Here is a 65724-nt window from a genome sequence, read left to right as displayed (position 1 = left end):
AGATAATTACACATAAAAAAGAAACTGCCTTTTAAACGGCTCTTTGACATGAACAAATCCCAAAGATTTGTCTCCCTGTAACGAGCCATAAATCCTGTCATTACATATTAAAGTGAAAGAGAATGGCTAAGTGGGGAATATGTATTAAAAAAAAAGGAGGTTTTGGATGGCACTTTGGCAGCGTCAACACGTTCCCAGGAGGATTACTCAAGTACTAGGAGCCTCATAGAGAGGAGAGCAGTGAAAGGGCGCATAGAAGCAGTCACAGTTGGAAAGACATTGACACCCCATTGGAGCCACGGCCTTAATCACATATAAATTAACTACGATTCAGTTCATGCCTGCCTTGAAATCATCATATAAGGTTTTACGCATTTCTATAGATGGGTTTTTTCTTAGCTGAAGGCAAAGAAAGAGAGGGATCTCAGTGTCCATAACAAGACAAAAAGCACTGACCACCACCAAGGCAATGGTCTCATTCCGCAATGCAAATCATCTTTTTTTCTGTCAATGTCAGTCAAGAATGTCCTATAACTGATAACTGATCTCAATCCCTATAAAATCCCATTGTAAGATTTGCACACCACTACTGTACATTGTCACTCCTTTGTCAAGTAGCTTCCACCTCCTCAAGCACAATAAATGCCAGTGAGGAAAAACGTACCCCAGTGCCTATGTAGTCTGCTTCCGAACTCACTCCATTCTGGGACCATAATTCTGTCGGCCATTATAGACCTCGTCCTATACATCACCATAAGTGCTCCCTCTTTCACTCCCCTGTGGGTGCAACATTCACGACTCTCCCTCACACTTCTAGCGGCGCAAAATCCTGCGCTCTGCTGCGATTCCCGGTGCCTCCTATTTACCGTTTTTCCTCAAACGATATCGCTTGGCTGCTGCACCTCGGCTGGAATAGTACTGCGATCCCATACGACGCGCAAGCGCTTCAAGATCGATCGTCCAAATTTAATTTTCGCCTCCAACTTCGGAGTCAATGAAGAGGCCATCACTTAGGGCTTATTGATTCTGGTTAACCCAATGTACTATTACTTGGATGTGGATATGAGCGCTGAAATGACTCCCCCTACCCCCATGTGGGAGCATCTCTCACAGTCTGTTAAGCACAAGGCCACACAAACATGGATGGTTGGATGTTGGATCTCCCTGACGACCCACAGCGGAGTTTATCCTAATTAAACACGTTCACAGATGGCTAACAGGAAGCATAGGGAGAGACATGCTTTTGATTGTTTGTGGACTTGGGGCAATGCTATGGGGGCCTTGTCTGGACATGCAAGCTCTGTGGCCTAGGTTTCAAGAATTACGTCAGGGATGATGAACGTGCACAGACAAACAGCAAAATGGGCGAAGTACCTTGATTATGATTTGTTGAAATTTCATTTGACAAGAGCGGGAAAGTGTCTACATTACTCTGTTGTTTTATAGAAGAAATCCAACTTACGGTTTGGAAGCAAATCACGACAACATTTGAGGTGGATGAAATGTTGCTATTTATTATTGAAAACGGTTGCAGATCTCATTTTCTTCTCACTATGATCTCGTAAACAAACATGTTCACGATTTGCCCAGACTGAACCCCTCTCTCTGCTAAAACTCCCATGGGGATAACAGGCTCTACAGTTGAGAGCCCGATGCCACAGATTTAGGCCATGCATTTCTATGTTAAATGAGTCATCTTGCCTTTAAGCACGTGTGCGCCGCGCTGTCTGCTTATGTGTTCATTCATGTACAACAGCAAATGCCACGGAACAGGACGAAACGCATTACGTGCATGGACACTTCTGCTTTAGACAATCTCCCCAGCGTTTATACGGGGCCAGGGTCTCCTCCGTGCAAAAGAATACACTGGGCCTACAGCATAATGTATGTTTTCCAAAGACGACCAGCCATGGGTGCGAGGGAGCAGGTTTCCATGGAGACGTTGACGATGGTGCTGTTGGGGGGGGGGGGGGGGGGGGGAGTGCGCGTCTGTAAACGGGCGCGTCCGTGCGTGCGCGTGTGACTCTCGCGCACGGACGTTAATATGAAGGAGGAGAAAGGGCTGATTGGCTCCAGAGGTGGGTGGCGATAGTGAGGCGCGCGGGCTGTGTGTGACACGGTGCATACCTTTGATCAGAAGAAAATGTGAGGGTGCAGAGCTCGATGAAGGATGCATGAGCTGAGAACATTACAACATTAGGGCTATTCCTTCCTCAACTTTGAAATGCAAGGCAACTTGTGGAGTAAGTCGACACTTGAAATACCAGTGCTCTATAAACACAATACTCCAACAAACTGGAGTTAAAAGCCTGTGACAATCAGTGCGCTACATAGAGAGTAAAGGCATTATTGCATGAATAGTCCGTATTGGCTAAAACAGCTTTGTTTTCAAGCTGCTTGAACTATCTGTAGTATAAAATAAAATGAACTCTTATTCAAACTTTAAGATCGGACTGTCTCATCCTGTCCTGCAGCTGTGAGGCGCAGTACGCATCCCCCTGGTTCTTTTCTCTGGTTCCACAGCCACAATCCCATGTGCATCCCTGAAGGTCTCCCACTTCAAGTGTAAAACATAATTGAAATGTTGTTGACCTCGAGGGTAATTATATCTTTTTATCTGCAGCGAATCAATTATTCGGCAATTTACGCACAGGGTGAACGGAGAGAGAGTACTGATCGACTATTAGCTTGTGTTATTGTTTGCTTGCGCCCCAGTCATCGCAGCAGGTCACTCTTATGTTTTATTTCATTGCTCAATAAGAATATGAATACCCGTGTTTGCATAAATGTTTATAAATAATGTGTATATCGGGCTATTACCCTAAGCTTTCCGTGTCAGAGCTGCAGAGATCCTATATTATTGACTTAAGAAATGTTATAAAAAATCAGTGCATCTTACCTTTGATCAAAAGCACGGTGAAGTAAAAAGTTTTTGGTGTGGTCCCCTCACAGGGTCTGGTCTCACGTGCCACAGCGAGCTGCAGGTTGCACCGCGGTTCGCACAGCACACAGTCACGGAGCGCGTCTTTACGCACCAAACCCAACGGTTCTCTGCCTGTACAATCCGAGGAGCTCCGCAGCTCAACGATCCCACTGAATGAGCTGTGCCTCACCTCACCGTTCCGCCGCTTTTCTGCCCCCACCCCACTCTCACACGCCTCCGCCCGTTTCCCCCTCTTTGTCTCTCTATGCATGGGAATCCAGCTCCCGTTGGTCGAAGATGCTGCCTGTAACATCACCTCTCCCTCGCATTTTACTCTGCCATTCTCTCGCCATCACCTCTTTGTGTTTTTCACACAACCTCTTCTGGGAACCCGGTCTGTCCATGTGTGGCGTGCGCTGCTGGACCTCTGTTACATAAGAACTTGTCCATTTCCAAGGGAATTAAAGATAGATTCCACGGCAGGTCATTTACATATGCGCACTTCTATCAACTGAGGCACTTCGTTATTTACAGCATGCACACAATCAATCACAGAACTTTTTTTCTTTTTCTATTATAGAAATATTTTTTTCCTTACTAAGTTTTAAGTTGCAGTAACGCATGTAATGAAGATGTTTGGTGTGCACGCTCACATCCCAACAGGCCCCATCTGTGGTTCAAAGAGGCCAGGCCTCTTTATTGATACAGTTTTAAAACTGACTTTTAATAAATCAAACCCCAGCCTTCACATTTCACAATTTTAAGAAATGAACATGACAGTGGTTTAAATACATGAAAATGACAATACTGTGTATCGCGAAATACCCTGTGGCCAATGGGTGGAGCTAGTTCATTTCATGGGCTGCTCACATTCTTGACATCAGACAACTTATTTGCACATGATACTGTTTTAAAGAAAAACGAAATTTGTTGGTGTTCCTTTGGCCTATAATCTCTGCACACTTTATACACACATGGGAAAGTGTTTAGCACTCACTACATGAACAGACTTTAAGCTTTGCACTTTTTTTCACCAACTGTGCCTGACGCAGGTTGCTCCAGATTAAAGATGAGCCAAATACAGTACTTGTATTTTGCTATCGGGTTACAAGCTCACGTCGCTCATAAACATTTATGTCCAATCATTGTGCACTGTATATGTGGAAGTCCTCACATCTCTGGACAATCTGACAGCAGATTTTTCTCGCTGTCTTCTCTATATGTAACTTTGTCTAAAACAAAAGCATGTGATATTTCTGTTTTCTATATTGGACCCATAAAACTGTAACCACAAAAAAACACGCTTCTATAAGTTCAACTCAATCTGAACTGGAAAAAAACAAGACGCACCAGGTCAAAGCTTGTCCTTCAAAGGTGCAACAACAAGCAATAAACGTGAGAAATGTCTGAGATATGCAAGGTTACTGGTTAGCCACATGTGTGTTCGCCTGGAGAGTGCGGAGCAGTTATCAGGGTGCTAAAGGTGTTATGAGTGTGAAGGGGGGTCATAAAGCAGCCATGGCCCAAAGACCCCTGGGAGGGAACTGAGAGGACAGCTGGATGTAAACATGGGACGATCCGCTAATGAAGGAAAACGTTGGAAACCAGAAGTCAGGTTTTATACATAGTGCAGTGATTTGAATAGACCAAATGTGTGATGGGCAAATTGCTGGTGTCAAGTGATTTTTATATATTCACCAAATACTTTTTCCTTACTGAGAAGAGCCAGAGTGTCCATCACTTCTTGTCTTCTAGTCCTTCTACGGAGAGACTAGACTAGAGCATCCTGAACTGCGGCACAGTGTCAGCGTTGCATCCTGTCGTTGAAGCATCCAGCGCACAGAGAGAGCAGCTGAGAAGATCAACTGCGCCCCTCCACCCTCCATCGAGTGCATTTACAACCTGTTTTTTCCGCAAATCCCACTTGATCTCACGCACCCATCACACAGACTCTTCAACGCCTTGAGGGAGGACACTGAGGAGTTAAGGTCAGGTCCAGCCGACTGATGGACAGCTTCTTCAAGGACATTGAACTCTGCCTTCCACAGCCCAATGGTGATAATAATAATAATAATCGGTTTTATATAGCGCTTTTCTGGACACTCAAAGACGCTTTACATTGCATTATTCATTCACTCCATACCCGGTGGTGGTAAGCTACTATTGTAGCCACAGCTGCCCTGGGGTAGACTGACGCTACAATAGTGTATATATTGTGTACATATTTTGAGATTTTTCTTTATGCTGGTTGCACCAAGGGATTAGGAGTAATGTAATTGAATGCCTGATGTGGACTACATGTACATCTTATTTTTGTTGTGTGGGATGGGATCTTTGATGAGTTGTAAACCTGGATAGAATATTCACCTTATTCCGGAAGTTCGCATGAATTGTGCCCGCCCCTTTTCTCCTATCAGTTAACATAGGACTGGAGTCCAGTAAAAATCAGTTACTACACAAAAACAAAGCTGCTTTTAGGATGTGCCGAGAAACGGCGCAGTGTTGACTTGTTGGTGCAAATGAACATTGGACATTTTACACAAATCAATCTACTGAATATCAGATTTTAACATTTTCCCTCGTTCTGCGTTTAAATGAACGTGCTTCCCGCTCTACCAGAAGTGTCAATACAACGGAAGTGCTGAGACAAAGCAAAAAGAGGCAAAAGTGGGCGGGGCGGAATATGGTAAACACAAGAGATAGCCTGTGTTCCATTCAGCCCCATTCATTGTAATGGTCAAGTCGTCTGAAACCTACATGGCTGCTCAATCTTCTCCTACAAAGCCTGTTCCTTAAAAGGGCAAAAAGGCGGGAACCCGGGCGGGCGGAGCCTCCACAGAGCTCCAGAGCTTGATTGACAGGCTCTGGAGGCAGGCAATGTACTGAAAATGCTTCCACGTTTTAGGGCTGATATACTACAGCAGTGTCTGCTTCCTGCCACGAGGCCCAAAGAGAAGCACGTTCCTCACCCATTGGCTGTAATCAATTAAGATGGTAAAAACCCTTCCTTCTCAGTGCCAATGGTCATATTGCAAAAAAAGGAAAAGCGATTCCTGAGGGTATAGTTCAATGAAATGTCTGGTTTGAATGAATTGAACTGAAGCTTCCCTCTGCAATACAATAACTACAATAACAATGAAACCACACATAAGTACAGTATGTGTTGCTGACCCAATGCCACATGTCTATCCATGTTAGGCACACAAGTTCATTTCTTGATTTTTAGAGAGAAAAAAAGTGTAGACCCAATGTTGCTATTGAATTTGCCATTGAGTTTTAACATTTGCACACTATTACCACAAGTCTTTGCAGACCCTCTCTATCCACATTTTGCATTACATTTTCAGTCCCATTATGTAACATTTAATTTTCTCAAAGTAATTTACCTCTATTGTGAAATCAACCGTCATTAGCTCAACACAGGCACCTCCTCGCTCCCCTAAGGCTTTCCAAAGTCCAAAGTCAGACATGGCAGTTATTTTTTACTCACCGGATCTTTTCTCATTCATATTTGGGGCCGTAAAAGTGTGTTAAAATTAGGTCTAACATGCCCACAAACAGCTGTATGTGAAGCACCTGTTTTAATAAATGACCCCCAAGTGCTGTTCATCATCGACATCGATTTGCCCTCAGTTGGAAGTGAAAGCCTGTTCTCACTCTTCAGTGTGCCATTCCTGGAACAGTCCAGTTTCTCACTCCTTACCATCTTTTACACTGACATTATTTTCATTTTTAAAACACAAAATTGCCCCAAATGATGTTTATAAGCCAAAACCACAAACAAACAAACTATGGAGGCTTTTCTTGTTGCATGAATGTCTTCCATTCCTCACTCCAGTGGCTCATGCCGCTACATTTCAGCCTATTCTCTGCTGCAGCTGCTGCTGGATGATCCCAGCTCTAATAAATCATAATGCCACATGTGCACTATGGAGACGCATACAGATGGAAACCCAACCATTAATCCAGCATGGTGCCTTTGTGTAGAACACGCTGTATATTTCCTCTATCGAACCGAGGGTGTCAGTACGCAATAAATGAATAATGCAAAGAACTACTGATAGGTTCCGTTGGATGTGTTTCTATGGGAAGTAGTGATGAGTGCCCCGGGGCATCGTGGGTAGGGAGGGAGAGGGGGTGAAAATAACAGAAAAGGGCAATAAATACAACGAGCAAACGCGTTAAGGGTGATGTTGGTAAAGGAATGTTTAGATGAAGCTATTCCTGCTGGGTAATGGTGTAGCGTTAGGGCATTGTTACTGTAATGAGGCTGTATTGCAGATCACAGGGAGAGAACTTTGGCAAATAACTCGAATTTTGGATTGAGCCTTGCTACAGATATAATCTTCAGCTAGAAAACAGCTTCAGCTTTTTTTTTCCTTTGCTTACAAACAAGAAAAGAGAGTGAACATGAATCTTTAATTGTTTGTCCGGACACATTTGTTAATAGATATAATTAAGCACGTTTCATAAGTCACTAGCTGCTACAATAAAAAGGCTTTATAATTAAATGTACAGCACACAAAGATGTTTTTTCCTCACAAACTAAACACATTTTATAATGATAGAGAAACGTTTAATATGCTATGAGCTTGACCTGCCTTGGGACTATAGATGTGAAGTAGCAGCTGTCATGTCTCGTCTTCAGGTATAATTTGTGTGAGTGTTTTATTATCATTACTGGAACACTGCCCCATCAACTAACTGAAAGAAATCCAAGTCCCCCATTACAACGTGGGATCAAAAGATCTCTATCCATCCAATAGCACATTATTATTATTATTATTATTACAGTGTTTCTTTGTGACCTTTTTCCAGTCAGGCTCTTGCAAGGCCAATTTTACCTGACCATCATTAGTATCAAGCGTGTCACATGTTATTGCTATGATTTCAAAGGAAAGGTCAATCAGGAGCGCACAAAACCTCCCTTGCATCCTCTTCAATCACATTAACACAAATCTCTTCTAAAACCCATTTGCTCTTGTTTCATACCGCTCTTCAAAACATGGCAAACAGTCTCTCCATGCCTATTCCAAATCCACCTGTGCCGTTAAACTAGACAAAAATCTACAATCTCCAGTTCAGCTCTTGCTTGTTGAAATGCTTTGGCACGATTAGGTCCGTTTATGATGTGGGCTGTTAAATGATGATACATAATGCTTTGTTTTGCTAATCGACTTAGATCTGTCTCGGCAAAAAGATATAAATGAAAACAGACAAGGCCTATTCATTAAACAAAATAATCATTAGCACAGGGATGGAGCTACTATAAACAATGTAAGGAAAAATGTTCATATTAGACTTAAAAACATGACTTACTCTCACAAAAAAATGGTTGGCCACGCAGTCAAACGAGACTGTGATCTTTCATTATAAATAATACTAATCATAAGACCAATAGACATTTTTTTGTTTTTGTTTCAAATGCTCACTTGGGTTATTACGGGTAGGTTTTTTTTTTTTTTAGATTCAAATAAAAAAAACAGCGTACATGTGCAGAAGCCTTATCAAATAGGCCATTGAAGCACATAGAAGATTTGCAATACTATACAGTAGACTTGAACTCCTGTAAATCTCTGCATTTACCTGTCCTCCGATGCCGCAGTGGTGACTCAGCAGGAGGAGCCAGTCAACGCAGCACGGAACCTTCTACTTGTCTTAGTCAGAATCTGGAAAATAACGCCATAACGCATTTTCAAAAGACTGAACTATGATCAAGAAATGGGCATTCATCATCAAAACACGAGCGGCCGAACCTCCCAATTGTTTCCCAAAGTAAAGCACCACTTTTCATCAATGACCTGATGGAAAGCTATGTCGGAGAATATTAAACAGGGTTTCCGAGGGGCATTAAAGAGTATTCAAAGTCATTGAATGAATTGTGCCAAAATCAAGACCTTCACTGTCATGAAAAAAACATTAAAGGAACAGGCCACCGTTTTTTCCCATACTGAGATATGTTCTTACCTGAGCTTAGACGAGTTGATACGTACCTGTCTGGTCCTTGTGAGTGCCCATGGAGGAGCTTGGTTGCTTCTAACTTCACCCCCGTTTGGAGCTATAGGAATATGCTGGGAGAGGCCAAATGCTAACAACATCTTTGGTCGTTTTGAGCGACTGAGGACACGCACAAAGACCAGACAGGTACGCATCAACTCATCTAAGCTCAGGTAAGAACATATCTCAGAATGGAAGAACTGTGGGCTGTTCCTTTAAAATTGATTCAAACTGGCATTAAATCTACATTTTTTTGAAAATCATGACATTGCTCAACCATTTTTACTGTATGAGTTCATTGAAAATACCAACATTTTGGTTTACACATATTCAGTTGCAGTTTTGGCTAAAATAAAACTTTATTTATTTATTTTTTTTCCTCAAAAGTTTCCCATCCTTTCGTCTATTTGATGAAATGTTTGCAAATCCTAAGAAATTGTGGTATGAAAATGTAGCATTTGGGCATTTAAAAGCATTACATTGGATTGGGGAAGGTTGAGGCTGGTCATTTTCTGTGCTAGCTCTAATATAGCTCTGAAGGGAAAAAAGAATGTACAATGCCATTTGTGCTTACCATTTTGCCCCCTTTACAAACCTCAAAAACCACCATAAATACATCTATGGCAAACCCTTTTATTCTACACTTAGTGGGAGAAATCCACTGCTCCTCACTCCTCCGTTGTCCACAATAGCCGATGATTGCACCAGACTGGAATACTAAGCTCTCTTCACACAGACTCTTACTATCACCACTCCAAATGGGTAGCGCGGTGTTAAGTATTTCCTACACTACACACTAGTGGTTCTCACACTGGTATTTTCTCACTCACTCGGGACATCTTTTGGCCAGTCAGGTTCAGTAAAGCGTAGCCCGTGTTTTTGAGTGGAGATGCCCTGAGAGTGGGCCAGGGCCTGTGAACTGGCCCGGTGAGGGGATTCTCATCTGAAAAATACGGCGCTATGACTGTGGCTGTTGTGTGCCGGGGGGGGGGAACGGGGGGAGGGAGAACAAAAGGCTTTTAAGAAGATGGTTCTGGAGATGAGAGGAAGGGTTAGCCTTTTGTCCTAACTTGATGTAAAAAAAACAAAAAAAACAGTAACTCAGTGAAAGTCTTTGTACGATATTATACAATTTTCACCTCAGTCATTGGTAACAAGCCTCAGCTTTCCTTTAACCGACTGACCGACACATGACGACCAATTAGCACCAAACCCCTTACCTCCACTAATGACCCATGGGTCCCTCTGACCACCACCATTCATTCATCCTGGCCTATCGTACATGTTTTAGTGGTAGGAGAAACCAGAGTAGCTGGGGGAAACCAATGCAGAACATGCCAAATCCAAACAGAAAGGCCCCGCCCGGAGATCAAACTCGAGACCTTCTTGCTGTGTGGCACAAGCACCAACCACTGCGCCACCATGCCCGCACCTATAGGTGTTTAGATCTAGGTCCAGCAACACTATGGGGGTCATTTACCAAGTGTTTGCTCATGTGCGGTGGAGTCGCTTATACATTGATCCCATGAACTTTTACTTATCCATCCAAATATGCTTAAGCGCAGGGATCAGTTTAATGTAGGTCTGAAAATAATGAATAGTGCCTTAAGCGTTTTCAATAGAAATGGAAAGCTCATATTTTATTAAGAGTAGGCTAACATAGCTGCTCGCTCTCCTCTACTTCCCATTAATCAAAAGTTTTGTTTTGGCCAAATTTTTTTAAAATGAAAAAACAAAATCCATCTCATTCGTTTCTGTCAGTCATTCGTCAAGTCAGCTGGCTCGTTTATCTGTGTTAAACGTTGCTATGGCGATGCCAACAGCGGAGCGATATCCCAGTGAATTAACTACCGGACTACGTGTTATGTAAGGGATAATGTATAGAACGCTGGTCATTATCGGGAAAATAAGCACCGACAGGGCGAACCGGACCCCGACGCGAAGCAAATCAACGGAGCTTCTACTTACGTGTGTTACGTACGAGAATAATGCACGCCAGGTAGCCTTGGAATTCTAACTGACTGACCGTGGTATAACACACACATTACTTCACAAAATATGGCAATACTGTATATCAGTCATTAGAATTCAAGTAACTGAATGAAAAAATGCCAAACTCTGCCCTTTAAAATGCAGCCCCTCATCAAGTTGCACACTGGTGTATAATATCTGCAGCTATGTGTAGCTAATGCGAGAGAATGGGGAAAGAGAAGGAAAAGGAAATCTTTGACTGCACTTTTGCTCAGTGGCATTATTACTATTTATTACTATTTTCAGTTTAGATTTTGCCAATAGTAACTCAGAAGTAACTCAGCAGTGTAACTCAGCTACATGTACGTTTGAAACAGTAATATGTAATACAAACATACATGTTTAAAGCTGTAACTACAAATATATAATATATTACAGTTTTAAAGTCACTTGCCTAACACTGATAGTTGTAGTAGTAGAATTATTTGTGCTTTTTTTTAAAGATTTCCTCACACAGCATTATCTCATTTACATAGCCTATCTGACTTGTGGCAGTAACCTCTTAACCTTCACCTGAACAGAGCACATTTTCTCCAGTTTGGCTTTACCCAAATCTAAAAGCTTCTTGAAAAAAAAGTGACGAAAAAGCGATGAAAGTGCAATAAAAATGAGGGGGAAAAATGTGAGGATCAGCTTTCAAATGTGGCGTTACACTGCAGCCTAAAGTCTGTAAGCTCTAGTCGAGAAGAGAAACTTGAGAAAATGCACTTGAGAAAATGCACTTGTTTAAGGCGGGTGGTTAGGGGTTCATACTTTTAACATAAGCACCGGTTATTTCAAATGGTTAATCAGGTGCAACATACAAAGCCATATTAAAATGTCTAACATGCACTTGACACCCTAAGTTGTACCTATTGTCTGACTACCTGAATAAAAAAAATGGACAAAAAAAATCAGCCTGTTTTTTTTAACTGCTCTTTGCAAAAGATTCACCCTCAATCAAAAAGCCATAAGTCCCATAATTACTTGATGCATTAAAGCATGTTGACACGCCCACTGAGGCCTGGCAGCAAAAGCTCCCTGATTGCTGCTGAACGATTTCTAAAGCCTCATATAGACATGTTTAGCTGGATACACGAGGGTGAAGGGGGCAGTAATGCTACAGGGACGATGCTCCACCATGCATCTTGCAGGGTCGATAAACCATCTTAAAACACACATTATAGGGTGGCAGAGTGGTTAGCTCCTGTTGAAAGAGAAGAAAACAGTGAATTGTTGTTTGTCTGTGAGTGCATGCCTCTGTCGGCCCTGGCAACCGTGCACCTCATGCAGAATAATAAGCCTGTGGGTGTGATAAATGGGAACACTGACTGTGGTGGGTAATTTACTATAGGCTACAGTGAAAGAGATTGTGTTTATCATTTTAATATCGGGGCAGTGTAATGTATTGGGTGTGTTGGCAACTGTCGACACAAAAAGGTCCTGTTAGTATTGATGCGCTGACTCGTAGGTACAGCTGCTTTATTTCTGAGTTTTGAAATATTTTAGATAAAGTGCAAAGGCCAAATGACCAACCTTTGATCATGGATAGATATTACTCTTTAAAACATAAACAGAGTAATAGAAAAATGTTACAAACAGATGAAATTGATTTGAGCGCAGAGGATTGCTCTATAACTATGTCCTGTTTTTGGTGGTTATCAAATTAACCTCTCATTTGTTCTGTTATAATAAGCACATATTTTCCACATCCACATTTATTTTATTAAAACACACCTTTTCTTTTCTTACACTATGTACATCTCCAGAGCATACAATAATACAGTACTTTACAGCATATTTACAAACCAATGTGTAACATTGTCTTTATCCAGGAGGAGGTTTTCTGGTGGTTTTCAAGTCAGTTTCCTCTGATCTGAGGGACCTGAACAGTTATCATAAAAACAGAAAGCTACACAGCACATTTAATGTACTAGCGCCCCCTGCAGTTAGGGCACTGTCGTCCAGTGTTGCATAGGAAAGGAACACTTGTCTGAAGCTGCTAAGCTGTGAGTTAATGGTGCTGTTGTGCACAGTAATGGCGTTTTATAAGACACACATGTCTTAACGTTAGCAATAATAATAACGGGAAACATGATCTGGGTGTGTGTGTGAGGTGGGAACATGATCGTCATAATTAATAAGTGTTGACATCAAGACAAGAGAACTTTTATAACAAAGTCACTATCACTTTGATCAGTAATGACTTGTCAACTTTAAGGTGCTGTTTTCTTTTGAGCCGGGCAAGAAGCATGACCATTGTCTTTAAACTGCTCAACTGCAGCAATGGTCTGCTTTTCTGATGAAGTAACTGTGATGTAGTACCATAGTAGTACCATAAACTGCATAACATGTATTTGTTTCAGTGCAGCTTGTTGTCATTAATACTTCTTACATCCATAAACAATTTTAAGAAACATGTATTTCTCCATAACTAGGATTGTGGAGGTTTCTGTTGTGAGCCACTGCTTCCCCTCAAGTATCTTCAAATATAAGTGATTTGAAAACAATCTGGAGCATTTACGAATACCTCAACAAGTCAATCCTTATCTCACAACGGCTATGTTAAAGAAGACTACAACTGTTGAGTTATGGAGTCCCGGCCTAAATAAAGGACTTTTTCTATAAACCAGAACGCCTTGATCATTTGATGCCCTAACTATTCCAACGGCAGAGTTTAAAGACCGTTATCCGATGCTTTTGTATAATCCATGCTTTGTGTTCGTGAAGATGTGTTATTTCGCTATTTTATGGACTGGAGATAATAGTTTTAATCACGCCAAAAAGCCTGTTTAAACTATGTAACACTGGAACCCACAAGCGAAGAATTTCTCCTCACTGACCACTTGTGGTGGGAGTTAGTATACTGCGGTCGGCCCTATTCTATCCCTTTCGATCTATTATATTGTGGTTAACACATGCTGTACAAGCTGCTTTTAAAGTGCATTATTTTACTGTCCATGGCACCACGACAATTACAGAATTGAACAGAAAGCATGTTAATTTATGGAGTGTTAAATGATACAGTTTCTTAAAATACTGGCAAAAAAAAACACTAAGGTCTTCGAGGTCTGATGAAGAGAGTCTTATTTCATGTTTGCCTGTATCCAGTCTTTGAAGTTGTCCACTCGTGTGTAGACCGTGTAGAGTTCAGGATCACACTCGCCCTGGTCGTAGCCAAAACTCACCAACCCCACCAGCCTCCAGGGTTCACTATTGTCCCCTTGCCTTTTCCTGTGATCCGACTGAAACTCTGCAAGTCCGGGCAGCACCAAGATCCCCCCTGTATCTGAGGGGCATATACTAGAGCCCCCATAGTCGGGCCTCTGGCTCCCGCACAGCATATTGTCTGTGACGCTGACCGGCGCGCCTTTCCGGGCATACTGGTTCTCACACGGGACGACGTCAGCAAGCTGAACTAGTCCCACCTGGGCCTTTTCCTCAGAACCGAAGGAGGGGTTGGGGAGGGGAGACCAGCCAGTGACCAACCCCCTCCCTGACGTTATTTCCGAGTCCTGTCCGTCAGAGAGGCACAGGGGCAGTACCTTCTCTCCGATCCTCGCTTTGTCCAGTAGCTTGATCACTGCCAGGTCGGAGTCGAGGATAAGAGGGTCGTAGTCTGGATGGACAATGACGGAGGCGACCTATCGGGACACGAAAAGACAAGGGAAAAGATAGTTATTATTATGTAAAAAAAGTAAATTATGTATTTTCCTCCCCCTACATGTTCCAGCAATGTCCTAAGGTGTAGAATGAGCCCAGACCTTTTCACAACTGCCTCTAAAATCATGCACAAGCTTAATACAGAAGTTGCAGTTGCACGTATGGCCTGAGGTGGCTGTAGTGAGTATAAAATGGCCAACTTGCATCTAGCCCCTTTAAAGAGCACCTAACTTCTTGTTGTTGTATCCATCTCCCAATTGATGTGCTCACTTTCCTTCCATGTCAACTATCCTTGGTTGTACAATACTAAAATTACATTAAATAACTTATAATGCAATCGGTGTAAGAAAAAAACTCCTTCCTGCAACTAAATCATTTTCATTACAAATTTCTGGACAATTTCAGTAACAGTTCATTCACGCCCCATGGTCACAAGCTGTTCCAGTGGGTTAGACTGACGGAAGTGCGGGCGACCAATCTGTGCCTGCTGACCTCTCTAGCCAACAATGTGGATCATCCTACATAATCCACATTACAAACTGTAACTTTTTTTAAGCAAGCAGACCTCAAAGTTGAAGTTAATAACAGTTATATTTGGTATTTTATATTGCAATCTTCAGCGGAGTCATATCGAGAAAGGATCAAAGTCAAATTTGTGCGATGTGCAATGTTTTTTGGTGTCTGAGTTCAAGGGGTGGAACAGTCAAAAAGTTTGAATGGTCAGCTGAACTAAAAATTGTTCAATAAATTATATATATTAAAATGAATAAAGATTATTTGGATTATTGATTGAACATAATTATCCATTTTAAAATGATCTTGGGTAATGCCTTATATTAAAGTGTGCTCGTTAATTATTAATAAGGTATTAATAAGCATTAATAACATGCTTGTAAAGCATTAACAAACTGCTTAATATACTTTTATCTGTTAACGTACTAATAAGCCATTAATAATACGCTTATTCATAGCCAACCCTAAACCTAACCCTGACCTTAACCCTTACCCTAACCCTAAAATGATTACTAATGCTTATTCATACTTAATGAGCACACTGAGCACGTGCTATAATACGGTATGTAGTAGTAGATATTTCAACACTTTGTATCTTTAACAAACTCAAAATTGAACTACAACTGTCATAGTATTGTAGAGTAGTCTAGTCATCCGACATCTCTCCCTTTTTAACCTGATAAAGAGTTGCTGTATGCGGGTCAAACTGCTGCACTTACCCTTAGGTGCTGCAGAGCCTTATTCTCCCTGTTGTCATGGCGATAGTGCATCCCCACCACCACTTTGACCCTGTCCGGATCCAGAGGGAAACCTTTGCCCAGCTCAGTCACACAGTGTGCTGCCACCACCACCGTCCGCTGGTTCACCAGAGCCCCACTGCACACCAGCTGCCACGGGGAAGCCTGCTCACTGTGGCCGCTTCCTCCATGTTTCTTTGGGGTCCCAGCCTGGCCATCTGCCTTGGACCCCAGGCTCTCACTTCCGATGCTGGAGCGGCGGAAGATGGCAGCAAGCCAGGGCCAGTGCGCCTCTCCCGGCCTCACCGGGTCAAAGGCTGGATGCTTCCCACAAACTGTCAAAGAGGAGGGAATGAGACAGAGGACAGAGGATAGAATATAGGGGAACCCTCAAAGACAGACTGTGTCAACATTTAAATCATAGATGCCGAGCTTCCTCCATCGAACATGTCCCAATAGGATTTTGGGAAGGTAGTTTGCCAGAATGCAAAGCTGTGGCTTACATAGGCAAATATAATTAACTCAAAGGGCACTACGGTGGGCCCCAAAGTCCCATTTTAATCAAGTTTCCCTTCATCTGTTACTTAAGTCGCAGGCACTAAGCTCCAAATTAAACTGAATGATTAGGAAAGACACAAACACCTTAATTTAGAATAACTATTCATAGGAACGCAGTACTTTTGCATCACTTCATCACCAACCAGGAGAGGCAAGAAACTGGATCTACATAACTTCTATGGGCATAAAGTCGACCAAACATAACGCTATTCACATTCAGAAAATACTGTGGTGTAAGTAGGGCTTAATGGTCTCATAATGTGACTTCATAATGACAAGTCAATACAGACAGTTATTATAAAAATATTGTATCTATTAGGAGATTTCTTTTCTTCATTATTTGTAACACAGCCATTCCCTCAGTCCGGGACATCGTGGCCCCCTTATCGATCCAATAATCCCCCATTTTACTGTTTAAATTATGTTTTTTCCTCCCCCTACATAACCTCTTACTCTTACTCTTAACCAAGCGTATTTTCTCCAGTTCAGCTTTACCCAAATCTAAAAGCTTCTTCACAGGAGGTTACAACCTGCGAAACTTTTTTTGTTGCGTCGTCGCTGCTTTTTTTTAAATCACATTTTTGTCGTCTTTTTTTAATCGCTTTTTAGACAGGTTTTTTGTCGTGTTTCTGCTGCTTTTTCATCTTTTTTTTCAATGCTTTTTTTTCATCATGCTTACGTCCGTTTTTCATCACGTTTTGTTGTGGCTCTTTTGTTGCTTTTTCATTGCTCCTTTGTTGTGTTTTTGTCGCTTTTTTTGTTGGTGTTTTTCATTCTCGCTATAATGACAGATAAAATAACAATTAGGAATGACTGTAATGCTCTTTTAGAAATCAATTTAGTTCAATGTAAAAAAGACGCATTTTGGGTGCCGCCCTGCAGTTCCTCTGAGGCCCTCCAGGATGCCCCGGACCCAACTTTGGGACCTACTGGATTAAAGTTTATTATCATCCAAAGCATTTCAACATCATGGACATTTCAGCTGTATATTAAGAGGATAATGCTTAATCAAGTCTCCATAACGTAGCTTTTTTATGTGTCCAGCCTATGGTACTTTTTCCCTTTATGATTATACCTTCAGATACTGTATAACTGGAGGTTTTAGATTGGTGAGGTGACAAAGCTGTCTAGGTATTTTGCAACATCCTCAATGAAAAATATTACAGCAAAAGCCAAAGAGCCAAAGAGCCATAGATTTTTGAGAGGAATAATGAAAAATAGTGTGGTTCTTTGCTGCCCTCACCTGGCGAACAGGAGACATGACGGCCGCTCCATTTGCCAGTTTTGAGACATGTGCGCCGGGAGCTGCCGGAGTGGTGGTAGAACGGAGAGGCGCACTCGTACTCGATGTGGGTGTAGAGCCGATGAAAGCCAGGGGCCAGCTGGGAGAGCAGTGGGCCATCAGAGCGGAGCTGCCGGCTTAACAGCTTATGGACTGGTGTCTTTCTGAAAAGGATGACAAAAACAGAGTAACGTAATGAGGAGGAAATGCTGATCAATTATTTTGTCATATATATTTTTACAGAGACTTACCTGAATGGAGCCTGAGGTGGCAGAACCTTCTGTTTAACCAGTTCTGATACTTTGGGCTCTCGACACGCTGTTGGTAGAGACAGTTGTGATTATTACTTAATTTATAAAAAGGACTGATGGAAAAAATTGGCATAAAACATCCATATTATAATGCATTAACATGTAAATGTGCATATTTTTTGTCATAACTTTGTTTAGTTCATTTGGCACAGAGCTTGGACACTGTGAGAGCCAAAAAACAAAAAGTAATTGAAGCTATTAAATATTCTTTAGTACGGGATCCGAGTTGTAAAACACGAAATAAATGAAGTACATTTATCATGCGAAGTTCCAAGTTCCCTTTAGAGGTGTGTTTAGTTTCCAAAATCTTATTTATGAAGTAAGTTCACAACTTGAGGTATCGTTGTCCAGCAGTAACTATGAAATATATAGCACTATAATACAGGGGTAGGATAAAGCAGTATTGTCTCATTGTTATATTTCTAGATAGCGTTTTGCTTGTTTGGTAATAAAAGATAGATAGATAGATAGATAGATAGATAGATAGATAGATAGATAGATAGATAGATAGATAGATAGATAGATAGATAGATAGATAGATAGATAGATAGATAGATAGATAGATAGATAGATAGATAGATAGATAGATAGATAAATAGATAGATAGATAGATAGATAGATAGATAGATAGATAGATAGATAGATAGATAGATAGATAGATAGATAGATAGATAGATAGATAGATAGATAGATAGATAGATAGATATTCGCACAGGATTAGTTTTACCGAGGGACCACATGCGATTTGTAATAATCACGGAGAATGTCTGTGATGTTAAACCTGTGCGAGTGCGCCATGTCAGTGATTTGCGAAGTAAAAATTCCCCCGCAAATTACCTACTATATTTTGCTGAACTCCGAGGTCCTGTGATAAAACTAATCCAATGCGAATAGGCATGTCTGTGATTTGGACAGAAACGGGGAGGATCCGATACGTGATGAGGCTTTTTTTGTTTCCTGTGCGCATTTTTATTTACTTTTGATGAAGAATGGAGGCGGCATTAGAGAGTTTAAACCAGTGGTTTCGTTTGGCATAATGTTACTCCATAATTTTGACAAACAGCTTTGTAAAAAAAACCCGCACGGAGCTGTTTTTATCTGTCATTAATTCAAGTCTCATCACATTCGTTTTTGTTGACATTTAGTTATTTCAATTAAGAATAACCAGAGATTGCAGAATAAATTGAGCTAAACTAAACCAAATTTCAGAACGCAATCATAAAACACGAATTTTGCAACACACGCGTTTTAAAACTCGTGCGTAAAAGTCTCATAGGACGTGTGACTCAGAGCATCGTCTGCTCGTCAATATTAAGCCTCAGATTTCAACATTAGAAATAATAGAGCTTATTATTTGCATTTCCTCATTTTCAACTTAATGTTTAAGAAAGACGGAGGGACAACGGAGCGATATTCAGCGGTTCAAGCGTCATTGATGCTCCCGAGTCGGTGCTTACCTTTGGCCCTCTCCCCTCTCCCTCCTCTCTCTGGGCTTCGTGTATTTTATCCAAAGTCCATGCGCTCTCAGCTACGACTTTAGCTGCATCATGTTGGCCTTTTAGCTTCAGTAAAAGGCTGTTTTAAAGGCAAAACGCAAAGAGAAACCACGCGGTGTTCTGCATGTTGGTGCGCTTCAGAGAGAGCCAGGGTGCGCTCAGAGTTTATGTCACTCCAACTACACATTTACAAGCAACTACGGTTAAACACCTTTTACGGAGAATTGTCCATGGTAAGAGACTAAAGCAGGCTTCACAAATTCATTCAGGTGAAAGTTAATTTTACAAATGAACTCAGAAAGGAGCGCTTTGTCATCATATCCAGGAGACGGTTATCCCGTGCGAATGCGCCACATCAAAAACAGACGTCAGAGGGTGATTGTTTTATTATATGGGATCCCTAGATAATGCTTATCCCGCGCGAATAGGGCTTTAGAATACGCCTGTGACATCAGGGAAGAAGAAATCCATTGATGGAATAACCTGGTCATTCAGGGTGTTCTCATTCTTTGGGCTCATAGTGTTGTTTGAACCTAATGTACCGACTGCAGCAACACCAGATCAGAGCAGCTCATTCAATTCATTCTTTTTGATCAGACAGTACACTTCGCAGTCATAAAATCTAAGACACAGCAAAAAGGTGACGCTCTATTTTGAGTAGGTCATACTTTACCTCTGACACAGAATGGCTGCATGCCCGTCCAGGTCCCATCTGCCTGACACGTCCTCTGAGCATCTCCACTGAGGGCGTATGAGTGGTTACACTTGAACTCCACCGTGAGCGGCTGTGCACCTGACACCACCTGCTGGTAGCCGTGGTAAAGGCGAGGAAGAGGCGGGCAGCTTTTATCTGTAAGTGGTGTGACATACAGGCGATGTCAAAAGTCATGATAAAAAGCCTTAATCAAGAATGGGCTGGTTATTGTGGCTAGTCTTCAAAAGTTATTAGCCAATTGGTTTTTACTATCCACAATGATGATAGTTTTGAGATTTTAGTGTAGAATTGTATATTTTTCTTTTATATTATGTTGAATTTGATTAATCTCTGAAAATGTATCAATCAAATTGGTAAATTCACTACTTTTCATACCACTTAGAACTATAATATATCACAAAAAAGAGGGACTGTTGTTTTGACTCACCGTTGATGCTTTGATTGACCTCTCTTTCTCTCTCCTTCTCCCTCTCCTCTGCAGAATCCTTCTCATCTTTAACTGTTTTATTTTCCTTGGGTCGGCCACTTCCCTCCGCCCCTGTACCCCGGTACAGAGTGATGTTGATTCTCGTGGGGAGGACTTTCCCCACCGGATTGGCACTTATTGTATTATTTTGCATATCTCTGGCGTCCTTAACGTCACGTGCCGCTGTAACGTTGGTAATCCCCACTTCAAAAATCTCCAGTGTGTTGTCTGCCTCTGCTACGACTGTCCGCACCTTGGTGTCGTTGGGTCCAACTTTGTCTTTCTCTTTCTTGCCGTTGACTTGCTCCTCCTTGCGTTCCTTCTCTTCTTGGCCTTTGTCCTTAATAACAATGATTTCTGTTTTCGTGCTTCCAGTGGGTGTTAGCCGGCTGAACGTTTGGTCTGGGCCAGACTCTGTGTTCTCTTTTCTCTCACCACTAGATTTATCTCCACTTGTGTTTTCTTGACCTTTCTCTTTTACCTTTGAGATATCTTGGTCAGTGTATATATCACTTTCCTTTCCTTTTTCAGGCTCTCTGCTGACGTCTTTATCCTTTTCGGCCTCTGGGAGAGTGTTGTTCACTGGGAATTAACAGACAAGAAGGGTTACTGTAAGGACATGTACATATATGTTTGTTTTAATCTATAAAGGGTGCGTGATAATTTCTTTCTTCTTGTCCAACTGTCCTTAAAGGTGGATTACGCAACCAGGATCAATTGTTTGGAAGGTTTTCACTGCTTCTCTCACCAGAAAACCTTCCAAACAATTGATCCTGGAGCGTCCCAGGGACCACCCTGCTCAAAAGTAAAGGCACCATGCTGACCACTAATACAGCCACTGGGTCACTACAAGGTCAAATACACAGAAACATCAACTTTTTTTTCTGCATAAAAAGTTGCATAATGCCCCTTTAATTTTATTTTTTTTTCACATTTTTTTGTGTGTCATTTTTACTGTAGCACTGGGATTTGTTGGCAAATGTAAAGTGCATTATAAATACAATTTATTATTAATATCAAGACTAGGAAGGAAAATGGAGCCATATTCTTAAATTCTTAATTTTTTTGGCTGCACTGGTCTTTAAGCCGCAGCTGTTCCAAACCTGGACTTTTCTCTTTGTGTGCAGTCTTATTTCCCAAGGGAACGGTGGCCTAAAGGTATGTACATTTACTATTATCATTGTGGAGAGTGAAGGCATCACTGGTGACAGTGTAATGTTTGTCAAACAAAGTCAGGTCCTATTGGTTGTGAACATGTATTTACCAAAGAATGTCTTAAGTCTGTCTGTTACAGGCCACTCATTCATAGCTTCAACATACAGATAGACGTACAGAGCATGGAGACCTCCAGAATTGAAGTCTTGGAAGTCAACAAAAACATTGAAACCTTTATTGATGACAAAATCAAAGAGCGCAACTTTGTGGTGAGTAAAAGGAACTTTATCATCGTTGTATTTGATTATTTACTGTAATTCTGTAATCACAGGCCACACTTATTGGCACAAAAAAATCAAATTCAAATCTCATTTCTTGGTCAATTTACTAAACTCTCTTCCACTTTCACAAATTTGCTGCCCCCGGTCCAGTGAAAAGTAAGCACTGCAGACATCGGTGGAGGAAGACAGTGATAGCGTGACACCTGACACAATATTCAGTATGACCACAAACTCTATGAATCTATAAATTAGGTTCACCGTTGTATAAGCCACAAGGTTCAAAGCATATAAAAAAAAGTAGTGGCTTATAGCTCGGAAATAATGGTACTTATGAAGGCACAGCTGTCCTGGGGTAGACTGACTTGTATGTGTTACATAACAAAATCAATATAAAATTGAATTATTTTCAGGGCAGTGAAGTCCCTTTCTATGTGGGGAATTTAGACAGTGTCTTCGAAAAGCATCAGAAATGGCAGGCTCTTCTGCCCAGAGTGACTCCTTTCTATGCAGTGAAGTGCAACAACACACTGGCCGTTCTCAGGACGCTCAGTGCACTGGGAACAGGTTTTGACTGTGCCAGTAAAGTAAGTGCTTTTAAATTCTCTTGCTCCTTCTACTTTCATACAAAAACACTTATGTTGTGTGGCAGAGGGAAATAGAGATGGTCATGTCTATCGGAGTGACACCAGACAAAATCATTTATGCACATACAACAAAACCCCAGTCCCACATCAGATACGCCTGTGCACAAGGAGTGGACATCATGACTTTTGACAACAAGGAGGAGCTCCTAAAGATAACCACAGGTCACCCCAACGCAAAGTAAGACTATTTCAATTGTCTTCATTTAATTTGCCCCCTTTTCAAATCTTGCACCACGTACAGTACATCACAAAGACCTTTTTTACTGTTACAGATTAATTTTACGCATTGCAGTGGATGACTCCAAATCCCATGTAAAACTTAGTACCAAGTTTGGTGCCACACTGGTGACAGTGGAAAGCCTCCTGAAACAAGCTCATGAGCTGCACTTAGACGTCAAAGGAGTCAGCTTCCATGTTGGGAGTTTGTGCACAGACAGTGTCGCGTACAAGAGGGCCATAGAAGACGCCCACCATGTCTTTGAACAGGCGGTAAGTTCATACTGCAGAAGGCCTCAATATGCCCTTGTGAAAATATGACATTGAAAATCTAATAGTTGATATATGTTTTTCGTCAATCAGAGGTTAATTGGATTTCATTTGGATCTTTTGGACATTGGTGGAGGATTCTCTGGACCTGGATTTGAAATGGTACTGAACTCAAAAACTACAGTTTGGGTCTTTGTTGCTGATACTTTTTGTCAGTACTTTGAACCTGTACTTCACCAATCCATGCAAGAACTGTACAGTCAACTAGCTACATCCTGTTCATATTTACTTTGTTAATGTTTGAGATGTCAAAAGGAATAAACGAGGCCCTGGATGAGTTCTTCCCCGCTGACAGAGGAGTGAGGGTTATCGCTGAACCTGGGCGCTACTTCGTGGACTCTGCCTTCACTCTGGCGATGAATGTCTTCGCCAAAAAGAAAGTTTGGAGTCTTCCAATCAGCCAGAAAGGTTCATAGAACTATTGTTGTCTTGTGTTTTAGGGGAAAAACAGAAAATATTCCATTCCCAGTCATTCCCCGGACACTTTGGGTCCTGTCCTAGTTGACAGATTTGAGTGGTCAATACTACCACAACATGAGAATGAAAATAAACTTCTGACGTCTTAGAGAGACAAATATTGACTTCTCTCTTTAAAGCATTCCTTAGGACAACACGGATATCCTTGACACTCAGAGCCCAACACTGACCTATGCTTGTGTCTGCAGATGGTAACGGTTTGGACACATTGATCATGTACTATGTGACAAGTGGGATCTACGGTGCTTTCATTGACGTCAAAATTTATCCCGATATCCAACGCTATGTGCGCTATATGCGCCCGCACAGGGTAATGAGTGTATTTGTAGTTTATAGTATTTATAATCATCCACTTGCAACTAAAGGTTTTATCTAATTCTTCCAACAGTCTGTGGAGAGCACAGAGCCCAGATACCAGTCTGTTATCTGGGGCCCGACCTGTGACGGCGCAGACAGGATCATGGACGTGTGGATGCCGGAGCTCAACATCGGCGACTGGATTCTGGCCGACAGAGTTGGGGCCTACACGATCCCAATGTCGACGGATTTCAATGGATTTGAGAAACCCACAATTTACCTGGTTGTAACACCTCAGATCTGGAAAATGTTGAATTTGAAGGGGTAAAATGTGAGATTTTGGTGACGTTTATCCGCAGTAATCATTTGGATTAACGTTGAGAATCACAGCTGCAAAAAGTAATGCTGATTTTAGATGAGATAATGAATATGAAACAAAATTTCGCAGTAAGACCAAACTGTGTGACAGATGTATTTTGTTAACTAACCATTATATAAAGTTACCCATAAACCAGAGTTGCGTAATCATTTCAATTCTCATGATGTTTTCCAAGGGCCAAATTCCTGGATAACAAGAATGATTGAAAAGGTTATACAGTATCAGTTGGCAACGGATCATAGTAGGGGGAGTCTGGTCTGGGGAAAAGACCAATTAACTCACTTGAAAACACGGCTTCCCACTTTTCAGATGTTTCCAGGAGGATTATTTCCTGACATGAAATAAGTCAATTCATGCATCATGTTGAAGTTTAAACATGGTATGTGGCACCAAATTTATTTATATATGTATTTTGGCAGCTGATCCCTGCTGTTCCTTTCCACGGTGGCTCCGCAAACTAGAACCATTGTGTTAGGCCCTCATGACACCATACCAATACAAACTATTGACAAAGTTTACCTCTCCTCTGTTTCCACATTAACTGTTTTCATGCCTTCTTCACATTTCCCCCTGCACTCCTGACCCCATCTGAAGTCTCTGTTCCCCTGTCAGTCGTCCCTCTGGATTCCCTGTCTCTCCGCACAAAGCATCCACAGGCCTCTATCTTCTTTTCCCAATAGCTTTGCCACTTTCCCTAATCCCCTGTCTCTATCCGCTTGCCATTCCCTCCGCACATTCAGTCTCTTTCCCTCGCAAACGTACGCATTTCACTTTTTATTACAATAATTCTTCTGCCGTCCTGCTTGCAGTACTTTCTCTGACATGCGATCCTTCTTTCCTCTCTCTCCCTCACAGCTGAAACCCACAATCACAGCATGTATGAACGTATTTGCTACCCGTACAGCAGTGTGATATCTACATCCAGCAACCCCTTCCATAAAACAAATGACTATGTTGGGGGGGGGGAGCGTTTGCCGGAAATAGCCCCGGTCCATTATTGTGAAAGCTTACTGACAGCCAATGCATCACATGTGGGGTGTCTAGCGTAGCCTCTTTTAAGGGCTCACTCTACTTCAAGTCAATGCAGGATAAATATAACACACTACTCGTCATTTGTGGAAAAGCTTTGAAGTATTGAGCCGCGCGACCTCTGACACTCTTAAAAACGTCTTTCCTGGTCACCAGCTAAGACCAAGATAATCAAGTAGCAGAAGTTTATCCATCAGAGAAACAGGGACATCCTTCACCTAAACGTATTATCAGGAGCGTGATGTATACAGTGTTGTTTTTTTTCTTTCCCCGGGGCCATTTCTAGCTTTGTGGAGGCCTGGTGCAAGATTGTTTTTGGGGTGAAACATGCACATTGTACAAAGGATAAATTCCAAATGCCCTCCAACTCGCAGACATGACAACATTTATGTTAATGTGGAAAATACTAATAAAGATAAGACAAAAAACAAAGATAAAGCAACTTGGTCCAAACTAATTGACAAAAATAGTCACTAAAAAAAATTGTGTATCACTAATCTTTACATAAAACTTTGTGCATGTGAATACTAACAGCTAAAACTATCTTTTTTATTTGGCTGCAGCTGCCTGTTTATTTTGGGGTAGAATTGGACATGTCACAGCTAATACTTTTGTATCAAAATATCAAACCAATGAATTGATGAATGATGAATGATCTAATTAAAATGGGGGAAGTTTTCACCAAATGTTATATGCAAGAGTTTGAATAGGGTAAAATGTTGTAATCAAAATGAAGAATATTTAAAAAATATATATCATGATTGCACGGTGGCACAGTGGTTAGCGCTGCATCACAGCTAGAAGTTTGATCTCTGGCCTTGAGTGGAGTTTACATGTTCTCCCCGTGTCTGGCTTACATGAAGACTTCACTATTCTTTTGAATATGAAAATGTAGAAGCAGTGTCTGGCTCCACTCATGCCACTGACGGCCTTCGCTAAGAGACTAATGAGCCATTTCTATCTTTTTAACACACCTTTGGAGTCTACAGCACTGAAGTGTAAAATTACTCAACATAATTGAGTTTTTTGAGCGTGGGCACAATGTGGGCACCTGTCTAAAATGGCAGAGTGGCGTGACAAGTGCGGAGGGACTGTTAAGAGAAAATTATTTAAGCACAGAGATGTAAGGAAAGGGCCAGACTGGAGAGCACTTCACAATGTGATCACACCTCTTTTCTACAGTCTGCACAAACCAAAGAGGGTGCACTTAGAGGGGAAAGCCACTCATGTCTCCAGCAAAGTGCTGCAGGAGCAGGAAAATGAAACTAGTTAGAACTGGCTTCAGCACTGTGGGCTCAAGAAGCTGAAGAAAGTAAACTAATGAGCTGGTTTTGAAGTAGAACTTTATGTGATTTAACCACATAGTTATTGCAAAGTATTTTTTGTTCTGTGAATTAAGTGACTCAGTGTTTCACACTCAGTGGGGCTTTGTAATCATTTAGTAAAAGCAACTCAGCTGATAGAGAGGTTTGCCAAAAACTCAAAGATTGATGGTTCAATACCTGAAACAGGCAACAAATGCTCAATACTTAGACAAGACATGCTCTATCACTGTATTAGTGCGTCTGATGACAGACCGACCTTAGGCAGTAAAGCCAGCCATGCTTACTTGTCTAATGAGTGAATGAACAATGTTTTTAAAATAAATCCTGCCTTCATCTCCTTATATACACTACTGTTCAAACGTTTGGGGTCACTTAAAATGTCATTATGACAAATAATCGTTTGCCTATGGCTGGTGTAGGAAAATTGTATTTTATCCTTTTTTAATCACATAAAACTAAAGTGGTGCTGCTTGATGACGTGTTGATGGAGTAAACTTAAAGTGAGTGTTTTTGGAGGCTCCTCGTGCCAATTCTGATTTCTGAATGAACCAGACACGGACAGATATGTTCATGTCATTTTTGCTCTATTTAAGTCTGTGTTTACTAGAAAACGTTTAATCGATTACTAAAATAGCTGACAACTATTTCAATAATGAATTAGATGTCGATTAATAGATAAGTTATAATAATATATATATATATATATATATATATAATATATATATATATATATATATATATATGATATATATTAATAATACATTTTATTTGTAACGCACTTTTCATTCATAGAATCTCAGAGTGCAAGTTATGTCAGCCCTACATTAAATTAATCAGAAATACAGTCTACGTAGACATTGTTAATGTTGTGAAGGCCTATTCTAGCTGGAAACGTAATAGATTATTGGTAACTGATGATTAGAAAACCCTTGTGCAATTATGCTAGCACTGCTAAAAGCTGTTGTGCTGATTAGAGAAGCTATAGAACTGGCCTGGGTGACCCCAAACTTTGGAACGGTAGTGTATATATACAACATAATATATTATGCAGCTCTAATATGCTAATAGAATTTCACACGGCCTTAACTGATAAGCATGTCAAAATGCGACCGTATCTGACCTGTAGCGCAAACAGGAGGGGTCCCACTCCAGGTGTTGTTGGGCAGACATGTCCTCTGGGAGCTGCCGCTGAGCTCATAGGGCTGATGGCACAAGTACTGCAGCGCTACCAGCACATCGTTAGGTCCATAAACCAGAAAGTGGTCCCCATGTGTCGGCTTTGGGGGCAGAGAGCACACTCTTTCCACTGGCACTGGAATGAAAGACAGAACAAATTCAATTATCCTAAGCCAGTTGTTTTCCACCGTGTTTCGTATGTTATTCAAGGACACGTTAATAGTGTACACATGGGTGAGTGCATTTGTTTGGCTGGAGCAAAATAAAATGTAATTAACGTGATTGTCCTACCACACTCTGGAGCAAGGGCGCTCCAGGTGCCGTCACGTAAACAAACGGCAGATCGGAAACCCCGCAGTTCAAAGCCAGGGTCGCAGCGGAAAGTGATGCGTGCTCCAGAGTGGTGAAACAGCCCCTCTGTAGAGCCGTGGGACGGCACTGGGGGCCTGCGGCAGCCGACCACTGTTGGAGAAAGAGTAATTAAAGCTGTAATGTGGGCAGATGGCTGGCACAATAGAAAGAGGATTAGGTAAGCATCTGAATCCGACGCTGCCTGTACTTTCCACCTGCGTCAAACAGGCCGCACAAAGTTTTACTCCGTCAAGGTCACACAGGCTAGACTCCTAGACCTATTACTTCTAATTTTGGAGCTTTATTTGTCTGGATAGGCAACCATTACTCATTGGAAGATACCAGCAAAACAACGCCACAGCAGCACGCTCACAACAAGATCTCGCAATAAGATCTCACACCTTTTCCTAGCACACATTAGGAAGAAAAAAAAAGCCTTCGCAGTTCAGCCAAATGGTGCACTTAAGTTGTTTTGGTATTTATCAGTAGCACTAAATGTTAGCAGCCTCTTTTCCTGTGGCCCATCCTTCCAGGACCTGCCTCGGCAATATACCAGCCAGCTGCACTTGGTTGGTGGCTCAATCTAAGCTATAAGCCCAATGCACTCATGTAGCAGCTGACCACCACCAAGAAGCCAGAGTAAATGAACATTGCAATGCTTGAAATTATGATTTTGTAATTATTCTGTATTTATTATTTACAATGATTACTTGAAAGAGCTTAAAATGCATGTAAGGGGACAGTGAGCGGCTTAACAAAACACTACTATCTACTATGTTGGTGATGTCATATGAATTTAATTTTACTGTACAGACACTTTTCCCCACCCACTTCTAGTGTCTCTGTTATGCTCTGAGTGTGTGACTACAGGATTTAACCACAGTGACATGTGAGCGTTCAGAAGCTGCATATAGATTTCGTTACCTCTAAGGCAAAAATGAGAATACTAATTGAACATGAATCGTGATACACAACAGTGTTCTGCCATATGTGCCTCAACCTTAATCACAAAACTATCAGATGCAAGGCTTAACTTTGTTGCAAAAGTTTACTTCTATTTGAAAGGCACTACTTGTGATAGTTTGTCCAAGAATGTCTTTTTTGGATTTCATGTATTACTGCATAGTTCATACTGATTACTATGAACCACGGTTTACTTGACTTTAAATGTAAGAGTGGTGAGCCTAGATGCCTTCCTTTGTGCCCAATTAGAAGCGAATGAAAAAGACAAGCCATGTTTCTATAAACTACACTTCATAAGGTCACAGCTTCTGTGACCAGTTAGCATGGATTCCATGAAGATAATAGTTTAACCTTTGCAAACTGTCTGAACTGTGGCACACACTCCGTGTCCAGCCCAGAAGTGGTAAACCTCAAATACAAAGATGATGTCAGATGCCCCGCAAGGAAGTATTGTTGACTTTAAATTAGGTAAGAGCCTGCTCCTGCCAAAAGAAACGTTATTATTCAGCCACAGACGTTCTCACACAGCAAAGTATGTCTCCTGTGCATTCCTATAGACACGTATATTGTCTATTGTTATGATTCTATGTAGAGGCTTGTCTGTCAGTATGAAGCTGAATAAATATGCCATGATTCTCAGGGTGATGAGAAGACAATGGCAACGTGTCTCTAACAAGATAATAACACAGCAGAGCTAATCTGTGTAGTTTTAGTATAAGACTTTAGATCTAAAAATCAACTAAAACCTATTATAACATCGTTTACATTGCTCAAAATAGCACTGTATTGCTATCAAATGTACAAGGGTTACTTCTGGAACCTGGTGTGTCTAAGCACTTAAGACTAAGCAACGGTTTGTTTATAGAGTTGCAGCCGATTCAAGCCATTCCCTGCATCTAAAGGCTGAGGGTTCCAGCAATTGCAAAGAAAAATAAAACACACAGCTTTGGGCAGTGGTACAAAGGCAGAAGATGCAAACTCAGATAACACTGTCTTGCTGAACAGTAACAGTGCTAATCATTCTGACATGAACATGAAAATAAGATGAACATTAACTTTATTTATTTATTTATTTTAATTTTCTTTTGAGCAGGGATCTCACAATCCACTGAAGTGCATTGGAAAGAAAATCAGTGTAATTTAAAGCTCTTTGCGGTTGTAAACTCTAACGGGATAACTTTTAGCCCGATGACAGTTCATATTAAAGACATAAAATAATGGCCGCACAGTGGATGTACATAATTCTAGATGTGGCACGCGGCAGAGAAAGACATTTCCTCAGCGTTAGTGTTAGTGCAGCTGAAGTCTCCTCCCGGGAATACCAGCGGAGGAAAACTGCGTGCAACCAAAACCTGCCTTTTTTACACGGGCCTCTGACGGTGGAGAGGCTGGATAGGATTATAGAAGCACAACTGTTTCGCCAGTCGTTTTACAGACTTGAATGTAGCAGTGAAAAAGGCCCCATAAGGAAAGAAAAAAAGTCCTGTTTTTGTAAGATTTGTAAAGGACTGTGTAGAAGCATGAGTTAGGGTCCTGACTCCAGTAAATAAAGGGATATGTGTGTTTTTGGCCACAAAGTAACCACACCCTGACAGGCCAGTGCCCCAAAGACAAATAGGGCTTTGACATTTGAAAGAATAAACATGTCCATGGGATAAAGAGTGCATCCTAAACACTTCCAATTGTGATGACAAGGCACGCCTATTTATACTAGTCTTACACGTGATTGTTTGATTATTACAATGGAAAGAAAAACATTACTATTGGCAGAGGTGGGTCGTACATTCTAAGTAACTTTTTTTTTTGAATAACTGTACTTTTTACTTCGACTTGAGAAATATTAAAATGTACTCTTACTTGAGTAAAGAAAAAGTAACCCGGGACACTGTGCGTCAATCTTTAAGCGACAAGTCTTGATTTTGCCGCGTAAAATACAGTACATGTATTTTGTGTTTGTTTACCTAATTCTTCATAATGATTCCGTTTGTGTTATTTATGGTTATTTCTTTGAAAATATTACACACACACATTACACATATGTTCACATTATTTCATGTTTTGTTTTGTGTCACACTGAAACATGAATCAAGCTTTTACGCTCAAACAGTAACTCACAGTATTCAAGCAAAATTGTACTTTTTTTTACAATAACTAGAGTAAATATTTGGGCCACAACTTTTTACTTCTACTGGAGTACATGGCTACTGTGCCAACCTCTGATATTAGTATTGCGTTATTATATTATATTGTAGACCTGGTAAGCAGAGCATATAAAATCCAATTATGGGTAAGGAATACATTTAAAGCTAAGTGGGTTGATATTCCAATGAACTTCCACTGTTTAGTTCATCCCAAAAAGAAGACAAAACATTAGACAATTAAGATTACGGGCCTGATCTTGTGTTTCTAAACGCAGACTATACCGTAACATTTTGCACTGAGTAGGAGCACACTTTGTGATCTTGCGGCTCCTAGACTTAGCGCATTTAAGTGGGAAGTACGTGGGGTGGAGAAACACTTTTTCCTCCAACCAGACTGCATGGCCGGAGAGGGCTGAGGGAGAGAGGTTGTGGGGGAGTGAACATGTGCATTTGTTTTGTTCTGTGCAGCAGCGGGACCGGCATAGGCTACATCTCTATCTTTCAAGACACAGACATTGGTTAGCTCATGATGGGGTCATCACGCTTAAGGACGAACACAAGGCAGCGCGATGTAAACGAGGAAATGAATGTGAGGCTGCCTCAGTCGACCTATAAGCGACGCCCTCTCGCAAGTGGCTCAGGCACATAACACAATGTAGCGCCACTCACAAGATATGGCGCCTTCCACTTGTCGGTTAGAGTTTGTGCACTCCGTCTGCCAGGCTCAAGATCTGGGCCTACATTTCTGCATCTTTAAAGCTGGAGCTCAGTATACTACGTAAATACACAACCTGTACGGACCTTAGCTCTGGACAAACTTACTTTAACTAATTAAAGTATACCATCTTACATTCACCATATTCACCTTCTGGTTATGCTGTTTGATATTTCAGTCTTCGTCTCATCTTCTACAGACACACCATTTTACATAATAATAAACATCATCCAACAATGAATTGAATAGATAAAGATGAATACATAAAGAGTGGATAAACCTGCTTTATTCTTTTAGACTATAACGCTCCTATTAACTTTAACCCCGGTGAGACTAGGATTGGACTGGTCGTACCAACCAGGGAAAATAATTAGTCACACCCAATAAATTTTGAGGTGCGCATAGTCTCAGTTCAGAGTCAAAAGCTTCCTAAGTATTGAATGGGGAAAGCATCTGTCCTGAACCATCTCCAAATCACAGAGCGCCTCTCCCTGCCATTGTGACTTACAGCTTTTAGGAAAAATGCTTTCACCGGCCCAAGCTCAGATGAATTTCACAACTGCTTCATTCGTGTAAATATTTTTGATGGAAAATGTAAGTCGCGTCCACGCCACAGCTGAAGAGCTTTGACAAACAATCTTTTTCTGCGATCACGACAGCACAAGTGGTGTTATTAGAGCTGAATGATTATCACTCACCGTTTTCACACCTCTTGCCTGTGTATCCAGCCAGACAGGCGCAGTGGTAGGTGTGCGAGCTGTCCAGGATACAAGTCCCATCGTGCAAACAGGGTGACGAGCTGCACGCTATAAACACCAAATGAGAGAGAGAAAATAACTGGCATTATCTGTGACAGCAATGGCTTCCATTTCACAGTTATATGCAAACAGCGTCTGCGTTTGCTACTAATGAGGAAGACGGTGTATGACTTGTTTGTGGGAGAGAAAAACACAGCTAAAACGGAAATCATTATTTCGTTTGTTTGGAAAGTTGCTCTGGTCTACAGGTGGCCTTGTCATGACTTCATCACTGTGGGTATTTGGACAAGTTTGATCGGTTGCCCTCTTCTCACTCGGGCTGGTGCAGGACACTGATGAAAGCTCCCATAAACACACTGCTGTTATTAGCCTCTTCACTCCGCTCAGGGCTGAAGTGGTTTTGACATTTCCTTGTTTTCCTTTTTTGGCCCAGAGAAAACTACTTTTCATTAAGTCTGACTCGGTCATTAGGTCATGCTCTGGTAGCTCATTAAAATAGATTCCACCGAGGATCTGTTCTTAAAAGGTCATTTTCTCTGGTTATTTTTTTTTCCTTTAGATTTTGCTTTGAGCCGGCATGTGAATAATTTAGAGGGTATAGGTGTTGAACTCAATACTTAAAAACAGATGCACAATGTGTTTTAGTTCAGTAATCGTGTTGCAAATGGAACAAACAAAACATATTTATATGCCGTATTTTGTGGAGTATAAGTCGCACCAGCCAAAAAAATGCATAATGAAGAAGAAAGAAAATAAACATATATAAGTTGCTCCGAACTATAGGTCGCACCAGCCTTGGCAACTACCTGTGCACGGAGGCGTAACTGCACAAGCCTCTCCCGGCAGCACATTGTTCAAGCACCCATTATTCGTTCCTCTAGCTGTGGCCATCTAGCATTCAGCCTGCGATAAGCTTTTGTTGTTTTCTTCATTGCAGTAAAAGCAACCTCCGCTATATAAAAAAGTGTGAATTACATCTGGAAAATATGGTAGATTTTATTGTTGGGTAAGACATCTAACCCTCCTTTCTTCCACTGTATGCAATTTCTTGATGCTCCAAAAAAGGGTAAAATAGCTCTGTATTTTGTAATCGTTTACCATTAATTAACCTCTTTACCCCTACCTGAACCAAGCACAGTTTCTCCAGTTCTCCAGCTTTACCCAAATCTAAAAACTTCTTAGAAAAAAGCGTCAAAATAGCGACGAAAACCAGGATGAAAACGCAACCAAAAAGTGACAAAAACGTGCCGAAAAAGCGACAATGACACAATAAAAATAAGACTAAAATACGACTAAAGAGTAATGAAAAAGAAACAAAAGAGCAACAAAATTGTGACAAAAACGTGACAAAAACTTGACCAAAAATGACAATGTGACAAAAATTTGACAAAAAGCATTTGTGACAAAAATTACAAAAACATTACCAAAAAGCTGCAAAAAAGTAACAAAATAATGACCAAAAAAATTCAAAAACTTGACCAAAAAGGGACAACAACGTGACAAAAAATTGACAAAAAGCGTCAAATATGTGACAAAAAAGTGACAAAAACATTACAAAAAAGCGACAAAACAATGACAAAAAAGGACAAAAACTTCACAAAAAAGTGACAAAAACTTGAAAAAGGTGGCAACAATGCGACATAAAAGTTACCATCAGTTTTGTAGGTCTTAGCTTTCAAATGAGGCAAGTCGAGAAACTTTAGCCGAACTCGAGAAAAAGCGCTTGGCTGAGGTCAAGTTTTTTTTTTTTTTTTTTACCTGAAGTCTCCTGAAAAGTAGCAAAGAAGCCGTCAAAGTTCTTGTAGCCGTCTGACACAAAGAGGATGTGCAGACTGTTGCCGGTGCTGTGGATGGGCGGAGGCCGGGTGTTCCCACAGAGTCGAGCGATGACACGCGAGCGGGTGCTGTCTCCATCGCGGACCTCGATGTAGTCGTAATGACAGGACTGATGGAACTCCACACTGAGCATCATGAATCTACGACACAGAAGCAGAATAAAACATAATGATAATCTTTCTTAACCCCACACCTGAACCGAGCGCATCCAGTTTGCCATTACTCAAATCTAAAAGCTTCTTGAAAAAAAGGAGACGAAAACCCAACAAAAAAGTGACAGTTTTGTGGGTCTTTCAAGTGAAGCGTTACATGGCCCTATAGGCTGTAAGCTCCAGTCGAGTAGCTTTTAGATATGGGTAATGGTGGTGGGGGGGGGAAACCTTATGGTAAAAGCAATGAGAAAAACAATGTTTCCATTTTCCCTTGTCATTTGATAAAATTTCCCACTAGAGTAAATGGGGAGTTCTGGTCATTGCTATGGCAACTCCATGAAACATATGACAAGGGTTTCAGTGACTTTTTTCATTGAAACGACCAAATGGAATTTTCTGTCAAATTTACTCCCCATATAAATGTTATTATCGCTATTATCAAACCTTTTGATTGGAAACATTATTTTTCTTATTGCTTATTTAATAAAGTGTTGATACTCTCCACAGAAATTACAGAGTGCATTGGACTAAAATCTAAAAGCTTCTCGATGGTAGCTTTCAGCCAATAGGGCAGTGTAGCACCTCATTTGAAAGCTACAAAGAAGACCTACAAAACTGATCTAAGCTTCATCCTTTTTGTTGTCATCACATTTTTGTTCCGTTTTATTTTGTTTATAGAGTAATGTAATTGTGATCAGGCCACAAAAATTTGATCAAACACAACCAAAAAGGACCAGAATGTGACAATCATAACGAGGAAGAAGCTGAGACGAGTTTGGTAGGTCTTAGCTTTCAAATGAGGCGTTACACTGGCCTATAGGCTGTAGGCTCCAATTGAGAAGCATTTACATTTGGGTAAAACTGAACTGAAGAAAATGTGCTTGGTTAAGGTTAGGGATGCACCGATACCAGTATCGGGTATCGGGCCGATACCACAGGCTTGTACTCATACTCGCACTCATTCATGAGGTCCCGATACCAGTAACCGATACCATTTGACGTGCGGCCAGCGCACCTACGAGGCGCACCTCTCAGCTGAGGAGAGAAGAAGCAACAAACTGGAGAATTCTTTAGTGGAAATACAATAATCCACATAGAGCAGACTTTATTACAGGCTCTCTAAGTCAGAGTCTGTGCTGGATTTAACCAGAGCTTAATGTTGTTAGTGCTGCAGCGTGGAGTCTGCAGTGTTTACAAGATACAGGCTGACGTTGCTAACTCGCAGCTAGCAGTTTTGGCCATTCTGACGCCGTTTACAGCCCAGGGGTTTATTCATCTGAAAAACTAACCCAGCGACTAAAAAGTCCTCAGAAAATCCAAAATAAAGAGATGCAGCATGTCCATATTGAGTGAAAATGAGCTGCAGCAGAAGAATAAAAACGCTGTAGCTTCTTGGTAAGTTACTACAAACACACGAGAAAATCTACACGGAGCTGAAGTAAAGGAGAAAAATGAATAAAGCACAGGCATTGGGACTTCTGGATATGGCCTTTTCTGTCTATGATGGACAGTGCAATAAATTAAATCTTAAATGTGTAGCCTACTTTACTTAAGGAAATGTACATGAGTACATTATACAGTAATTACAAACCAATCTGCTGTGAAAAAACATTGAAGAAAATGCCTTGTACTCGTATCAGTATTCGGTATCGGCGAGTACTTAAATCAAAGTACTCGTATCGGTTTTAGAAAAAGTGTTATCGGTGCATCCCTAGTAAAGGTCGGATTTAAGAGGTTAAACAACATGCCAGTAAATTCAGATTGTTTTCTTATTATCTGTTGGTGATATGGTATACTAATTGGGAAGATTTTTAACTTAAGTGGATAGGCCCAGTTCAGATACAGTATATTGCATTTATTAAAGTGACCTGAACACAGACAACTTAATGTAAAGTTTAGGTAAATTTAATTATCCCTGTAGAAAGTGGTGGTCACCAGATCATATGATATTTTCTCTGTAGACTTAAAGGAAACCGTGCCCTGAGGGGATCGCAAACACCAGCGCTTGTTATATTAGCTCATGAATAAAAAAGGCTGGGGGAACCTGTCAGGAACTGTGACCGACCACGGTGCCACCTCCAGATCCTGAGCTATGTTACACCGACTGTATTTGTGTACAGTCTGCATGGCCCTGTGTTGTCTGGCACAGTCAGAGCTGCTGGCATGATAGACTCGTCATCCACCGCCAACAAAACATCGCTGAGTCGTAATGGTATGTATGTGTATGTAAATAAACAGGTCTCGCCACAGAACACCACTCTGGACCACAGTCGCTTGCCGTTGCTTTCTAACTGGCTTGTAATCGGTGGTTTTTCAGGTGCCATGACAGATTTGAATTTAATGCGTTCAGCTCTTTAGTGTTACCATGTGCTTCGGGGAAATGTTGGAATGCCTTCACAGCAGTTTAAATTATAGGGTGCAGGTCACATTAGCTCATGCTAGCAACAGGCACAGACATGTCAAAAGCACTGTTATCTAATAAACTCCAGACCAGTTATGATAATAATAGTATACAGTTAAGGCAATATGCAAATCCTGGGTTGTCCAAGAAAGTAAATATGTTTATGGTAAATGGTAATGGTAAATGGTAAATGGTCTCAACTTATATAGCGCTTTTCCACCTACATTAGGCACTCAAAGCGCTTTACAGCAAGGACCCACTCACCCATTCATACTCTCATTCATACACCAATGTACGCAGACACTTTATGAGCAAGTTATTCATTTAAAAACCTTTTTGTGATTTTGGTGCTCATTTTGCCCCCCAAAGATACTCCTGTTCATTAGTATCTTTAAACAATAATACAGTAGAAGGATTTAACAAAAGAAACATCTGAGGTGAGAGGACATTACAAAGGGCCATAGTCTTGAATAGAAACATTTGGTGTGAGGGAACTTGTTTATTTGAATTAGTCTTAATGGAATAATGCTTGTGGTAAGTACCAAGTTTTGAAATAGTTAAGGATCTATTTTACAGAGAAAAGTTGAAAAAATTGAAAAAACATTTGTTACCGTATTTTCGGGACTATAAGTTGCTCTGGAGTCCACCAGCCAAACAAGCATAATGAAGAAGAAAAAAACATATATAAGTCGCTCTGAAGAATAAGTTGCACCAGCCTTGGCAACTACCTGGGCATGGGGGCGTACCTGCACCGTTGACAAGCCTCTCCCGGCAGCATGTTGTTCATGCACCCATTTGGGAACTCGTTCCTCTAGCTGTGGCCATCTAGCTTTTAACTCACAGTTAGCTTTTTTGTTTTCTTCATTGCAACAAGAGTAACCTCCGCTTTCGCCAGTCCCTCGCAGGTTTCTCGCTCACTCCAAACTTTCTTTCTGCTGCTCCATTACCGTTTTTTAAATCTTCAGTGGTACAGGAGTATACTGGTACACAAGTCTAGAGCGCCCTCTAGCGGCTGTCAGTGTGAAAATAACAAACTGTCCCACAACCATTGTGAGATGAAATATTTTGATACATAAGTCGCACCTGAGTACAAGTCGCACCCCAAGGCAAACTATGAAAAAAGGTGACTTATAGAGACTTATAGTCTGTAAAAGTCAAATGTGAGCGGAGAATTGGCCAATTGGTACAGTGTATGGCCACAAGGTATGAAAATGGTATCTCTTTGTATCCCTTTATATCACATCCAGTGCCTAAAGATCAATAAACATTAAAAACTGGGAACATTCTTAGATACAATTGTTCCGATACAATGTCTAGCATTTTATTATTATAAGTAGATTATAGGATTTGCCCTAAATTTTGCTTACACAAAGTAAAGCCCTTCCTAAATCGTTACATATGATTCCAATTCTTGAGCTATGCTGTGTAGATGCAGATGCCGCTTTGACACTACACACAACACTGTACAGGACACACACATTTGCACGGCTTGGGGATTTGAGATGCATGTTTTTGACTTAACATTAAAGACAGTCTGTACCCAAACTCCATTTTTCTTTCATCTTAATCCCTTAGGTACAGGAATCAGAATAATGAAAAATAGTGTATTACAAGCTACTACAAAACATAATGATGTTAACATGTTTTTCGCTTAAATTTCCTTCACTGCAAAGCTAATAACTTCTGCTGCCAATAATGACGTTCTGTTTGCATTAAAAGCATGACTGAACGACCATCCACGTGTATGCATAATGTTAAATGCATAAAACATACAGTAAATACCAATCCTAACTTATCCCCATTACTTTATTTATTGCTACATTTCTGTTAATAGGCTGAAAAAGATTCCATGAGTAACATTAACTTTTACTGCGGAGCTGAATATATAGGGGGAAAAGCACGTTGGAGCCATTAAACACTGAATATGTATCTTGTGTTGCGTGCCTCAAAACGGCGGCTAAAACAATAACTGCCCTGGCACGATATGTGTTATAAAAGTAATGGAGAAAATGACCAGCTGAGATGTATTGATGCACTGAAATGCCACACTGTTGCCGTCACAAAAACGTTGCCGCAAAATTAGGCCTGACACACTTTGAGCAAAAAAATAAATAAATGTCTGGACGAAGTGGAAATTGGACTTTCGGATGCCAGAATCACTATTACAGATGGACGTTAAAGATCTTAATACGGATCATTTCACTCCAGATGAAACTGTGGCAGTGGCCTTGGCTTTACAGACTTCATGGCGTCCTTCTTTAGATAACCCCATGCCTTTTTCTGATTAAAACCGATTCTAACTGATTCTGTTATGTTCTAAAGAGTCCATACTTTGCACATGTATTTCGTAGCTTTAATCCTTTATTCTGTAGCTTCAAAGGACTACATCCAGTTTGTCTATATTGCCACTTGTCTATTATTAAGCACTGCTCCTTACGGGAATCTGCCACAGCCACTCATTATCCTAACCATTGTTCTGGGATGCGGCGGGTTAAAACCTAATCTGTTTCTCCTCCGATCTAGATTGCCAAAACAACAGGGCCTTGGTAATGGAAATGAGGCATAAGTAACCCAATGACCTTTTCTTTCACCGCAGTGCACAACGACGGTTGGGTTAATGAGTGAAACCGGCTCCCTGTAAACATAAACAAGGGGCGCTTAAAAAGAAACCAAACGATGCTTAATAACTGGCTTGATTACTAAAGGATGAACAATAAAAGTGAAGAAGCCTTTCAGATGAGAGGCAAAACATTCTCAACTCAAACAACCCACAGCCTTTGTATGAAAGAAGAAAGTATCAAAATGACCCTGATCAAAAGTTTACATACCCCTAGTTTTTAATACAGTGTATTGCCCCCTTTAACATCAACGACAGCTTGGAGTCTTTTGTGGTAGTCGTGGATGAGCTTTTCTTGCAGTAAAGCGGCCCATTCTTTTTGGCAAAAAGCCTCCACTTCCTGTAAATTCCTGGGCTGTTTTGCATGAACAGCGTGTTTGCGCTTTCCCCAAAGTGGTGCAATGATCAGGAGACTGAAATGGACACTAACGGGACCTTCACTTTATTCTGTTGGAGCCAGCACCATACCTACTGTGAAATATGGAGGTGATTCTCTGGCTCCAGCAGAATAAAGTGAATATCCCGTTAGTGTCCATCTCAGTTTCCTGACCTCATTATCATTGAACCGCTGTAGGGAAAGCTCAAACGTGCAGTTCATGCAAGACAGGCCAGGAATTTACAGGAACTGGAGGCTTTTTGCCAAGACGAATGGGCCGCTTTACCATCAGCAAAAATAAAGAATCTCATCCACAACTACCACAGAAGACTCCAAGCTGTCATTGATGTTAAAAACAGTAAACTCAGTTGTTTCACTATACAGGGCTTAACACAACCTCTAACTACGTGTGAAAAAAAAAATGTTGTGTTCATATTCTTTGAAAAATATACAAAATTAAACTTAAGAGCACAACTGTACATAACATAGTAACAATGAAATAATCCAAAAATGTGGCCAGTCAATTGGACTTCAACAGCAATAATCATGGATTTTTGTTGTATCACTATGTCCAAAATTACTGGAACGTTTGCTTCTTGATACATTGTTCCACCCACTGACACCATACAGCAAAGTCATTACACAAACAGTAACTGTGTGTTTTAGTAATTACAACGAATGACAGCTCTTTATGACCCAAATCCACATCAAGAATTTGTGTGGCGAAGCCCCACAAAGAATGATTTATTTGGTGAAGCTACATACAGTCGTTCATGCCTGTTTTACCTGAGCTCTATGGTGAAAGGCCGGTCCACCTGGATGGTCCACTCACAGCGGGCGTTGTTGGGGTAACTCTCGAGCACCAAATGGCCTTGTTTCTTCCGAATCACTCCCCCACACTCTGAAAGACCCACAGCAAGGCATCCCATCATGGAAAGTTGTGCGTTTAATCACAAGCTAATTATCATTTTTGAAGACTTATATTGTGCTGTTTTGGTTTCCACTTATGCCAACAGCAATTAAAGTTAAGTTCCACCACTCACTGTGAACTGTGCCCTCAAAGACAGACAACAGAAAGCACAAAGAGCCCTTGAGAGGAAAAAAAAAACTTTCCCCGTCTTTGCATTTAATTAGAATATACTTTTAACATGCCTTAAGGGAAAGTATTTGCATAAAAGTTCTATGAAGCATTCACATGGTATGAATTAAATTGATGGTATGAGATTTTGCAATGCAGAGACTGTCTTGTCATTCTGCTTCGAAAGTAAACGCTCGCGGGTACGTGGCATTCTTCCAAAATGGCATCATAGACGCAGCCTGAGATAAAACGGCGGGAGAGGACACACTGCGCATACTATAGACGTGGCCTCAGCAGACTAAAGTGCACAAAGAATTACAGAAACTCAATGCAAAGTTAATTAAGGCCACAAAGACGTGCTTCGAGTAAACAGGACCTACTCATGCAGTCCCCTCCAGTCCAGCCCGGGCGGCACTCGGCGCAGTATCTGCCGTTGATGAAGAAGTCGTCTCTCGGTCCCCACGTCCCATTGTTACAGCGCTTGCAGTTCTCAAATATACTGCAGCCTACAAAAGAAAGTTACAGAACTAGATCACACTGAAAAACGCACAAAAATAAACACAAACTATATGAGGCATTGAGGATTTATGTCGAAAACAAGGTTACGGCTGTGTGTAAATAAACTTTTATCACAGTCACAGATGTGAATTTATGGGAAAGGGCAGGGCAGCTTCATTTCCTTAGAACAGTTAATGCAGTAAACTGACCCACATTTTGGCATGATGGTTTCATTTATTGGTGAAGCAATAAGGTTTAATTCTACCTAGGAGGGGTTCCCTGAACGTGGGTGAGCAAAACAAAAGTATTCCTGACTTGTTGAAGTTTCCTTATGCATAGGAAGAGGAGGAACACAGACCAGTTGATTTTCAGGCATTTAAAAGTCCTGGTTCGGTGACATCTAAACAGTAACAAAGTATACTGTGTACACACTTTCTATTCTGCCATGGTGGCCATTTTAAATACTGTATAATTCAGTGATCCATTCACTTTTACCAGTAGAAAGTTGGTAGAAACAGCCTAGAAAAGATTGTAAACACAACTTTTCCTTATATTCATTGTCAGGTATGAGGAAGGGCTAATGGTGATTATTGTTTTTGGGTCAACGTGACTCTAAGCAAGTGGCAACATTCCTACTCAAGAGAGGAATGTCAAAAACTCATGTGCTTTTTAGTTGGGCAGTATGTTTGGAGTTACACACCCTTCAGGTCCGGCAAAACAAACAGACACATAACTATGATTACAGGTTTATTTTAACAATGAGCCAGAGCAATAACTAATGATTTATAGTTATGCACATGTTTCAGATTTTACGTTTTGTACAGTAAAACTCAATGCACAAGTATCTGTTTAATTTTTGACAGCTGTTTTTCCACCCCATAAAGAACACGTTAAAATATGAGCAAAGGGGAAAACATGACACACTTCTATAGCTGTGCGCCATTCTAATTCCATAGTTTACATGAGCTAGAGGATGGTACATGCTTCGCTTCCCAGTTGCAGTGAAACAAAAACATCTAAACTAACTATTAGTCGACTAAATTTTGATACATTTAGTCAACTATACATTCATATTATTCCATTTAAACACCTTAAATTTTGTTATTATGTTCTCTGTATGTTATTTCGTACCTGACAGTTTTGGCTACAACTGTGTCCTTCTTCAGAGGTTGTCAGTTGTAGCCGAAACTGTCGGTGGTAAAAAATAACTTACAGATCTGGCTATAAGAACATCAGTAATTGTACCGCTTTCCTCAACCACATAAACAGCTACGAGTTTATTGATTACAATGGAAGGACCGATACTGCCAAAAGCTAAGGGTTGTGGTTGGGAGCTTCATGCTGGCTTTCCTCTACTGTATTGTCCTTTTTACCAATAAGTTCAAAATAATGGAAGTACTTCCACGATGTGAATGCGCTCACCAATGGGCGAGGAAAGCCCTTTTCTTTGGTCCTCATGGCGGGGAGCTGACATTGCTGTAATACCACCCTCTGGTGGCCAAGCGATGACTCCAAAAGACAAACAGGATTCCTACGTAGCTTTGGACCTCGTTTGCACTGCTTAAAATCCTGGCACCAAAGATTTTTCTTTTTCTAAAAATTGCTATAACCCATGAGACAATGCTGGGGTAGGTGTCATATTTTTAAACCACGCTGTTTTTTGTACATCAGCCCCACGAGGGCCGCCTTTTGCCCTTTTAAAGGAATAGGCCACCGTTTTTACATACTAAGATATGTTCTTACCTCACTTTAGACGTGTTAATATATCCCCGTCTGGTCTTTGTCCGTGAGCTCTGCCAGGCAAACGGAGCACATACGCAGCCTCTCCCACATGTCACATAGCTCCGAAAAAGCTCACGATAGAAGCTACCAAGCTCTTCCACGTGTTCCCTATTTAAATAAAGTTACGTGAAGTGTTTTCATGCGAAGTATATTTACACAGAAATGTAGCGTGTCGATTTTATAAGCAAATAAAAAGGGGGACTATATTGTGAGGCGTAATGATACGAGGAGCAAAACGTCCGCGCAGTAACTCCTAAAGACTTCCCCCCGCTCACTTCCGTCAATAACCTTTAGGAGTTACTGCGCGGACGTTTTGCTCCTCGTATCATTACGCCTCACAATATAGTCCCCCTCTTTATTTGCTTATAAAATCGACATGTTACATTTCTGTGTAAATATACTTCGCATGAAAACACTTCACGTAACTTTATTTAAATAGGGAACACGTGGAAGAGCTTGGTAGCTTCTATCGTGAGCTTTTTCGGAGCTATGTGACATGTGGGAGAGGCTGCGTATGTGCTCCGTTTGCGTGACAGAGCGCACGGACAAAGACCAGACGGGGATATATTAACTCGACTAAAGTGAGGTAAGAACATATTTTAGTATGTAAAAACGGTGGCCTATTCCTTTAAGGAACAGGCTTCATAGGAGGAGATTGAGCAGCCATGTTAATTTCACAGGCCACTCGGGATCATTACTATAAACGGGGCTCAATGCAGCACCGTTTATCTGTTGTGTATATTTACTTTTGTTATAACTAAGTCGTTACTTTACTCCTTACTCTGAAAACGAGTATTCTAACGCGTTACTAAGTAGTGCATTACCCCCAACACTGAAGACCTAATAAACCTAATCGAGTAGCAAACCTGTTCCTTGAGAATGGTATTTGAGTGTAATGGGGCTCTTTTAAGTCTCTCTTTTTTGTTTTTCAGTTGGAAAAAACAACTGGGCATTTTAGTCCTAGTAAGTCATCATGAATAACTTCCTCCAGCAAAATAAAGAAATACTTTCAGGTGCATGTGTTGTCACTTAGAAAACAAATAGGCATGTAGTGCACAATAACTGGCTAATCATTTCGATGCTCTCCGATTTCATTGACAAATCAAGTTATCCTGATGCGATAATGTACCGTGACGTGTCCAAAAGTCTCCTGCCAAACCATCGAACATAAAACCATGGGGAGAAACAAATTAGATCATTGTATCATAGTATTGCTTTGTACTGCATAATTTGTCATGCTACAAGGGAAGCAGCTGTGCAGCAGAGGAAAATTGCATGGAAAGTACATTAAAAATGCGCAGCACCTCATGGCAGCAATTTAGTGTAGGATGTGCCAAACTGTGTGGATTTTCTAATGGCTTTAATTGTACAGGCATGCTTAGTATAATTTGGTTGAAAGTATCCTTAACATGAAGCTAATTGCCTGACAAAAATCTTGGTGCACTGCATATGGTGTCTTTATGAGGTACAAAGCAGTCTGTAAAGTTTAAGGGTAGTAGTGAAGGAGAGGTAAGCTTATCAGGCTAATTAGCACTGGAATCCATCCCATGACACTCAGCAGTGCCTCATTAAAAGGAGGTTGGAAGCCTGTGAAGCTGGTGGGTGTGGTGGCCTCTTAAATGAAGCAGGGAATACTGAACACATCAAGAAGATATATGTGTGTGTATATCTAAAAGTAGCAGTATTTGTGTTTCCTGCAGTTAAGCCAAACACAGTAGGTTCAATCCCGAACACTACTCAACAACTAAAGCATAATGAGGTCAAGACATTGGGTTATCCATCTCATTTCATATTTTGCCAAAAAGTGCTAAAAACGCAGCACGGTGGCACATCGGTTAGTGCTCGTGATTCACAGCCAGAAGGTCCTGGGTTTGACGCCCGGGCGGGGCCTTTCTGTGTGGAGTTTGCATGTTCTCTCCGTGAGGTTTCCTCTGGGTTCAACGGTTTCTCCTACCACTAAAAACATGTACAATAGGCCAGGGTGAGTGAGTGCATTTGAGAGTGCGAGTGTGGGACAATGGGACATTGGTGTGTTCACATGCCCTTTCACCCCCTTTCACCCTGTGCTGTCAAAAAAGCTCACAGGTCTTTAATTAGAAGAGCTAATCATGTTAGGCATCTATTTACTTCTTCCTGTGTCTTCATAAAGTGAATTTAGGAACGGACCAGAATGAGTTTGTTTACATGGATATAGCTCTGAAGAAGGGGAGAAACTTAGCATATAGAAGCAACAGAGCTGCAAACATGCAGCAAATATAATGCTTAAAATGAAAATGTGCTAACCTTTAAATCATAGTCATTATTGTGTAAAATGAAAATGTAAATGGTATGACTGAGAATTAACAATCGAGAGGATAGATGAAGAATACGTAGCAGTGTGGATGTCTTACACAGGAGAAGTTTATTTACCATCGGTACGGGACACGGAGACAGCTCTAGTCCTACCATTCAAGTCTGTCTATGTTTCCACAGCAAAGGGATAAATACCCTCTCGAGCGTCATCCTGATACGAAAGCAAAATATTCAGTGGCTGAGAGTGGGCGCCTGAACACCATAGTCAAGGCTATGACAGAGATAGTGCGACTGTACAGCTTGACCCACGGATAGTACGACTTTACAGCATGACCCAGTATAATAAATAGTTAATATTACTTTAATGTTATCCCCTAACAATGACAAAAAAAAATTGCTCCGTGGTCCTGTTGGCGTGCGGTACCTGGGTGGATGATGCAGGGGTCACACTCGTTGATGGCGTTCCGGCAGCAGGGCACAGCGTAGCCCACCTGTGTCCCCTGGAGAGGACACTTACAGCGGATCACATCGTACTCACAGCAGCCTCGGCACATCACGTTCCACTCCGGGCCCGGGCAGTGGTTGTACGAGTGCCAGTAATCTGAGAACGCACACATATGGACAATTAACTCAGCAATCACCCTTAACTAACTGAACATTGAGAGGAGAAAGGTTTGACATCGAGTGGAATGCAGAAGCCTGGGGTTCAGTGATTTGTTTATTTGGTCTTTTGCTGGGGACATGTACAGAGCAATTCCACCTCTGTGTAATTGCAATTAGGGAATGTACCACAGAAGCTAAATTACGTCATGAGAAACACCCACATCCCAACTGAAAATAATGGGATCTGTATATACAATGGGTGTTTGGAGAAAGTATTCCGGCAGTAAACACAAACTGGAGTTATTTAGGCAGCACGTCCTTAAAAGCGTAAAACTGAATCTTGATTCTACAAACCTCATGCAGCCCTAATTTGGAAAAAAAGTTAGACAGGGCAATAAAGATCAGTTTCAACAAGTGCCGCAAGTTATTAAACAATGGAGCCAAACAGTTACATAAAAGGTATTTACAAGCAGCTATTATTATCATTGTGATTATGAAGAAACCCAGGAAGAAGCCTCTGAATCTGCTGCTGTCGACATTTGAGCTATTTATTTGTTACGGGCCATACATGAGCTCAGTCAAATGATCTGTAAGAACCCGTTTCAAAACAGTCCACGAGCCCTCAGGCCTTGCTAATTACTGACTCTTGTTTTGGTTTAGACTGTGCAAATGCAAGTATTTTGGAAAGCAATGAGTCACGGGCGCTTTAGCCTGAAATGTTATGTAACGGAGTTTAACAGCTTAAACAGACAAATGGAAATTGTTTCTTGGCAGATGTGGATGGAGAATCTTGGATCTGTGTTGCTGGAATTGCACTTTTAGACACTCTCTCCATTTCGCTGAGGAATAATCGCCCTGTGATCAACCTTTAACCCATAACAGAAGGACATTGGCCGACTAAACTGGCGTGATAGCAGAATGAAGTAAAGGGAAAGGATTTTGTGAATTTTCTCAAATACAATGCAACCTTTAGATTTATTTGTAGAAGAAGGTTCAAGGCTCAGTTAAGGGTTTTGCTTAAGGGCACAACCACTGTATACAGGTGGCAGAGATCGAAAAGGCAATATTGGACTAAGATGAACTGAGAAAATATATTTCTGTCAAATTCTAGTGACAATTGTTTATGTTTCTGAATGAATGCCCAAATCTTACGTAGGCTTGAAATTGCCTCCATAAGTTATGACTGTCCGTGAGGCTGTTTGCTGAGGGGAGGAGCGGTGCGTCTTGTGAATGCTTCGTAATTTGTCCTTGACTTGGCCTGACACATTAATGATATAATAAATCGTGTCATTGTTGTCCAGCTACAATCCGGCCCCACTTTCCCCCGAAGCAAGAAAGAGCTACGGCACCGGAAACGGCGTTAATCAAAGTGTATGTGCCGTGCCTTGCTCTGAGACTGTGTCAGTATATTATGGGTGCTTTGAGGACAGGAGTAAAACAGCTCTTTAATGGGACATTTTATTTGCTGTTGTGATCCCAGTTGCATGAGCACGGACATGTCCCCAGGGTCCCAGAGCAACTACATGATGCTTGACTCAAGGAGAACATGCATGTAGCGCAGCTAATACTAATGCATTAGACTTATACAGCGCTTTTCCAGATGCTCAAAACATTTGTAGCCACAGGTGACCAGGGGTAGACTGACGGAAGCGACGCTGCCAATCTGCGCCATTGGCCCCACTAACAACTCACTCACGCACTACATTCACCCCAGGCTTCCTGGTGTTCCCCGGCGGACTACCAGGCTTACCCTGCTTAGCTTCCGCGATCTGAAGGGATCGGACAGAGGGGGTATGGTACTACTACTTAATTTTACAACTGCTACTTTGTTGTGCCAGTAGCATTTAAAGTACTTACACATAAAACCACATCGACAACAACATAACCAGTTCATAACATTTAATAAGATCCTGCTCTCAACTGCTTAAACCTAATGCACACTGTTGCACAATGGGGCACTCACCACCACATGCCAAGACGCCCAGGGAAACACTTTATTCTGGATTTAGCACTGGCATGCCTGCATTGTCTTCATTTGTGTGTGCTTGCTTTGTGTTTTTTGTGTTCATAGTTTCTGTTTAGACTGCCATTTTTGTGGATGTTGCAGCATACACAACAATTACAGCTGCACAGCCACAAATGTCTGCGGTAAGGCCTGATGTTTTTGTTCTGGATTCAGGGGCTGTAGGCTAGAAAACTAGATCTTATTGCCCCAAAACCAATGAGAATTCTACAACATGGGATATCAATGTCTAATGGATTTTTGCTTGATTTCTTTGCTGGCCAGGTTACAGTGGCATTCTGACACACACACACACACACCCACTCACCCAACCTGAGATGGCTCCACTATGCGTTCAGCTGACTCATTAATGTAAGCCATCATAGCCATTCTCTGAATTGTACTGTCTTCTTGCTCTCTTATACTCACAGAGGTGTGTTTCCAATCCGAAAACTACGAAGCCCCTAAAGCTCCCTAAAGGATTTTTTAAAAATATATATAAATATAAATATAATATAAATATAAATATATATATATATATATATATATATATTTTTTTTGTAGGCCCTTGGGCTCCAGCCCATGCAAGCCCAGTGGTGAAGTCGGCCCTGGCTGCAGTTTCGGACTTTGCCTTGAAGAAAGTGTCAGCCGACCATAAACCTAGCTGGAGAAAGAACGAATGATTACATATAGACTATTACATTTTTTTTTTTTTTTAATTTATTGTATGGTTAACAACTTATATTTCCACTGCTTTGTGTGTGAGTGAAGTTGCGATGCCCTCACGTGAGCACCGCACAGAACGTTTACGACATCAGGAGTAAATTGTAGAGTAGATACATGGCCATTAACTTTGACACAACAAGTAACAAGTAAAGCCTTGTATCGAGCATGTAACAGGATGCTATATATAATATACCATCAATCTGGTCAATATGCAAATTCTAAGACACTACGAACACTAACACACTGATACTGGAGCTGTTAGTTCAGAAAGGGATACTTACTTGTCTTATTGTTATTCAATGGGAGCAGTTTTTTAACAAAGATGGAAAAGGTTTTTAATCACCAACATTTTCAAGATGGCAATAAATAAGGAATATGAGGAATAGTTTTTTTGGGTGGATATATATTTTTAATTAAGTTGCTAACTTTTTCGCTTGCATCAGACCTGTACTTCTAATTTATCTATCAAAAGCTGTTGTTTTACTGTGACTTTTACACCACAATGCAGATTGGTTTGCGGCGTTAAGCTTGACCTCACAGAGAGAAGATACTCTGACTCCTTTTTGACCACTCTGGCGCCTCTTCACTGCGATGCACAAAGGACACTGACCGGTGAGCTAGTAAAATGTGATTTATAGAACATAAACATGAAAGGGTCAGCAGAGTTTATGAGCTGCGCTGGTAATGTCATCAAATGCACCATTGCGGCTTGTCTCGTCCTTCAGTAGAGATATAGGAATCGTTACTCAATAGAAACGTTCTGAAAAATGCTGCAAAACAAGCCTTTATTCTGCCATCACTTTGCTTTTAGACAAAGCATATTGTAATCTTCTGTGAAAAAGCAAGACCATCTAAGTTCACTATTCATCTACAGTATTGGTTGTTTTAGTCCATATTAAACGTTATAAGAAATTGGGCCAAATCTGTTGTTTGGAGACGTTTGAACAAAAGAGACAAAAGCAATAACTAAAAAGAAACATTTACAGATTGGTGGAGAAATAATGTTCAAAAGATGAACAATGCTAACAGGCTGAACCCAGTAACAAAAATCTACTTGATAGAAGCAAATTAATTTGTGGTACAAATAACACTTTCATTTGTATTTTCAGTCCTTTAATAAACAGCACAAAATGTTTTGAAGATGTTTTTGTTCCTTTATCTCACTCTTTTGATAAGAGCGTCATGTTTTCCTCTCCCACACTTCCACTGGAATGCATGTCTATTTTCTGGGCATCTCTTCAAGCTGATTTATACCTCCTAGATCCTATTCACGTAACTACATTTTGGGCATCCATCCCGGCCATCATGCTAGAATTGATTTTTTAGTGCAAAACAATCCAAGTCTCTTGTAAAACACATCTGCGCGGCTTCCAGGTCAACACCTGCGGGCACTGATTCCCTGGACAGTAACAGTGTTGGATGTTTTTTTTCTTTAAACATTTTGGGATGACGTTGGAACAGCTGTAAAGCTGCTGGAATTATCTGGTGAAACAAGACACAGGCATAAATACAGTACACTGTCTTAACAAGCGCTTTCCGATCACCCATGTCAATATGCAAATTTCACCATGCTTGTAGTTATGTAACACCCGCAATTACGATTATGACAAGCAGAGTTGACTAATGTACACTGTGTTGTAAAATTGTTGGCAGCTCTGCAAAGAATGAGAATGGATTAGATTTACTATTAAGGTGACGACAATAGTAGCTTTTAGGCACTGATTTGTGCAATTTAGTTGATGTTACATTAGATGAAGCTTCTGCGCAAATTCAACTTGGAAGACATACCAGCTGCATTCATTCATCGCCTCATCACCGGCATCTCTTTCCAATCATCCAATCACAGACCCAGCTCAAGCCGCACCTTCACGTCAGCCAATCACCGCAGCGCTCGTCCCTACTCCAGCCACTCATCGCTCATGATCCTTAAGCCTCTGATACTTAAGCTCATGATACTTAAGCCTCCCATTCAATCACTCAGCGTTTCCCAGCCGTGCTGCGACCCTCCTCCACCCCTTTCTCCACCTGGCCTCTCCTCGACTCTGCTTGTCGTTGACTGGTCTCCCCGGGTCTCCTCTTCTACCCCCACCAGTGTCCAGACTCCGGGGAAGACTCTGGCTAGCATTCATCAACGCCGTGCAACTCTTTCGTTCATTAAATCGAGGTCTGAGCCCCAATCATGATTGGTGGTCGTTCAATAACTTTCTTAATGCCTTTCTGTCTCTGTGAGTCTTTTCAGGTTGAATTAACAATCAGGAAATACTGTTTGCAAGTAAGGGATTGATTTAGAAGTGCCATTCATCCATCCATTTTCTTCTGCTTATCCAGGGCTGGGTCACGGAGGCAGCAGTCTGAGCAGAGTTGCCCAGACATCCCGATCCACGCACACCTCCTCCAGCTGTTCTGGGGGGACTCCAAGGCAACACCAGGCCAGCTCAGACACATAGTCCCTCCAATATGTCCTGGGTCTTCCACGAGGCCTTCTCCCAATAGGACATGCCTGGAACACCTCCCAAGGGAGGCGACTAGGAGGCATCTGAAACAGATGCCCGAGCCACCTCAGCTTGATCCTTTCTACGTGATTGAGCAGCGACTTGACTCCGAGCTCCTCCCGGATGACTGAGCCCCTCACCCTATCTCGAAGGGTGCGCCCAGCCACCCTGCGAAGGAAGCTCATTTTAGCTGCTTGTATCTGCGATCTTGTCCTTTCTTAGGACTGAGCAGTAAAAATATAGTGAGCAGTAAAAATACAGTATTTCAACTGGAATTCTATTACAATTCTAGAGATTGTAGCATTTGGACTATCTCATGAAACTACAATTATCTTCTTCTTTTGAGACTTCACACTACTGGTTAGGTTAACCTCCTTGTCACTAGAATGATGGAGGCTGATCAAGCTGCAGAATCCTGTACATTTCAGAACATAATTGGGGAAGTCTAAACATCAGGGATAACAGGCAACAGGGTTGCCATTACCAAATCAATTGGTGGTGGCATAGTGAAATACAAACACTGCACCTACTCATATTGTCCCATACCACTCCATCGGAAAAGTGCCTTTAGCGGCTGCTCCAAATGCATGCAGATGTGGTCGGATGCATGACTCTGAAACCTCTATGTGTTATCTGCTTTTTCCACTCCAGATGTGACAACACTTATCCGACATCACAGTCAGAACAATGGATTTCCAAACGGGCTGAGGTATCAATTTTGACTCTCCTCACAAGTCCGCACCAGCTCACAGACCATGCCATCATTTTCCAGAAGCAAGTTTCTTCGGACTGAGCTAAAAATAAATGTCAGTCATCGGCGTCTGTGTTTTTGTTACAGAGAAATCCATCAGACTGTCTCCCCATTCTGTTACAGTGTTCAGACATAGACTCCTGACTCAGATAACAGTCGTCTCTTTGAACTTCAGCATTACATCCAAGCATTATCTTAGACACAGCTGCAAAGGGAGGTAGCTAAAGCATTAGGGCTAAGCGCTGTTGAGTTTGTTTCCATTGCTCATCATCTTGCTAATCATCTTGGGTGTTACCATGAGTAAACACACAAACGGTATTTTGCTTTTTATTGTTGTCCTTCATCAATGCATTTTTGTGAGAGAATCCAGTAACAAATTTCCCATTAAACTCAAAGTATTTTTTTTTTTTTTTCTATTTGCATGAAGCTTGCATGTTCCCTCACTGTCCTCTTTAAAACCTACAAGCCAAGTCACATCGGCTCAGAAACCACCATCACATGACACAATACAAAATGTATATGTTCACCCAGTAATAAATACAACACACCTTTAGCATAATAACATAGCAGTTTCATGAGCACATAGAAAGCATGTCGAGGAAAGTGATCTGGCGAATAGCGGCAGGGTAGCAAGAAGGTCCACCTGGATGGAGCCTTTCTGTTTGGAGTTTGCATGTTCTCCCCGGGTTTGCGTAGGTTTCCTCCCCTACCACTAAAACATGTACAATAATCCTCCAGCCATGTGTTTCTGACCATAAGCCTGGCTCCACATCTGGAGATAGGTCCCCGAGCGCCGGCCTCACTGCTCCTACAGGTTGCTCCAGCGGCATTGAGGATGGGTCAATGCAGAGAACAAATTTCCCTACGGGGATTAATAGAGTATACCTAAACCTTAGCTCACTGAACTACAGCCGCCCTTTTGACCAAGCAATGACCTTTCTTGAAGTTTCAACCAAATCCGTATATATCACAGACAACTGGTCCACAACAGACACTGCTGTGGAGAATGTGTGTGATAAAAATGTGTGTAACAAATGCATAGTGGATATACAGTATGCCCTTCCTCTCTATCCGGTTGAGAATAAATTGTTTCCTTCTGACTAAATTGCGCTTACCGAGCTATCATGGAAAAATGGCTGTTTTTATAGCAGCTGTCGGCGCTATGTGTGTGCTCGCATGGCCGCGGCAGCTGTCTGGTATTTTGAGGTTGGTGCAATTTGGCTATCACAGAGCGGAGGGGGGAACTCCCAGTGGATCTTTGTGGTCATCGCACATGTGCAAGAAGCCTGATCCCACTGGTCATCATGTACTGTAGATCGCTTTAAATAACCTTCTATCCGTCTGCGAAGACCGCAAACCCCATTAGCAATGATAAAGTGTAAGAGGGTCGAACAAGAACTATATGGAGCCATTTGTTTTTAGCATAGAGCTACAATATACTGAATGTACTACGGAATGACATACAGTTTTCCAGGTCACTTTTCTGCCTCTGTGCCAAAACTTTCCCCTGCTCCACATATTTCTTCAACATCTTAATGTTTGGGGATTTGTTTCGTTCTGCCTGTTACCCGGTAGCCCTGACAACTTCCCCCCTAAAGAGAACTTTAGCTAAACACATCAGAGGGGGGAGTGCATGCTGACAGAACAGGTCATAAGGACAGACATGTTAAGATTAATGTAATTGTGCAATGAAAACATCACACAAGCAGCCATGATCGAGATACAATTTACAGACATTATTTTACTGGACTGAGACATGGGGTGACAGGTTTACATTTGGGACAATGTAAGGTGCAAATCCTACCTTTAAGAACACATAATCAGGCAAAGTTTTCCACCCAGTCTTGGCCAAATTGGAAAAAAGTTACACCCACATTAGTCAGCAGAGTTACTTGCTGATACAGCTTTTTACGGACAGTAGATACAAATCATCAGTTATGGCCTTGGTTGGTAGTTTGTTTGAAGTGAGGTTAGATCATTACCACAGTAAGCATTTACTTTTATATTAAAAACCATAGGAAATATCGATGAGTCTTTGTATGTACAGCTCAATGCTCTTTACTCTCATCAAACACTTGTCAATCTCTCTCTAGATGTTAGAAGCATGTGTTTTTCCTACTCTTTGAAAGTCTAACTAAGAACATGGCAATTGTTTACTTCACTCTGAATCACATCATCCAGCTGTCTGACTAAGAGAAATTCCAGTTGCTTCCATTCCAGCTGATCCAGCGTTTTCGTGCGGTGAGTCTACAAGGACAATATTGAGATACTTGCACGTTACCACAGTGTAAACATGAACAAACATTGACAGACCAATGGCCTTTTCCTCTCTGGTCTAAAACGATCTTGGCTTGCTCAATCGCAGGCATCTTTCATGAGCTGATTAAGCACTATTATGAAACAAATCCATCAGGGAGTTACTCGGGTGACAACAAGCACGAGTGGCTAAGACTCGCCAACAGGCCCGCATTTATACACTACAACTTAATCCGCCGCAGTCGTCCCACACGCACCAGCGTTACTGATTGGAGGTATAGCTTTACGGCCGCAAGGCAAATTTGACGGTGGGTAAAAGAAGAAAAAAACTCTCCGGGATGCATGGTATACACATTAGGGAAGCTCAGACATGACTCGTGTCTTCCTGCAGGAGTTCAAGTGGTCAAAGAGGGTAAACAGGGGAGGGAGAGAGAGAGACATTCGGAGTCTCACAGACAAAAGAGAAATGGTTCCAAGTTTCAGCGGTCCCTAAATGATACACTGGCTCACTGCAAGGAATGTGTGGCATTGTCCAACTGTTGCCAATATTGAGTTTATTGAGCATCAAATGAGAATGAATTGTGCGAAACTTTAAGGGATTTGTATGCACTTTGACATTGTTGTTCAAGGGTAGGTGTGTTGTCTTGTGTAGTTTTAAAGCCTAGGTCATGACCTAGACGACTGATTGGATATTGTACTTGAGTAATAAGTCAAACAATTACTAAAAATTTAACAAAAGATGCACATGATAAAAAGAAATTAGAGCGAATGCAAACAGCAAGATATAGATAATACAAAGAGAAACTGTGTACTCAACATGATCGATTTCAAGCCAAGTGAGAAAGTGAGTGTCATGCATAACAGGGCAATGCACTCTAAGAACAGAAAACAAGCCCAGCCAAAGGATGGAGACACTGCTGATACCGGCTTTTTGAGAACAAAGAACATGAACTTGTGTGTTGAGAGAGTCCTGTCTCTTCTTACCATACGGCCATGCTGTCCCGGGATGTGCCAAGGTGATGAAGATGAAAGAGAAGAAGAGGAGCCAGCCTCTATTTCCAGAGATAACAACCCCGCTGAAGTGAGTGGTAGTGGTCCGGGACATCGGGCGTCCTGCATCCCCTCGGGCTTCCCCCAGCTGCCTCGGCCGCATGCTGCCGTCTAGAAAGTCTGTTTACTTTCTGAACTCAGCTGACATCACCTACCCTACTCCACTTCCAGTCCTTCCCTACCCCCTGAAACTCCCTCCCTCCAACCTCCTATTTCTCTGCCTTTGAGACCAATTCTCTCTCTCTCTCTCTCGCTCTCTTTCCCTCTCCGCGAGGCGTCGGGTTACAAACACGGAGTTCCACCGAGAAGCGCAACGGGCGATCACGGCACGACGTCAGTGCATGCAGCGGAGAACTGTGCTTAAGTCATTATGCTGTCACACGCAGTCACACAGGGCCGCGCGGGAGGAATGCACTTCACAAAGACGTTTTACGTGACCAACACTAAGAGCGGGTGAACAAAGTGGTGAGGGAATTTATGTCTGCTCAAGTGTTTAAAAAGTTGGTGCTGAGAAGAATTGTGACAATGGGAATAAAATGCATGTTGTAATACAAGAGGAATGCAGCCAATAACTCAACACGCATAATCGACTGCTTTACACAAAAGTATGCCAAATGAGTTTATGACATATTTCTTGACCCTGTCTTTGTGCATGTTCTTAAATCAAATTATTTGCTGTGTTTTTTTTCCCAAATATAACAGTCAACAAAGACCATCCAAGCACCACCAATCAATCAAGTACTTGCCCAACACACAATTGTGTAGTGATATGGAGTGGCAGGATTAAGTAAGTACACCGTTTTGAATTTCTCATATTTCAGCCTAAACTGGTCACTAAATGTGGTCTGATCTTTATTAAAATCACAATAATGAGTAAACAGTGTCTGCTAAAACTAGTACCACCCAAACATTTACATTTGATCATATTTTTATTGGCCAAAACATGTAAAACATTCACAGGAGAGCGTGAAATAAGTAAGTACACCGCCTGAATCTCACTGAACTGCAGCAGTGTTGTAAAGAGGAATGGTCCAAGATTCAAGATATTTGCAGAAAAAACAGAGACATACACAACAGCGTGGAATAAGTAAGTGAACCCTTGTATTGGATAGCTGGCTGATCCTCCTTTCGCAGCAATAACTGCTTTACTGTAGTTGCAGATTAGACGCTCACAACGATCAGGATGAATCTTGGATCATTCCTCTTTATAAAACTGCTGCAGTTCAGCAAGATTCAGGCGGTGTACTTACTTATTCCACACTGTATTGTGAATGTTTACATGTTATGGCCAATAAAAATATGATAAAATGTAAATGTTTGGGTGGTATTCGTTAAAGCAGACACTGTTTAATTATTCTAGTGATTTTAATAAAGATTAGACCACATTTAGTGACCAATTTAGGCAGAAATGTGAGAAATCCCTCCCACTGTATTTTACTAAACAATTTCAACACAATGCATCACATTAATTGAATATTGCGATAATGATAATGATACACATCACACTGATATACCAGCAAGGACACAGCAATGCACTAGACAAAGCAGGGGTTAAACTGCCAACTTCTGAATCTGTGTGTGAGCACTCCACCACTAAGTCATTGCTCGCACTTTGACTTCCATATTATTGGATACTTAAAGGGTTTTAGATTAAGCAAGGAAACAGAAATTAAAACATGTTGTACCATAGGAACATAATACACATAAACAAAAAGTGGAAGCACAGTAAAAACAGTAACTTGTCACGTGACTCATCAGTCCCAAAGGGATAGTCTATTTGGGTGTGTGCTCTGTTTGCTCTGATTTTCATGTTTTTCCTAATCTCTTTAGTATCGTGTGGAGATGGGCTGGAATTCTTTTGTTGTTTTTTACTAGGATGCTGCGGTACAAACAGCAAGAGATTCAGTGTCTTGAAAACATTACCCCAAGGTTTCAACACTGGTAAATACTGATACTATTCCATCATATACAGAGACTACTGCGTAAGAGTGTAGTTTTGTATATTATAAGGATAAAAAAATACAGATCTCAAGCTTCGTTCGAAAGTCAACAATGGATCCGAGACAGCAGGGAAGAATGAAAATCAAAGCGGAAAAAGCAGGGACCGGAAACCTCTCTGTCCTTTCCACCTTTCAGCACCTCAGCAGTATTTGTCCAGATGCTTAATGGTTTATTGTGAAAGCCTATGTTTCAGCCTAATGCGGACACTGTTCCTGTCTTGTATAGCGACAGCTGGAGGAACGACAAAAACTGGACGAAAGTGAATAAAGTCACAAGATTGATTGAAAGTGTTGCTGTGGGTTTTCTCTTAGAACTCTCTTTGTAATCATCCAAAGACATGGGTGTACAGTATGTCAATCTACATTTCCTATAGAAAGGAATGTGGGTCAGTCTTACAACAAGCTCCCCACTGTTGGGTGCTTCGCTTAAATACATCACTAAATAACAAAGGATCACTATCTGAACGACCAACAGACGTCATAAGAGATAACAACAAGGAGAGCGATTACACAGATACAGGAGCTCTGTAATTAAATTCTTCCTCTAATGCACTTTTTATTTAATTTAATGGCTTTCAGAGAGATTAATTACAAACTTCATGCCCCTGGAACCGTGTGGTTTTCATAAAGAAAGAACCCCCTTACCATTTCCATAGAGACTCAGTGGAAGCTGTACAAACATGCAGTGCTTTTTTTTTTTTTACATGATTTAATGGGACCACTCCATCACAGCCCGGCCCACCGTCTCCAATAAAGAACTGTAAGAGGTGTGGAAAAAGAGCTTGCAGAGGTACAAACAGAAAGTTAACTGTGTCCTGCAGCAATGAGTGAAAATGAGGATGTAGCTTGGAGCAGGACAAAATAAGAAGAAGCATTGAATAAGAGGAACTTACTGGAATAGATGAAAGGGGAAGAGGCAGAGAGAAAAGTCTGTGAGCATTTAAATCCTATATGCACTAACTTTCGGGTCTTTGAATGTCAGACCCTAAACTTTCATATGCTACCTCCCTATATGGCCTATACCATTCCGGCTTAGTGACACATGATCGTTCTCAAAATGCCTTTCACATCCCAAGAGCTGCCCCTTCATTCTTCAAAGCCGGGCTTAAATGCAGATCACGTCCAATTTGCTCTATTAAAACCAGAAACTTCTTTTACCTCATTCATTTTTTCCTATACCTAAACAAGCGTGGCCTGGCTTTGATTTCTCTTAGTCTATATAAGTCAGCTCCAATGTATTTAAACGTGTCTGTGTAGATCTAAATCAGGCTTTAGCTCTCTCCACCCTACACAGCTATGCATCTAGCGAAGACTATATCCCATGTTAATCCCATAGCAAAGAGGTTTATCCACAGGAGATCGTGGCAGCAGGAGACCACATTAAAGTGGATGCTCTCATGGCTCTATTAGAGGCATCTATAGGGTTTTATACCTGGAGTTTAGATTTGAGCACATGAAAGTTACCCACAGAGTCATACCAGTATCATATCCTGCACCGCATCAACTTTTCCATATGGACAATACAGTCTCCAACCAGGTGGATCCTGTGACTTTTGCCAAAGCGGGGACCTTGCTCAACTTTAAGGCCGCATGTTTTATCATTATAGAGGAGCAAGCCAGATCCTGTAGGCTTCATAAAACAATATGAAGCTTAAAAGCTAAAATGCGTGTTATTTTTGGCCCATGGGTTTTGTTCAATAGCATAGGATGAATTTACAAAGGAGTGCAGCACACAAATAAAGCCCTACACAATGCATGAAGTTGCAAACAAACTAAAACAAACAAACAAAAAAACAACAGCAAGGGAGTCATTTACGATGTGCAAAACGAGTAACATGTGCAAAATTGGATCAGCAGCAGAGTTCACGTTTTTTTCTCATGAAGCATTCTCACATTTACATAGCTGATTTGGAGCTAATGCTGCAAACCACGTCATTTAAAATATCAGCACCACGCTTACAGAAAGCTATAGATAATATATTCCAGATTGCACTCACTATTTAGCACCTATCTTTATAAATGACTCCCCCAAGGGTCTTATTCTAACAGCAAAGCCATTAACCAAACATTCTGAGTGTTTTTTGTCGGTTCTTATCGTGTGCCTGGGTGCTCAAGATTCAGTAATTCTCAGATTATCTATTATATTATCTATTATAAAGGATGAACATTATTCCCTTATGAGCAACACATTTCTGGAATTTCTACACCTAATACAACGCACAGTGCACTGTATTTGAATGCACCTTTTCATACAGTGCCTATAGCAGCAAAGTCCAACAGCTTGAGCACCACTGCCAGTAAACACACTTGGCATAGATTTATTAAATGGTTAAAACAGAGAAAAAGGCTGATCTTTTCATGAAAACCTACTTAATGGATCACCTTCCTAAATTACAGTCGAGGTGGATTATACGCAGACCTTTGCTCGCCACATGAATCCTCACACACCCAAACGAAATATCACCCAGCATGTGCACGTTTATAATGTCAAGCTCCATTATTACACACGGGGATTTCAAACTGGAAGCCGCAGCCTCCTATTTTAGTCCTGCAAAGCCTGTGAGGTCTAGCGGGGGTCTCTAGTGTGCACACCCAAAAAAAAACCTCCAAAGTCAACTGTGGAAGTGGAAAAAGCAGCTGGTATGGCGCGGGGTGGAAACTCATCCACTGGCAGGACTGCTGACCAAGCCGGGAAGACTAAACTACACCAGGGAATAAAATGTCACTGGGAAAATGGAAACCTCGGCACGACATGGAGGGAGAAGCTATCGGGCTTTTCCATTTGTTTTAGCCGCAGGGTCTATAGGGCTCATGCAAATCGAAACAGTGGCCTCTGCTTTCGTTTAGTAGATGCTTCCTTCCGTGCGCTAAGATCCTTTGCCTTGTCGAAGCAACTTAAAGCAACACTATACACAATATACAGTTTTTCTACTTACCCAAAAGCTCTATACATTGCAAAAGTCATTCACTCCTCAGCCCTTAGCCCAATTTCAACGGGAGCAGAACAGAACAGAACAGACCACTTGAGACCAGTTCCTTTTAGGAGGCCATCAACCACAGGTTTGCGTTTCAAGAGAAATCAGCCTGGAGCGGTCTGGAATTAGTGCAAACTTTTTGTCAAGTTATTTATATTAATTATGTTACATTATGTTATGTACAAACAGGAAATGCATAATCTCAGGATTCCCAGACCAGAAAAAGCTGTTGCTAAGTTAGCTTTGTTTAACATAGCAAAACATTAAGTTGCCGTCCTCTCAGAATGCGACAATGATCACCAAAACTGGTTAACATTTGGTTAAATACGACAAATGTATACATGCTGTGTGCTTGTGCAATTTGCTCCTGTGCATTCTTCCTCATCTAAATCATAACGTGTTGCCCCTCTTCCCCCTACTCCCCCAAACCGGTACAACAAGCAAACCTGGACCTCCCTTTGGCCACAGAGCAGTTCACTTTTGACACACGAAATATCCGCAAAACGCGCTGGCCCATTCCGATCCGCTCCTGCTGAAATGCGATTACAATCTGCAGCCATTCCTGCCCTTTTGATGACTAACGACAACATGACTACTTATTAGGGCAGGGCCTAAAATATATGTCACAATATAAAAAAGAAACGTCACGGAAACAATATATTTGACGATATAATTGGCAGTGGACAAATGACTTCGAAATCCCAGCCATACACCTATCGGGCAGATTAAAGCAGTACTAAGTAACTTGTTTACCTTAATAAATCCTTTTCGAAGTCCCTCTGGGGGTAATACAAGTGTTAATGGGATGATTGGGGGGTCTTTCATCTCCACCTGGTGAGATGAAAGACCCCCCACAAATGCAACATCCCTGCCACCGGGTCAGAGTCATCAATACACACTCATGGAATCACGAAGAAGAAGCTAAAAGGCTAACGGGCAAAGCTAACTGCGGGCTAGCGCCACTTAAACAGTATTCACAGCCAAGTTTGAGTGAAAAAAATGATCTCCATGTTGCAATTGGATGTACATTATCCCTCTCTCCCTTTGTCTTTTCTGTCGGCGTAGTATTTACTCTCACGGACAATTAATGAGTAAAAAAAACACACAATACTACGACACCTGCAGAGGCGCTTATGGCCTCTAGGGGCATAGGTTACTTAGTACTGCTTTAATTCAGTAATATTTTATTCTTTTTTTTTACGGCATACTAATTTCCTCGCGAATATGATCTACTCAGTTCACATCCTTCGTTTCATTTGACTTTTTAAGCACCTGTCCCTGTGTTCTACAGTCAGTGTTTATGCTGCTCTGATGGAGCTGAATGTAACATAAATTATATTGTGTCCACAACGATATCAAAAATTACGATATCAAAAAATAATATCGCCATAACGATATGCGATACGATATGGCCCACCCCTACTGCTTATGTGTACCAGTGGCCTCTCCAACATTACCCATTTGTACATTGGTAAATTGGGAAATGTCCTGCCCAAGGACCCAATAATTGTTCCGGCTACAACAAGATTTAGACTACTACTGCTACTACGTTATTGAGAGGCAGATCAATATCAAAACATCAATATTTTGATAATGGTGTTAAAATAGAAAACAATCCTCATGCTTAAATATCAATAGTATATTAGTATAGTATATTAAAAGTATTTTCAGAACTTGCTCCATCCCCTCCCTCCCCCATGTCAACAAAGGAATGGGTTACACACATTACCAGGGGGCTTGGGGCTTACTTTATTTGACAGCTGACTGCAGTGGCCATACTTCAGTCTCGCTCAGGGCAGCTTTGGCAGCTAACATGTCTTGCCACTACAAAATATAACAAATACAATTAAGAGACTGAAATGATTCCATTTAGTTTTACCTGGCACTACCACTTCTTGGTATGCTGCACTCATTGTTAACCATAGAGGGAGCCACAGAGAGAAAGAGCAAATGTTGTATTGTATTACTTTAGAAATAGATCAGAACTTGGAGCTTCTGTTGTTTTGGCCAGCCATGGTTACAGTGTTTATGCTTGCCCTGTGTCTTTTTTATTAATGCCTCCTGTCAGTGGGTCTCTTGGGTTGGTGGCAGTGGAAATGATTTGGTCATTGAGATACACAAGCGGCGAGAGAAGGGAAAAAGCTAAAAGTGCACACAAGTCAAAATGTTATCCTTAATGAGGCCAGAGTAAAACCACAATGTTTTCAAAGTTCCAAGTGTTTCTGCTTTTTATTAGTGGTGGATAATTGTTATTGGTTGTGATGGTGTAGGCTGTCACCCCAGTATTTTCTCTCATTATTTCTGACAGGAACACTTGAGAGAAGAAATAAATGTCTATGTATTTATTATAAATAACCTCTACCACACACTTCCCATCACACTATAAACCGTTTCATATTCAAACAACTACCAAGCTTTTCCTATCCCAGCAACTATGGGGCAGAGGCAGTGGATGCCTTAAATAAAGTCCATTAAGTGACAGTATAGGCAAAAACCACAGACACATATCAAGCATAACTTTACCAAAAACGTTGCTTCTAAATGGGGCTTTGTGCATAACTAGACTTACAAGTTTTTAGTTAGGAATAGATCAATTGTCCACATAGTCAAATAGGCTAGAGTGAGGTGGATGCAGTGCCCCACCCTCTGATACACGATCCACTAGTATTTACGGGCCATTATTTTTGGATTTGTTTTATGGGAGGTTTTGTTGCTCATAACGTCTCTTGATCCGAGGCGGTATCTGTTTTGAGCTAAGTATTAATCCTTGTAACATGTCTTAACATAATCACGAAATATGGAAAAACATCGGCACGTCAGGAAAAACACATTAGACTGTATTGTATTCCATAAGTGACTCACGAATACATCTTTCATATGGCTATGGGCAATATGAATCACGGGGATTTGAACACGTGCAGCTGATTTCAGTGCTGAAGCTGGTATATTTGGGATAGTTGTTACGGATACTTCACGCAATATGCTCTCTCAATGTGACTACTCAGGCCAGGAGGAGTGGTTAGTGCTCTTGCCTCACAACAACAAGGCCCTATGTTTGAAACCCAGACAGGGCAGGGTGTAGTTTGCATGTTCTCCCTGCATCTCCGTACATTTCCACCGGGTGCTCTAGTTTCTCCCACCTCTAAAATACGCTGGTTCGCCCATAATGGCCGTTGGTGGTGGTTGGTCCAATGGTGGAGGTGTGACCAGATGCATAGAGTAGGGAGTGAATAAGTAATGATCTATAATGACGCGCTTTGTGACCTATCATGTTTGAAATTGTGCTTGAAAACACAAAACAAAAATTCTGCAGTCAATTAGAAACCTGAAAATGGAAAAAAATATGGTACTTTTTTCTGCAAGTTTAATAACTCTACTAAAACCTTTCCTGAACGTAGCTAGTTGAATAATTGATCCATGCTCTATGCTGTACACTTCAACATGCGGCCCTCAGTGAACAAGGTTTGGGCACCCCTGCAGTGTAGACTGTACTAAGGGTTCAGGTTAGTATGTTCATAGCAGCCTCTAGTGGTCAAGGCAAGGCAGCGTTATTTATATATAGCCTACCTCATTTCATATGCAAGTAGTAAGAGTCAAAACAGTATCTATCCAGCTGATAGTAAACTTAGCACGACAATGTTGCATGTTATCTCTTTTTCTTTTTTGTAATCTTTGTGAAAAGTGTTGGTGAAATTGCCACAAAACAATTAAGTTTTGCTTTTGCTCAAAAGGAGTGGGCTGAAGCAAGAAGCTTTTGAGCGCCCACCCCCAAACTCAATGCAATAAAAATTCTCATTTCACAATAGTACAAAGGAACATAGTACAAAAGGAACAAAACAACAACAAAGAAGCAATAGCAACACATTTATGAAATACACTTGCAGTATCTAATCATGATAGAAATGTCAATTTTCAAGATGGCATTTTCATTAAGGAAGATTAATAACTGAAACTCCTGTACTATACATTCCCCAAAAAGGAGTAATACTAAAAATGAATGATAAAGCTACATAAAGAAACCGTCAGCAGTCGCATGCACGACCCCTGCAGCGTGCACACATAAGATAAGATAAACCTTTATTAATACACACAACAATACACACAACGTACCCGTCTGAAATAATTAATAATTCATTTAATTAATGCACAGTAGGCCTAAACATAATATATATACATATATACAAAAGAGCTGTATTTAAGGTTTCAAGCCCAAATAAAGGTGGGTTTAAACTGCAAAATGCGCTCAGTTGAAATTTTCATTGCACTGACCACCAAACTGTGGCCCTCCACACTGTATACACTTCAATATGCAGCTCTTTGGACCACCCTGCTTAAATGTGTTGCTCTTGTTAAGTTGAATAGACTTTGATAGAGGAATCTTTGTTTTATTTCTTTTAAATCAACTATGTTCAGCAGCAGGAAGTACGCTTTTGATTATAAAATGTACTACAGAAAGAACGTGGATTGTCTAATATATACATAACTTAAGCACAGCTGAAACACACCCGGACAACTGAGAGCTTATACAGGGTAAATATTGTATTTTTTTGTTGTTCCTGCTATTAACCAACACAGCCACTAGATGGAGTCAGACACCACACATCCAAATTTAACAGCTTTTCCACACCTGCCAACATGATGGCACAATGGCATTCACTCTAAAGGCCAAGTCCCAAAATCCCCTTCTATTTGAAGATGAAAAGAGAGTGTAAGACCTGGATTTCTTGTTCCCTCGCCTGTCCCATCTATTAAAAAGAAAATATCGATTTAGCATTAAAAGTGGAATCAAGATGTCTGCACTTAGGAGGCAGTGGGGAGTGACGTGAGCAGAGCACAGCGGACCAGAACCGAATGCCACATGCAATCACATAGATCTCCTTTTATTATTGACACCCCCCCACCACTGCGCTTAGGCTATAGCGCTACTGT

General features: G+C 41.2%; 2 protein-coding genes across 2 annotated transcripts; one reads left to right on the top strand and one right to left on the bottom strand.

Annotated features, from left to right (window-relative positions):
* Window positions 1–12482: 12482 nt before the first annotated feature.
* pamr1b (peptidase domain containing associated with muscle regeneration 1b) lies at window positions 12483–56265 on the bottom strand. The gene is made up of 14 exons (XM_079568510.1): window positions 55755–56265; window positions 46365–46541; window positions 41749–41874; window positions 41077–41191; window positions 34667–34884; window positions 32849–32956; window positions 28272–28442; window positions 27925–28116; window positions 20633–21253; window positions 20164–20340; window positions 17935–18001; window positions 17645–17847; window positions 15826–16178; window positions 12483–14574 (listed from the first exon to the last, which is right to left on the bottom strand). Exons 1-14 carry the CDS (start codon window positions 55921–55923, stop codon window positions 14017–14019), a joined length of 3255 nt encoding a protein of 1084 aa, XP_079424636.1. The 5' UTR covers window positions 55924–56265; the 3' UTR covers window positions 12483–14016.
* Window positions 22513–24399, top strand: LOC306971932 (ornithine decarboxylase-like; the record flags this gene model as incomplete). The annotated part of the gene is made up of 7 exons (XM_079568371.1): window positions 22513–22691; window positions 22757–22929; window positions 23024–23240; window positions 23331–23399; window positions 23543–23705; window positions 23963–24084; window positions 24163–24399. The coding sequence occupies exons 2-7, from the start codon at window positions 22769–22771 to the stop codon at window positions 24397–24399; spliced, it is 969 nt and encodes a 322-aa protein (XP_079424497.1). The 5' UTR covers window positions 22513–22691; window positions 22757–22768.
* Window positions 56266–65724: the final 9459 nt, after the last annotated feature.

The sequence above is a fragment of the Gobius niger genome, assembly GCF_951799975.1.
Source record: "Gobius niger genome assembly, chromosome: 12".
Lineage (NCBI taxonomy): Eukaryota > Metazoa > Chordata > Actinopteri > Gobiiformes > Gobiidae > Gobius > Gobius niger.
The sequence above is the reverse complement of the archived record's forward strand: the minus strand, read 5'-3'. Positions and strand labels throughout refer to the sequence as shown.

What these genes read in the sequence shown, in the direction of transcription:
- pamr1b (XM_079568510.1), bottom strand. Translation starts at nt 55,923, where the DNA reads ATGCGGCCGAGGCAGCTGGGGGAAGCCCGAGGGGATGCAGGACGCCCG. An exon ending in CCCCTGCATCATCCACCCAG is followed by an intron (nt 41,875 to 46,364) that starts GTACCGCACGCC and finishes TTTCTTTTGTAG; the next exon opens with GCTGCAGTATATTTGAGAAC. An exon ending in AGGCTCTGCAGCACCTAAGG is followed by an intron (nt 14,575 to 15,825) that starts GTAAGTGCAGCA and finishes GTGTCCCGATAG; the next exon opens with GTCGCCTCCGTCATTGTCCA.